Source organism: Vulpes vulpes, unplaced genomic scaffold (genome assembly GCF_048418805.1).
Source record: "Vulpes vulpes isolate BD-2025 unplaced genomic scaffold, VulVul3 Bu000000665, whole genome shotgun sequence".
NCBI lineage: Eukaryota > Metazoa > Chordata > Mammalia > Carnivora > Canidae > Vulpes > Vulpes vulpes.
The window spans coordinates 246,768-318,856 of NW_027325672.1; the positions used below are offsets into that span (position 1 = coordinate 246,768).

Genomic DNA, 72,089 nt, shown 5'->3' on the forward strand with positions numbered 1-72,089 from the left:
AGCCATTAGAAATGACAAATACCCACCATTTGCTTCAACATGGATGGAATTGGAGGGTATTATGCTGAGTTAAGTCAGTCAATCAGAGAAGGACAAACATTATATGGTCTCATTCATTTGGGGAATATAAAAAATAGTGAAAAGGGAAAGGAAAGAAAACGAGTGAGAAATATCAGTGAAGGTGACAGAACATGAGAGACTCCTAAGTCTTTGAATCAAACAAGGGGTAGTGGACGGGGAGGTGGGCGGGGGGATGGGATGACTGGGTGATGGGCACGGAGGGGGGCACTTGATGGGATGAGCACTGGGTGTTATGCTATATGTTGTCATATTGAACTCCAATAAAATACATATACATATGTATTATATGTATTTTATACATATAATATTATACATATAATATTTTATATTTTGTTTATTTTATTTTTATATTTATATTTTATATTGTACATATAATATTTTATACATATGTATTATAAGTAATATATATATGTATATGTATGTATGTGTGTGTGTGTATATATATATATATATATATATATATATATATATATATATATAAATATAAATGTCCCAGGCTTTAAGCAGGATAAAGGCTCTCCTTACTTTATCTGGTGCTATGTGCTCTAATGAAGTAAAATTCTTGGCAACTGGGAATCGTCATATTCTTAAAGCTTTTGAAAGTATCATTTTTATATTTACCAGATGCCTTATAGAGTCCAAATTCTCATAAAGGGAGAAAATAGTCTTCCTTCCTAGTTTTCTTACACACACAAAAGGTACATGGATAAATGTCTAGGAAAACCTTCGACTTATGAATAAATACCTAAGGAAAATTAGAAAAATTCCTAAGTTTGTATCTGACTTTCATCTCATTGGGACCATATAAAAGTCAGTAATTTTAGGTTACTTGGATGACTAGTTAAGTGTCCAACTCTTGGTTTCTGTTCAGGTCATAATACCAATGATTGGGCTCCATGCTCAGCACAAATCTACTTGAGTTTCTTTGCCTCTCTCTCTCTCATTCTCAATCTCTCTCTTTCTGAAAGAAATAAAATCTTTTTAAAAATAATTTTTAAATGTTTTAGATAATAACTCAATTTTCTCAAGCCATAGAAGAACCATCCCAGAGCAAATTAAACTTTAATGTGTATCAATGAATTCCAAGATATATAATATTATGAAAAAAGCATTTCTTCTTATTTCTGGGATTAATCAATGAATAATAAAAGGTACATTTGCCTAATCAATAAACAGAAGCAATTTAGAAAAAAATAGAGACTGATGATTTAAATATAAGCCTCAGTTGCTACAAATACGGTGCAATATGGGTTCTATTACTGAAAGTACCAAAACTGGTCTATAATATATATATTTCATGAAATTCACCTGTAGTATACTCATCTGCAATGATACCCAACTGCTATCATCCATTTTCTTTGTCTATAATACAGGTGAGTGAAGCTAAGTGATAAGAGATTAGTCATGATAGAAAGGAGGAACTAGAATTAAAGTAAAAGAAAAAGCAAAAGCAAAGCAAAACAACAACAAAATGATGTAAATGGTTCCTTTCTATAGCTTATAAATATTCTCCTCAGGTTAAAATTATTTTTAATACATTGCAAACAGGAGACAATTGTACAAATTCAATTGACAATTTCAATTGAAATGAAAGGATTCAAGGATTTTCATATCCCCTATGTGAAAAGCTGCTTTTCACTTTATTAACTTTTTAGTCAGCATCCTCATCTCTCACCCAAACCCTAACAGCTGATACTCTGAAGTAGAGCCTAATTTTTTTCTTTTTCCCATGGTAACTCATCTCATGTTTTTGACTGCAACTGATTCCATATATGAACAAATAAATGATTTAATAGCCTTTAAATCATTTGACATGTTAAAAAAGATATCATGCAAATCAAAAGTATTATCACCTTTATTTATTTTTTTTTTAATTTTTTTAAAATTTTTTATTTATTTATGATAGTCACAGAGAGAGAGAGAGAGGCAGGGACACAGGCGGAGGGAGAAGCAGGCTCCATGCACCGGGAGCCTGATGTGGGATTCCATCCCGGGTCTCCAGGATTGCGCCCTGGGCCAAAGGCAGGCGCCAAACGGCTGCGCCACCCAGGGATCCCTGCGACACAGTTCAAAGCACAAACCGTCCTTCAGCAGCTCACGTGAAAGCCTGCCAGTAGGCAGCAGAACCAAGTTACCAAAAAAGGCATTAGAAGAAGGAACCGGCCGCCGCCAGAGCCTGTGGTAGTGGTCCCTCGCCAGCCTCCGTGCAGAGCCAGTTTCACTCACCCCGTGGGAGTGGGATGTACCCCCACACTGGTGCCACCTCAACTTTGGGTAGGATATTAAGCCCGATTATGCCACATTCAATTCAAGTGGTTTTTTATTTTTTTATTTTCCTCACAGTCTTCACCACATCCAACTTATTATTCCCATGGTACTACTGTAGCTGGGGGTGCTTATGGGACCCCACACAGGAGTTCCTACCTTCTAACCTCTGTTCAAAGAACATGTGCACCTGCTTCATCCTCTTCCCATATGAGAAAATCCATTTGAACTATTCACACAATTGAACATCTTGGTGCATTAAAAAAAAAAAAGGTAGAAAAAAGAAAAAAAAGAAAAGAAAAGATAAGAAAAGAAAAGGAAAGAAAAGAAAGGGTGTTTGAGTTTCCCTCTGAAGAAACGAAAAAGAAAAAAAGAAAAAGAAGCAGCAGGGTGTGGTGCGCCGTCCCCTCCCCCACGGGCCCAATCAGTACCTGCTGTGAAGGCGTTTGTGGCCTCTGACGTCCTGGAATCAGGATCCAGGGCAGGACGTCGAGCTTGAGCGCTGCACAGCGGCTGGCACGGACCCGGCCCACACCCGACAGGGGCAGCGCCACGTGGTTGAGGGCGTGGAGGGTCCGCGGCCGCCGTGCGCCAGGCCCCGGGGCCACCGCAGCTCCGCCCGGGCCGACTTCCCCTTCCCGAGGCCGCCTGCAGCTGGTCCAGGACGTTCCCCAGAGCTGGACGCCGTCCTGCAGCCTTTGTCCCCGGCTGCGGCGAGGCCTGTCCACGGGGTCTCCGGGCAGGGCCTGCAGGGCTCCCACGTGCTCGCGGCAGAGGCCTCGCCGCCTGGACGGAGGCCTGGGCCTCGCTGAAGAGCGGGTCGGCTTCCGTCACACACACGGGGACGCGCTCCTGGGCCTCGTCCGCGACGCGGCCCCGCTCCAGCTGGGGCCCACAGACGCCCCCACCACTCGGCTGGGTTCTCAGCCCTCCGCAGAGGACACAGGGGCGACACCCCGGCCGCACCCTCAGCGCTCCGCGGGGGGCATCCGCGTGACCTCATTGCGCACGGCGTACCGGACGTCAGGCGCACGTCACGCACGCACGTCACGCACGCTGGCCGCACGCAGCGCCCCTCCTCGGCGGTGTCCTAGACGTGAGCCGCCGCCTGTCCTGGGTCTCGTCGACACACGAGACGCTCCTGGCGGTCCGGGGGAGAGCGCCCGGGTCTGGGCCGTGGGCCGAAGACGCCAGATCTGGCGGGTCCTCGCGGCGTGTGTGTTCTCCTCAGGGAGGCCGCGCTGCTTGCGTGGGGAGGCCTGGGCAGGCAGAGCACATGCACCTGCCGGCCGGCTCCATGGCACAGGATGACGGGGCGGGTCCTGGATGTGGGGAGCCTCCTCCAGGGCTTCCAGCCAGATCTCCAGGGGCACCTCCCTGCCGTGACAGGACCGGCTCCCTCCATTGTCCAGGGATGTGCTGCACTGTGGGGTGACTGGGCCCCTAGTCAGACCCTCGACCAGTTGGGGCTGCCTGCCCAGATGCTTGGCCTCCACGACACGTTGGACAACTGACGCCCCGTCGAGCTTCCTCAGCTGGGGATGGGAGTGCTCCAAGGCGGCCGTCTTCACCGGGAACTAGTCAGCTCCCTCCAGGCCTACTACGTTTCTGCAAGGTACGTTCTCAAAGGATCATCATAAGGATGATTCCCGGGCTTGCTTCAGGGGCAGGTTCTCTTCCTTGGCAGGAGTGTGGTCAGGAGTCTGCATCATGATCATTTCATGATATATACAAATATTGAATCATTATGTGTGCACCTGAAAGCAACATGACGTTACATGTCATGGATACCTAAACAAAAAGTGATTTTTTACAAACAAACAAAAAAACCCCCACAAAACAGAGAGAGAGGATACAGTAAGGTTTATTACTCACATAATGAAGCCTTCTTAAAAAAAAAACAAAACAAAACAAAACAAAAAAACGGTTATCTCACGAGCAGGTCCAAAAGCAGAGCCTGGAGATAACAGATAAAAGAGACCAGTTAGGCTTTTCTTGAAATTAGGGGATCTGCTTGAGTGAATGTTCCCATGAATGGGCCTGGGATTTGCATGGTTGGAACTTCCTACTCGTGCCAAAGGAGGGAGCACCCAGCCTTTCTTATCAGCTTAGCCAGTTGTGGGGCAGATGACACAGGGCTTGAAAACTTTCAGCAGTTAAATGTCAAAGATGAAGTCAGAGTTTGTTAAGATGCCAGAAGACAATGGCCCTTAAGGGCCTTTGCAACCACTGCTTTCTCTCCCATGAATCATCTTTGATCCAGTGTAACAAAATGTGGGTGGTTTCTTGTATTCTGGACTTATGGTGTAAGCTGACGGCACCTTGTTTTAAGTACTTAACATTCTAAATTCAGAGACCCACCGGAAATTGGAATTGTTGAGAGGTGCCGGTTAGAGAAAGGACACACGTTAACCCTGCTCATTCATCCCTACCAATTACTATAGAATGAACATTGGAAAATAATACTATGGTTGACATGTTGCAGAGATTGCTGTTCATGGAAAGCCTTCCCACTTTGGGGACATGGAAGGGGGCTCTATGAATTTTATTTTGAAAGTTTGGTAAAGGCTTCAAGAAGAGGAAACAGTTTTCATTCTTTGTTTATACATGTGCTTGGAACAAGGATTGCTGAAATTCTCCTGTGCTAAATGAACAGAAGGAAGGAGAATTGGAAAGAGAAAAGAAAGAGAGGGGGGAGGGAATGTGTGTATCTGTGCGTATGGGTAAGCTGCCGACATGAGAAGGAGCAGAAACACCTTCTCCAAGTATACAGGGGAAGCATTCTGCAGGGTCCCACGGGACCTCGAAGGGCAAATACAATTGGGGGATATAGCCTTGCCATGACACCTACAGATTTGAGGAGTGAAGGGGCAAAAGGGACATTAAACATTAAAGGAATTCATCAGCTAAGGGTCAGCTGAGAGATGGGGCCAAACCCACAAATGTAAAAATGCCGAGGGGAGCTGCACACAAATACTTTGTCATGGTTTGTTGGAGCTCATAGACATGAATATAATAATTATATCAAGCAAAGAAAAGACTACAATCCCACGCTAGTGAGTAAGAAAATATTGGAGTTCCCTTTCTTAACTCATGCCTCAGTACACAAAAGGAGGGAAGGGAAGTTTGGGAAAGACAGACCATAATTTTCTCTGCTTAACTCCATCTTTCATTAGCTCAAGGTAAGACTAATCTGTGCTACACAGTTGGGAAGGTGAGAGAGGAAATGGTACTGTTGAGTTTGAGAGTAAAGTTTTAAATTGTAGCAAGTCAGCCTTAAATGGGAAAGTGAGGTCCTTCCAGAAACCAAGGGAGATCAGAGAAGCTTTTGAATCTGGTTTCTCATTTTGTTTTGTTTTGTTTTAATGAACCTTTAGCAGGAAATTTTATCAACATAGTACCACATGAAGATAGTTACTAAAATATAGAACTTCAAGAAATTATTCCAGATACAGTCACATAACTGAATCATTCTGGAGCTTTCGACCTCAGTATAGGTGTTCTATCCCTGTGGGGCTACCTCTGACCATCATTGGTATGTGTTTTGTACCCTTCACTGTGGATGGTTGAGAAAGTACAGTAAACAAGTGGAATTTGAAGGTCACTGTCCTCTGTTGTGTATGTGTGTGCATGTCATTCACATACAGAATTATCCAAATATGTTTATTATGGGAAATATGATCACCCTCCACCATGGGGTGGTTTATACTAAGAATAGTAGGCTATAGAATAAAAATTAAGAACATCAATATTTGTTAAAGAACTGTTCACACAGAAGTGAGAGGAAGCACATTTAAAAGTCGTAGGTGTGACCAGAATAACATGGAGACAAACTCAGAGGAGAAAGGGAAGAGTAAAGAGTGTAAAACCTACCAAAAAAGATTACCCTAAGATAAATACTAAGATGTTGCACTGATGGTAGCATTTCAGATATCCGAGTGTCTTAAGCTATTTCTGTGACATTTATGGAGGAGTTTGAATAATAAATGGCTGTAGAGAAAAGTTGTTGAACACTAGCCATAGGAAAGTGGAAATCCCTATATATATATATATATATATATATATATATATATATATATCCTTTGCAATTGTCTTATAAACATTAACAGAAAACTAAACAAGTGGAAAATATTTCATCTACCTAATTTTAAAAATTATCTCAGCCGGAAAAATGTAAAAAAATGGCTATCTATATAAAAGATAGTTCCTACCTGTTTTGCAATTTATGACATCATTTCATTATGACAACTGTGAGAGCAATAATGCAATGCTGTCGGAGCCATTTTCCAGATTTGGGACCTGGGTGACTGACTGTACAACCTATGGAAGACATTTCTCTTTTCTAGATCTTAGTTTATGAATCTAGTCAATTTTGACTAAACCTCTAGACTTTACATTTTTATTTTACTCACATGTCCACAAATAATTTCTATTCACACGCAGTGTAGGAAAAATAAACCACCTGTGTTTCCAACACTGTTGTCCCACGTAAAAGCTGTGTAACTTTGGACAATTGACATATGCTCTCAGTGTCTCAGTTTCCTTGTTAAGTAAGTCAAAGTAATAATAATAGTCACTCTGTAATGTAATGAGGACAAATAAGATATTATATACAAAAACTTTCACAGAGTGTCTGGTAAAAGGTGATTTCTTAGTAAATGCTATCTAATATTATAATTGCTTGTAATTCTAAAATGGCCTATGTTACATTTGTGTAAATGTATGTCTATATGAGTTTATATGTGATAGGCATATAGTGTATAAAGAGAGATAAATATATCTATAGTCCTTTTTTAGAGTGTAGGAGCATATATTTCTTTTAATATATTTAACAATTTTGAACTTTATAAAATCATTTCCACAAAATCCATATGCGTAGATATGAAACTTAAAACATAGAATTTCTAGCTCTCGAGGATTCCCACAAGAGGGGAAAAAGATTCTCTTCATGACTGGAAGAATAGAAGCACTTTGAGACAAACATGTGCTTCAGACTATAATCCACTTTCCTTTCCTACCATGGCACAGACAGCGTTATGAACCAGAAAATTGTTTGAGCAGCCACAGATAAGGAATTACAAATCTGGAGGTTCAAGAGTTGTATAAAGCAGATGTAAGGTTAATTTGCATGGTTTAGTTCCCTCCCAGATTTTTTTCAATATATTTCAATGGCTTAAAACTCTGAAAAACTGATAGGAAATAAAAAGGTTTCTATAGGCTCTCTGATTTCTTGCTGACTCAGCTGTCTGAAGGCAAAGCCAATTACTATGGCTTGCATTTTCTTGTGCAGAAACCAGAACATACTCATAGTTAAATAGAGTCATTAAATATTTAGGGGAGGGAGAAAAGTTTTATGAATTGAGATGATGACAACAAAAAACTATGTATGGGTATTTTCCTCTTAAACAACAAGAAAACACTTTTCTGAGAGTAACTTGAAAATCTCAAGCATGAAATATGATTTGATTTAATATCCATTTAATGATTTTTTTATATTTTATTTTTTTATTTTATTTTATTTTATTTTTAATTTTTTTAATTTTTATTTATTTATGATAGTCACAGAGAGAGAGAGAGAGAGGCAGAGACACAGGCAGAGGGAGAAGCAGGCTCCATGCACTGGGAGCCTGATGTGGGATTCGATCCCGGGTCTCCAGGATTGCGCCCTGGGCCAAAGGCAGGCACCAAACCACTGCGCCACCCAGGGATCCCCATTTAATGATTTTTTTAAATGTTGATTTTTTGGTTGGCATGTAAGAAGAAATATCCTCTGATATAAAGCTAAATTTTATCCTTGGCGTAATAAAAAAACCAATATGGTCTTCTGAACAAAGAACTAGCTGAACAATTGGGATTCTATTATTGGCCTCACCAGTGACTTACTTGCTCAGTGACCTCAGACATATCGCTTAAATGGCTTTGTGCCTCAAGGTTCCCAGCTGTAATATAGAGATTATAATGCCTGCACCTACTTCATGGGACTGTAGAACTATTTCAGTTGAGTTTGTTTAAAACCCCAAAGGTTTTTGAAACTATCAGAAATAACAGTTAAATTCAAACAAGGTTGTATTTCATTAATTTCTTTTTACTGTTTGATTTGGCTTTCTTGTAGTCTTATATAATCCTTTTTGTACTAAAATAAGTCACTAGGATGAAATTAATAGGTAAAGATTTTCGTGGGATATTAAGGAACAATTTTAACAGTGAAGGGAAATTAAGAATACACTTCTGAGATCCACTGATATAACTTCTACTCCTTGGCATATTTAACTCATGATTCAAAAGAGAATTGTAATATGATCATGTAACTTGGAACTTCTCACTAAATCTATAATTGGCAATTTTCTTTTTTTTAATATTTTATTTATTTATTCATGAGAGACACAGAGAGAGAGAGAGAGAGAGAGGCAGAGACACAGGCAGAGGGAGAAGCAGGCTCCCTGCAGGGAGCCCAAGGTGGGACTCGATCCCGGGACTCCAGGATCACGCCCTGGGCCAAAGGCAGGTCCTAAACCAATGAGCCACCCAGGGATCCCCTCAATCGAGATTTTCTCATACTGTCTCTATAAATGCACTGATAATGCATCTTCATTTCTCCAAATCCAGAAGACCTATTAAAGCCCTGTTCAAATGCCATGTCCTTCTAGATTCCTTCCCTCTTTGTAACACTATGTGTCATCCAATAAGGAGTTCTGAATAGTAGGAGGACTTGAGTAAGAGAGATAGCTCATTTTTTATATTCCTGACGTTTCATGATTTCTTACAATTATAAATACATTTGCATACAAATATATATGTATACATTTATTATTTATTCAAAATTATTCTTGAAAAGAACTTTGAAAAGTTCTTCTCGAACTCCAAACTAGAACTCACTACTCCAACCACAGAAATATCTTATTTGCTCTGTTCTCACAACACTTCTTAGAGTCTTAGACTTTTGCATTTTTACGAAAACTTAGAATCAAGGTACGGTCGACATTTCTCACCTGTAAGTGAAATAGTCTCAACTTAATAATCCTTCCTCCTGCCATATCCCTTAGTCTATTTGGTGTCATACTTTGGTTTTTATTCTTTGTTTTGTTTTTACATATTTAAGCTTTTTATCGTTGATTTAGCTTCTTTTGGTCTCCAATATCATGCTGAAGTGCTGTCTAGTGTTCCTATGTGCAAAAGTGTACAATGTGTCTTACAAAGAAAATACATGTGGTAAGCTGCATTCAGACAAGAGTTATAGTGCTATTTGCCATTAATTCAAAGTTAATCAATCAACAATATATATTAAAGAAAGTATTTTTAAAGAGAAACATAAAACAAAGTTATATATTGATCAGTTGATAAAGATGTTGTGATCAGTTCTCAGGAATATATCCCTGCATTATCCTTAGGAAAAGTGGTTCTGTATTTGCTATTTTGGCATGTGTGGTCACTTTATAGAATATAACTACCCACCAATAATAAGAAATGGCTGTGCCTATTTTGTTTGTGTACAAACACTGCCTTCAGCAATATTTTAAAATCTCCCTTCTAATTCCACAGTAGTGCCTGTCTTGTGCACATTTCCAATTTTATGGTCATTTCAATTATAAACAAAAATTTGGCCAACTTTAAAGCTTCAGTTTCATATTCGTTTTAATGCTTGCCTCCTTCTTTCCCACAAAACTAGCCAGATAGCTATCCCAAGAATGAAACTGAGGCATACATCTTTTACTTTTTGTTATCTTGATATTCTGAGCCGCCTTCCGTGCCAAAATGGAATAGGACATGTAGTTACTCATATGAATATTGCTGTAGTTTTCTTTTCTTCACCCTGCTGCTCTTGTTAAGACTAACTGGTCATTGATACTGTTTCTGTGCAGCATCCAGATGCTGGCTCTCTTTTCACATCCAATATTGCACTCTGCACTCTGCATGTGATTATATCATTGTACACCAAAACAAATAGCCACATGTCTTTCTTCCTCAAATCATGTCATTCTTTAGATCTGGTATATGTGATATTCTATTATTTCTTCTTTTAATAGCTACTGTAGTAATCATTAATGTTATTGTAGATTTTTGCTTTCCCCCTTTTTGGGAAAATGATAGTATTATTCTTTGCCACTCCACACATTATATGAAGTCATGTGCTTCTTAGAGTAGAAACCTCTAAGAAGTAGGACATAATTTGCAATGTCCCCTTTCACTACCACAGCAATCTACATCTCACTGCAGACAGTAGAATCGTCACCAAATTATATTCTTGATGGAGTATAATGTTGAGACAAACCTCCCAGTTGATAGTATCAAAAGTAAAGTGGTGCCTTAAAAAATAAAGTATGTGGCATTGGCTTATAAATTCTCCAGATTGTAAAAGACAACGTTAATCAGAAGTTAAAGACTGCATTGGTGAAATATTTGATAAAATTGTTTTTTGAAGTAATTTACAAGGAAGACTGGATAACTAAGAAATGTTTAGATCTAAAGATTGGCATTGGTAGTATGTTTCAGTTTGGGGTGATTTCTTTAAGAAACGTATTTTGAAAAAAAGAGGCAAACTGAAAAAAAGTGGCCAGTTTGCAAGTAGGAATAAAAAATAAAATAGAGATTTCAGAAACTCAGTGATTTCAAATGTTGAAAAAATTTACCGAATTAAGACCCCAATACAAAGAGATAACACTGAGAAAACATTTTGACTCAGAAAGGCAGATCAGTGTTCAGCCTTGGTAATTTTGGTCTAGCAACGACGATGTGATTTAGCTGAATGTGAAGTTCGTAAAAGATACACATGATTGGCTCCTCCAAGTCAATAAGAGCTGGCTCTAGCATCCCCCCTGTCTCTCATCTTCCAATAAGCTATCTTTGGCTTTCTCTCATAGTCATAGAAGGAGTTCCAGAAAATAGGCAGAAGTATTCAATAACACTTGAGGCCTAAATGCATAACTGATCCACTGTGATTTCCCTTATATTTTATTGCGCAGAGCGCATCACAAGGATGTGAAAAATCATGAATGTGGAAAATGATTCCAAATCATAAATGTGGAAAGTGATTCCAAACCATGATATGAGTTTCCATAAAGTCCTATTACAATGCATACACATTTGCTAAATCTAATAAATGTTACTTAAGGCTACTAATAGGAGAGAGAATTAAGAAAGAAATATTAAATGGTAATAGTTCTAGTTTTTATTTTTTGTGATATTTCAATTACAACAATATATATTCCATCTAAGCTGTGAAAGATGAAGAAATTTACAAAATTTCATTTTACCCATTAATCATCTGCCAACCATTAAACTTAGTCTTGTAAAAGTTGTTACATTTTTATTTTTAAAGACTGTTTTTAGATAGATTTGCTTTGGTAACAAATAGCCCCCAAACTTCAGTGGCATAAAACATTACTTTTAGTAATTTTAAGCACATTTACTTTTAATCAGGAGCTATATGTTTGTATGCTTTATATGCCTTTCCATTACGGACTGTGATTAAAGGAACAATCTCTGCTTGGGACATCTCTGTTGGCAAAAAGACAAAGCAAGATAGCTGGTAGAAACTTAGAGTTACCTTTTCTACTCAAGTGTGTTAAGTCATATCTGCTCCCGATTAAATTGACAGCTTGTTATTGAAAATAGTAACAGTGACAATAATAATACAATAAAAAATGAACTTATTTCCTTAAACTAAAATATTATGGTGAATTTATATCAGATAGTCATAATAAGTAAGTATTTTAGGGAAGAGTAAGAGTGATAAGCTTATAGCAGACAATGGCTCATAGAAATCCTGAAATATTTCTGGAAAACATAAGGGAGGGAATCAGTATTGGGGTAGGCCATTTTTTCCTCCTTAGAAATAGCTCTCAGATCTTTTCTTCTTTATCCTTGTCTCCAGTCTCTCGAAAGTCCTTCTTTTTGTACAGTAACCCTTGACGTATCTTAAAAGGACAACAGAAAGCAAGGACCCCGAGTTTACATCCACATAAACCTAAAACTCTTCATACATTTTTCAAACACCATGACACTATATAATCTCACATTACCTAAACTTCATCACTAGGAAATAAGGATTCCATTAATTTGCTATTCTAATTTGTGAAAGAAACTTATTCATTCCAACAGGTCTACAACTGAAGTTCCAAATTCAGCTGCAACCTTATGCATCTAAAGACTAAGGGGAGTTTTATTAGTTTCTTAGGGCCACTGTAACAAACTACTAAAAATTGGGTAGCTTAAAACAACAAAAATTTATTTTCTCCTAATTCAGAAGATTGGAAGTTCAAATTAAAGTGTTGACAAGATTGGTGGTGACCGGAGGTTCTCTCCTTGTTCCTGGTGGTTGCTGGCCATTCTTGAAATTACTTGACTTGTAGATATATCACTCCACTCTCTGCCTTTGTCTTTACATGGTGCTCTCCTTTTGGATTTGTTTATGAATCTCTTTCTTCTTATGAGAACACCAGTCATATTGGATTTAAGCTCCACCTTAATCCACTATGTTTTCATCTTAACTTGATTGTATCTACAAAGACACCACTTTCAAATAAAGTCACCTGCATGGGTTCTGAGTGGATATATATTTTGGGAGATTACTATTCAAGCCAGTATAGGAGGCTCAACCAAATCTATTCAGGATAAACTCAAAGACCCACATCAAGACCCATTTTAATCAAACTGCCAAAAGCCAAAACCAGAGAATCTTGTAGGTAACAAAAGAAAAATGACTTATCATATATAAGGGATCTTCACTAAAATTATAAGCAGATTTCTCACCAGAAATTTTGGAGGCCATAAGAAAGTGAGCTGATATATTCCAAGTTCTAAAAGAAGAAAAAGTATAAACCAAGAATAATATATCCAGCAAAATTGTACTTCAAAAATATCATAAATTAAGATTTTTGTCTTATAAAAATCTGAGGGAATTTGTTACCACTACACATGCTCTGCAAGAAATACTAGAGTCTTGAATGTCAAAAGGAAAATATAATAGATGGTAACTGAAAGATGTATGAAGAAACAAGGATTTCAGGAAATATAAATATATAAGCAATTACAAAAGCTATTATTACTGTAACAATAGTTGGTAACTTTACTTTCTGTTTTTTGTAGGAATAAGAAATGAAAACTTTTTAAAATACTATTATTAGTCTAAAAGTATCATTGGAAGTTTGGTTTGTAATTCCACATTTTGTTTTCTACATAATTTAAAAAAACTGGTGAATTAAAAAAATATCAACTTATGGTTTTGGATATACAGCATATAAAGATGTAATTTTGTGACATCAGCACCTGAAAGGAATAGGGATAGAGCTATAAAGGAGCAGAGCTTTCATATAGTATTGACAAATTCAAATTAGCATATTATTATAGTTTCAGGTATAATTTTAAATATAATCCTCATAGTATTCACAAAGAAAATAGCTTTAGAATACACACAAGAGGGGGTTAGACAGGACTTTAAATGTTTCACTAAAAGAATCAACTAAACATGAAAGAATATGGTAATGCAAGAAATTAGGGACAAAAAAGCTATAAGACATATTTGATGTAAATCAAATAGCAAAATGACAGAAGTCTTTATCAGTAATTACATTAAATATAAATTGATTAAATTCTCCAATCCAAACATAGAGAATGGCTGAATGGGTTAAAACATGGTTAAACTATCTGCTGTCTATAAGAGACTCACTTTAGATCCAAGACACGAACGTGTGGAAAGTGAAAAGATGGAAAAAACCCTTGCAAATAGTAACCAAAAGAGGAGAGGGTGGCTATAGTAACACTAGAAAAAATAAACTTTAAATGAAAAAAAGGTAATAAAAGTTAAGGGACATTATATATTAATGTTCATACGGCATGATACAAAATTATAAACATTTATATACCTAATAACAATCAAAATATATAAAGCAAGGTTGTCTTCCCTTGGTAATCTAATCTTTCTTCTTGGAAGAAGCCTTAAAGAAATAGTTTTGCAATAATAGTTTGATGCTTTAATACTTCACTCTCAATAATGATTAGAAAAATCAGAAGAGATTTCTCTGGAGAGGGAAGAAGGAAATAGAGGACTTGAACCACACAACTAAACCAGTTACATCTAACAAACATATATATAGAGTTCTCTACCCAACAACAATCATTCTTTTCAACTGTACATGGGATATTTTCCAGGAAATTGGAACCCTTGTGCACTGTTGATCAGAATGCAAATTTGCACAGCCATTGTAGATAAACAGGGAGGTGTGTATGTGTGTGTGTTTTAAGATTTTATTTATTTATTCATGACAGACACACAGAGAGAGAGAGTGAGAGAGAGAGAGGCAGAGACACAGGCAGAGGGAGACGCAGGCTCCTTGCAGGAAGCCCGATGCAGGACTTGATCCCAGGACTCCGAGATCTTGCCCTGGACCGAAGGCAGGTACTAAACCACTGAGACACCCAGGGATCCCCTCAAGATGGTCAATTTTAATATATCATGTATATTTTACCACAATTTTAAACTGGAAAAAATGATTATTTACCGTTAAAGCAAAAATAATAACAATGTGGTGTGGAGTTTATAACATATGGGGAAATAAATGTGTGACAACAATAACAAATGGCCATGAGGATAGAAATGGAAGTATACTATTATAAGGTTCTCACACTTTACATGAAATGGTTTAATATTACTTGAAGTGTTGAAACGTTAAACATATATACCATCAACCTGCAATCACTAAAATAAGTATTTATAGTTAATTGGTGAACAAAAGTGATATGTGAATTCATAAAAATATCCAATTAGTATAAATTAAAGAGAAGAAAAAGGCAACAAAGAACACATGGAAAAATGGAAACAAAAATAGTAAGATTTAAACCTTGAATGGTTAAACATAACACTACTGTGTTATCTGAGACATATACCTGAGAGGAAAAAAAAAGCAATACCTATACAAAGATTTATATGCAAATTGTTTGTAGTTTTATTCATAATATTCATAATATTATTATTCATAATATCTTAAAACTGAGGGGCACTTGGGTAGCTCAGCGGTTGAGCATCTGTCTTTGGGTGAGGTCATGATCCTGGGTTCTTGGGATCAAGTCCCACATCAGGGTCCCCCCAGGGAATCTGCTTCTCCCTCTGCTCATGTCTCTGCCTCTCTCTCTCTGTGTGTGTCTCTCATGAATAAATAAAATCTTAAAAAAAATAAGACACACACAAAAAAGCATATACTATAGGATCTAACTAAAGAAAATTTTAGAAAATTCAAACCAATAAAAGATGTCAGAAATAAAATCAGTTATTGCCTAGGAAAGATTGGAGGTAGCTTGGTTGGGAACTGTGATTACCAAGGGAAGACACAAATTTTTGTAGGTTATGGAGATGGGTTCAATATCCTGATTGTATTAATTGTTTCACAGGTTTATATATTGTCACAACTTACCAAATTCTAACTATAAATTAGACTTTATTGTAGTTAATTACATCTCAAAAAATAAAACTAGCATAAAGGCTGAAACAGAGACATTAGCAATCCCATTTTAAACAACAAATATAAAGATTAAAAAATTACCTTTTATTATAAGACATAGTTTACATATGTTTTCTCTAACTAGAATTCCTATATGCAACATTCCAGAGAAGCTGTGTTAAAAGACACTGTGTTAAGAAGTAATGTCTAAAAATTTGTCAGTCTATACCATCTGTACCCATTGTATAAACATCTTTCTGTTAGATAACTTGAAGATTTATTATGGAAGCAGCAAATATAGTGCATGTTCACCAAAAATGTATCACATACTGTAGGAGAAGACACAGGCCATTGTATATCAACTAATTGGTCATGGAAAAACTATATATATTAAAAACAAAAAACTTCAACACATTAAGTCAATCATACTTTTGGAACAAGACACATTATTGGTTTCATTTTAAAATTTAGGAGATCCGTGGGTGTAAAATTCATACAATAGTGTTTCTTGTGATTCCTTTTAAAAATGCAAATATCTCCTAGGCCTGCAAATTTCCTGAAATTCAACACCTTCTGCTCTGTTGAAATACACAGATATGTTCATCTTTAATTAATAGCTCACTACAGACTGAAATTTAGTACCCTTCAATTATTATGGTTTGATTTAGAGAAACAATACTTAATTTTTTTTTTTATAGTCAAACTTATGGGCACCTGGGTGGCTCAGTCAGTTAAGCGACCTACTTTTGATCTCAGTTTAGGTTTTGATCTCAGGGTTGTGAGTTCCAGCCCTGTGTTGGGCTCCATGCTGGGTGTGGAGCCTACTTAAAAAGAAATAAAATAAAACAAAAATCAATCAATCAATAAACAGTCAAATGTATTATATTAGTGGTATATGTTATTAAAACTACCTCTCAGAATGCATGGGTTGGAAAGATAATGAAAATGTTTCCCAGTTTGGGAATTACCTCCTTGTCATACGTCAAAAAGTTATTAGAATTAATTATTAATATTAATATTAATCAATTAATATTTACTTCCATCACTTTGTTCATATCTGCATAAGTCCCTATATTGCAGATACCTTATGTAGTCTTAATCTATATCTATACCTGTATGTAACCAAGTGTGCTGGAAATCTGAGACAAAAGAATAGCTTAAAATGGATGAGCATATTTTAGTCTATATGAAATTTACTATCAATTGAGACGATAGGTCTTAATTGATTTTAGTTATGTGTGTATGGGGGAGAGTGTAGGTAAAGGAAACATTAATTGTATCTTTGCCTCAAATTCTGACTCAATAGAAACTTGAATTTTTCATTTTAAATGTTATTTGTTTAACTATGTTAAGTTTATTTTTACCTGAGAAACTTAGGAATCACAGAGACACAAAGATAGTAGTGATCCCATTCTAAATAGTGTGGATATAAAATCTTTTCCTTATGGTGCTAGTTTGTACAGCTCATTTCCATGCCCTGTTACTCACTAATGCTATTATAGTTAAATTGGAATCTTTCTAGTGACAATCACACTACATGAAATGTTTCCTTGTAATTATATTAGAAGAAGATATGTTGTGAAAACTGTTAGCTTGACTAGTTAAAACTTGTAAAATGTATGTTATTCTTGCACTTAGCTACATATTTTTGGAAGAAAAAAAAGTATATACAGTGTTCCTTGGCACCTGTGCGTATGTGTGCTCTCTCTAAAACAAACAAACAAACAAATAAATAAATAAATTATTTTTAAAAAAGAATCTCTGATTTGTAGCCAATTCCAGCAAAAATGTGGGTAACCTGGGGACCCACTACTTGTGATTGGTGTTTGAGGTGGGACAGTCTGAAGCTTTAATCATTGGGGTCTGCATACTGATCCTGGGTAGTTAGTAACGGAATTAAAATAAATTGTAGGACATGTAATTGGTATCTGCAGAAAATTGGAGAATTTCTTGGTGTAGAAAATCTACATATTTGGTGTCTAAAGTGTTGCCAAGAGAGAAACAATTTTCTTTTAAAGTCAAAATATACTCCCATAAACCTGGAATTCCCCAGAAAATACATTGTCTCCATAAGGATGAAATAGGAATTATGCCTCCCCTGCCACACTATGGAAATGAAAAATGTCTGGATTCTTTATCATTGAGTGAGGGCAGAAAATAATTCTAAAATAAGCAGAACGCACTGTATTTATAACCAAGTGCCATTTTACATATATGCAAGTTTGTTTTGGACATAGATATTATTCTTTTTTCATGATGCCATAATGAGGTCATACATTATGGTTGCATATTTGTTTAAAAAGGTTGTAAGCTTCCAGAAGGTGGGGATAGTAGCGTTGAATTTCTCTCATTATCTTCCTGCTGCTGGGTCCAGAGCAAATGTGCAATAAATGACTTGGGTGAAGAACATGGATTATTTGTGCCAGAAGGAGCAGTAGTGTTTGGGGGAAAGGTCATGGCCGAATGCCCTTATGGATTTTGCTTATCTTGGGCAAGGGATGTTAGAATAATTGTAAAATATGGAGAAATTCCTTTTCACTCTGGAAATTTGGGTTATTTTGTGTGCAGAGACCGATATCCTGATGGCTGAGTTATAACTAGAAGAAAAACACTGAATGTGGTTGGGGACAGCCATTTCTCTTTCTTTTATGGGAAGAAATTATGGTTATTACCTGAGATTTCATAGCCATGAATAGAGTACTGATAGAAAGATTCTGAAGTATCTCAGATTTTTCTAGGTATTGTTCTAATCCAAAGAATCAAGGGTTCATAGGTAGTATGAATTAGGAAGCATACAGTTATAATGTTAAGGATTAAACAAACACAAAGACAATGACTCTGAATCCAGACTGCCTAGATTCATATACCAACTCAGCATTTTTTAAAGACTTTATTTATTTATTTATTTAATTATTTGACAGAGAGAGAGAGAGAGAGAGAGAGCACAAGCAGGAGGAGTGGTAGGCAGAGGCAGAAGGAGAGAGAGAGGGAGAAGCAGACTCCCTGCTGGACAAGGAGACTAATGCAGGGTTCCATCCCAACCCTGAGATCATGACCTGGGCTGAAGGCAGACGCTTAACCAACTGAGCCACTCAGGCACCCCTAGCCACTCAGTTGCCCCCCAACTCAGCTTTAACTAGCTGTATAACTTGGAGATACTATTTCTTTGTCTGTACAATGGGGACACCCACAAATTTCACCTCATACAATCATTGACAATATAAGTGAGTTAATTTAGATAAAGTGTGTTTAGGTCATATCTTGACACAATATTACCATATTAATATTATCTCTCTGCTTTCTTACCTGGACACCAGTAAGCTGAGGGGAAGGGAATATACTATTCAACTCTACCTGTTCCACAGCTCTAAAGGCTGCAACATAATAATAACAATAAAAATGATAATAAAATTTATTAACATCTTGTATATCAGTCGCTGTAATTTTATATTTATTTCTTTCCCTTATTACAATGAGGATAGTAACATCAATATGTCCATCTTACAAAGAAACTTATCATTAAAGAAACTTATTACCTTGCTTAAAAACAAACAAATAATAAGCAATGATGTTAAATTCCGGCTTAGTCTAACTTCTGAGTACTCTTTTAAAACCAGTTATGCCATCTTAAAAGGAGAAGAATTTGATAAAACATGCATTGGATAGATGAAAGAACAAATGAATTTCAAAAAAAAACCACATCATCTCTTTTCACAATAAATTTACTTTATGGATATGTTTAGTAATGATAATGACTTCACATTCATTTCAGCACTGGTAAATGTGTTTTTTTTCAGTATCTTTTAAAGGTACTACAGCAAAGTGGTCTCCATAAGGCAAAATAAAATGTGGTGCCCTGGTATCTGTTTCTTTAATTGAGCTTTTAAAATATATATCATTTGAATGAAATTATAATGATTTCATTAACCTATTTTGCCCTTTCTCAAATATACTGACTATAAATGTGATAGGAAATTACAACTGCCCATTGCTGGAAGAAAGCAATCAAGCTAGATTGACCAATATGATTATTACATGCCTGTCTGACAACTTTTTCCCCCTAGATACTGAAGCTGAAGTTGGCAGACCATATAAATATCTATTTGTCTATTTATGAAAAAATTAAATCAGGAAAACTCAGGATCAAAATTTTAATTAATCAGTTTTACAGAAGGAAATCTCAAATTTTTAGTTCTTAGGGATTTCCATTTTAATAGTAATTATAAAACATTCTGGCTTAGTTTGTTATACAGAGGTGATGGATATACATTCAGTGATTTTCAACGGGAAGCTTAAAATGCATTCCCAAATACCAAAATGTTTTACTGTGAAATAATTTTAAAATTTAGGAGAAAAAGAGACTATTAAGCTCTTAAAGGTGTTTAGGTTCATTTGCTAGATACCATATAAGCCAGATGCTATATGAGATATAAGGACTTGCGGATTTAGTAATTTTCTCATCTTTCAAATGTGAAGAAGTGTTGTTAGATATGCCGACATATAGATACCCAGAGGAAAAAAAGAAACAAAAAGCGATGTGGTACTGGAGAGGAGGAAAATAAAATAGCAATCAAATAAAGAACAAAGATGCACTGCATTGTATAGGGGAATGCAACAAAATATTTTCTCTTTCTCCTTCCACCCCTTCTCACCTCACTCTCTCTCTCTCTCTCTCTCTCTCTCTCTCTCTTTCTCTATCTCTGTTTCTGTCTCTGTCATCTCTCTCTCTCTCTCTCTCTCTCTCTCTCACACACACACACACACACACACACATTCACACTTACACTCTGGATTGTGACCTGTAGTTTAAAAAAAAAAAAAAAAGAAATCTAAAGTGTTTGGCTGCTGGCACAGAAGCCCCATTTATAGGTGTAGTCTTTTAGGAATAGAGATTACAGAGAATCATACATCAGAAAATGAAAAATTTTCTTTCCAAAAAATCATTGATCATTTTATTATATATATATAACTATTTAATTCACCCTACAGGCCATTTTTTCAAATAATTGCTACTTTTGCCCTTGCTTTCCAACATTATTCACTCATTTTACCCATTTGAGAAAAATCCTCCCCTTAATGAAATATATCTCAAAACAGCTAGCATAAAAGACAAAAGAGTAGTTAGAATATTGAGATTGGCTTATTTTTGTGGGTTGAAAGGATTTTCAACCCACAAAAAAGGGCTTGTTTTCAAATAGGTAGTCTCTACATACATACCTGTGAACAGGATCTAAATACCTCCTATTTAAATAATTTATTATTTGGTTAATGACTGAAAAAGAAATTACTTGTCTTCGTCCAGTAAAAAGTTATGCTCTGAATTAGTATGATGTCTTCTTGTTCAAACCACACATAAATACACAGAGACCTTGATTTTTGCTGAAGATGTGTCCTGAGATTTGATGTATAAACCCATAGTTTGCCCCCCTTTTGGTCTTTCCTGGCACTTGGAGTCCCCATCATATTTTAATATGCTTTATATTCCAATTAGCAGTCCGCTTAAAAATCAGGTTGAAAATTTCTTGTTTATGGGAAGGGACTTTTGTTTTCTCTGTAACACCATTAAGAATTAGAACTGCTGTTTGAAATAGCAGGAATAGACAAAAAAATCCATTGATATAATATTGGACGACGTCTTTCCATAGAATGCTTATTACAAATGATAAACAGGCCTTACCAGGAAGTCCAGGTCATTTAACTTTCTCAAATTATAATTATAATTACCTGTATTTTGAGTGACAGGACCAGGTATCTAGAACCTCAGAGAAGATGCTGTTTTCTCTCTCTCTCTTTTTTTTTCCCCATACCAACAAATTTAAGGGCAGTTTTGAAATAAGACATGTTAATTCTGGAAACGACAATATCACTCTCCAATTTTCTTACAATGCTGGTGCTTTCCTTCCCAGTGTCCAGTAAATTTCCTCAGATCCCTACACTGGGAATAATTAGAATACATATCTCTGTAATCCACATTCCAAGAAGCAAACTCAGAGCAAATCACAATTTTTCTTTTTGCAGAGTAACTTAGTTTATGTTTGTGAGGGGGAAAAAACAATAAGCATAAACTTACCTGTATCAACACATGATTGATTAATAACCTCAAACCCTTTCTGTTTATTTGTATTGGAAAATTGGGTACACGCTAACCATAATAATTTTTTTCTTGGTGAAATTCCAAACACTACTTTGAGTTATAAATAATTTTATGCAAGCAGATGTAGAACTTTTTTTCTTTCTTTCTTTAGTTAACTCTGAGTCTGGGGAGTTCTGCTCAGGAGTGAATTAGCAATTTTGCTTCCATCAGAACCACTTCTCTGCAGAGGTTTATTCTCCAAATAAACCTTTTTTTCCACTTAAAGTCTCCCTAGCAGCCACAAACCCTGTGGCTTCCAAATTTTGCACCTTCTAAGATTTTTCCACCAGCCTTCCTTTCCACTCTCATCTTCATCCCACACCTTTCTTTCATGAAATACCTTCCACTTAATTCACCAGACAATTGTAGAAAATTTTGCTGACCCGGAGTCACTGAAAGCCCAGAAACCAATATGTGGAACACAGGAACCTATATATATGCCTAGGACTTCAGAGTAAGGAGCTTAGGTGGTTCATCAATGAGGAATAGTTATATAAGAATACATATTAAATATACAGAGACAAAGATAAAAATAGAGGGCAGCCTGGGTGGCTCAGCGGTTTAGTGCCTCCTTCAGCCCAGGGTGTGATCCTGGAGACCCGGGAGGGAGTCGATGTCAGGCTCCCTGCCTGGAGCCTGCTTCTCCCTCTGCCTGTGTCTCTGCCTCTCTCTCTCTGTGTGTGTGTCTCATAAATACATAAATAAAATATTTAAAAGAGAGAGAGAGAGAATAGAGATATACTATAGAGATTTATGTACTATATATAAAGAAAAAGATATATGTGCCAGTAGGAATTTGTTTGAAAAGTGTAAATGGAAGAAAAAAAAAAGAAAAGAAAAGTGTAAATGGGCAAACTCTCCCTTAGTTTTTAAATTTTGTTTTGTTGTTGTTTAAAACAGTTTTAATTGTGCCCATTGTTCACAAGAGCGTGAAGAAATTGACACTCATGTTTAACAGCTGGTTTGAAAAAAAGTTCAAATTTTTCTGTAGTGTGATTTAGGAATATAAATACCAATGTATATTAGAAATCAGAAAACTGTGCAAAATATCATATGTAACAATTAGACTTCTAGGGACTCCTCACAAGAAGAATTTACAGATATGTTCACGTTCACCTCAAGTATGCTTAATACAACATTTTTATAGTAGTGAAATGTTGACAGTGATGTAAATACCCAACACAGAGAAATTATTAAATTAATAGTACACATGTACACATATACACACATGTACTGGAAAAATATATAGCTATTAAAATGGCATTATAGAAGACTACTAAATGATTAAGAAACTGTTCATGATCTATAAGATGACAAAGGGTCCTTAAATTATATATATATATAACAAGATATACACATGTGTGCATATGCATATATGTATATATACAAAATTAAACCTGGAATGAAGCCCACAAAAATGTTAATAATTTATCCCTGAGGTATGATAGTTTTGTTTTGTTTTGTTTTTGGTGAGAATATTTAAATTCTAATGTCTTAGCAATTTTCAATTATGTAACAGTGTTGTTGTCTATAGTTACCATGTTTCACATTAGATCCTCAGACTTCTTTTATCTTGTAGCTGAAAGTTTGTACCCTTTAACTAAGTTCTCCCTCTTTTCCCTCTTACCAGAGATGGATCCATCTCTGGCAACTGCTTTTCTACTATCTGTTTCTATGAGTTTTGTGTTTCTGTGTTTTGGATTTTTTGTTTGTTTTTCTTTTTAGATTTCACACATACATAATATCATGCAGTATTTGTTTTTTTCTGTCTGGCTTATTTCAGTTAGCATAAGCCCTCAAGATCCATATTGTCTTCAATGCCAGAATTTCCTTCTTTCCCATGGCAGAATAATATTTCATCATGTGTTTATATATATATCACATCTTTTTTTAATCCATTTGTCCATTAAGTGACACATATTATTTCCATATCTTGCCTGTTGTAAATAATGCTATTTTCATTTCCTTTGGATATGTACCCCAAAGTAGGATTGCAGGATCATATGATAGTTCTATTTTTAACTTATTATGGAAAGTCCATACTGGTTTCCTTAGTGGCTATAGATAATTATATAGATAAATATATAAATTCTTTGTTGAGTGAATGAATGAATACAAAACTAATGGAATAATTTAATGAAAAGTAAATGTTCAGGGTTAATTATAGTTATATTGCCTGATCTGTGCATACCACCCTCTCCCTTTATTCACTCCTGAATACAAAATTCTTCTATCACTCCATGTCTCTCATAGTGTTTAACACAATGCCAGAATGGTGTAAGGTGGAAAATCGAAGCCTATTTATAAGGTGGGATTCCCTCTATGTTAAGAAGTTCTGTGTATATGATACCTATGTGTTTTACACCAACAAACATGTTAAAAAGTAACATCTATTATCATAAATTGAATTCACTGCAGTTTTTACCACTTTTCCCTTAATACTCTTCTAATTATTATTTTTTATTTTTATGTTATAATTTCTCTGGTCAGCCCTTCTAGTGAATGATTTTGTCTTCTAGCACAGTATTTTTCTACCTAGTGGTGGTAAAGAAAGTTTTATTTCCTGATTTATCTTCAAATGCAGACCAATAATTACATAAAATACAATAAGAATTTTTAGAAAGAAATGTTAAAAAAAGACATGCCAAATAAAAACCCAAGCTTTTATATTTCATTCTAAATATAGGAATCCACTTCCATAAATAAGGAGTCCATAGGCAAAAGTGATGATAAGGGAGATTAATAACTATTTTTTCATGGAAATCTTGATAGATCTCTTTGAAACTCAGTGTTTTCACCTGCAACATGGGAATTAAGATAACTAGACTGAAGGATTATTAAAAACATCAAACAACTCACGTAAAATATCATGTAAGCAGGTTATCATGTATGCATGTTTGTGTATGTGACATCATTACGATTATTTATTTTCATTACTTGAGCCGTCTGATTCTCAAGCACTTCATAGTGTGTTCCCTGGTCTCCTCCACTCCTGGTTCCCTCAGGCAGAACATTATATATATTTTAACCAGAAGTTTCTTTTCTTTCCAAAAAGACCACTTTATTTTGACTCTGTTCTACTACTTCCCTTAGATGTTTGAAAACTGTTTTTAATATCTTCATCCTCAAGCTCATCAATTTCTGTTTTATACAGAGAGATTTCCTTTGTTATTTCTAAGTAGGATACTTTCTTGGTTTTGCTTTTTTAAGTGGCTTTTTATACTCCTATGCTGTCATATACTGTACTTCACCATATCCTTTTCAAGATTTCCCTTTTTCTTCCTTCAAAAATTTATCTTCCGGAAAGCATTCCTATCTGCTCATGCTTTCACATGAGTTAGTGAAATGTGAAATTTGTTCCCCAAAGTAATGTTCCAGTTCACTTTGACACAGGAAAATACAACAATAAACTGTAATTGTTCTCCTGTAAACAGGTACGTAACCCTCCGTTAAGCTGCTCCTGTGTGTGCAATGGAACTTGAAGTAGCGTGAGTAACCTGCTTGTGAGGAGACCACATAGAACTAAGACACACACACAAAAATGATCCCTGGAAGCTCTTTGTTCAGCCTTGCTCTACTTTCTAATAGTGGATTTTGCCTTCATTTCATTTGCTTTTCTTCTCCACGTTTTGTTTTGCACCACAGTCCTCTCTAAAGAGTGCAAGCCAGTAGTTCTCCTTGAGTCAGTCTCTCTGCATGGTCACATTCCACAGTGCCACTTTTGCATCTGGTAGCACATTTATGGTTTTGCTACTTTGATCTGTTTAATTGTACTTCCTACTGTTCTCTAGAGAACTCTCTTCGTATCTGTCTACAACCTGTGCTCCTCCTGTAAAAAGCAATGTCAGCTGCATTAAATAAAATTCATTTTTGAGTGTATATTAGAGTCCCAGTTTCACTTGTGTATTTTACTTTCCTGGAAGTACCTGAGAATCTCCTTGTAAAAAAGTCTCCAGGCCATATATACAGACAGAAGCTATAAAAGCAGGCTTGTCTCATTTCTCTGGCACCTTGCACTATACACCCTTCACACACAATCCCCCACCACTGCGTATGGGCTGCTGATGGGGTTGCTGGGAAATGTCTTCACATATTTCATCAGTGTTCAGACAGATGGTCTTAAACAGAAACTGTTTGTGTTGTTGTTTTCCTAATCAAACATTTGCTTCATAGAAATAAAATTAATATTCTTCCCACTTTCCTCTTAAAGCATGGTATCTCTTCAAATTCCTCAACCCAATAGCTTTTCTCCTTGCTACCGTTGTGCCTATCATATGTTTTATGCTATGCTTAGAAAATTCTTGAAATCAAGGTCCAGTTTCATTGTCTACAACTTTTAGTCTTTCAATTTTCAAAAATTACCAAGGCGAGATTCTGTTTGCAATTACTATTTTTAAATAGTGTAGTAAATCATATGTAAGATGTGCTTAAATATGTAAAACATTTCTTTAGAGTACTTACTTCCTTGAACTTAGTTCTTGAGCTGATCATTTCCAATAAATAAGCAAGTGCTTATTATTTTGTTGCCACCTTGCATCAGCTCAGACTCCTTCTTTCCTATTTCTGAAGTTCCTTTATAAATATTGCTACCATCATTTAGGGAGCACAAGTATCACCATTGTTTTTCTTTAGTGCCAACTTAAACTGCAACTTTTTTTTTCCTTTTACTCTCCATACTCTATCTCTGCACAACCTCAGATGTCTGTAGGAAGTGTCTTTGTTCTTGTCTGTTTTTCTCTTCTCTCACCATCCTATCTTTACAGACCTGTTATTTCCATTTGGATTACTGCTTCCATGTCCTCACCCTGACTTTCTCAGTCTATGTACTCCTTTAAAGATTTCTGCAGCTATTTTACTCTTTAAAGCTGTTGGCTTGATTCCTTCCCTGGGGAATTTTCTTTATATCATTTTTAAAAATATGAGCCACCACTTTGTGACAGCTGGAAAGGTGAACAGGAATTCTCTATTCTTGATTATTCCTCTTATATTTTTAAAAATTTCTTCTTCTCATAGGGACATTCTCAGCCTCCAAATACCTCTGCCAAATTTCTCAGCTGTTGAGAGATTAATTTCAGCTATTACCATAGCAGGATCAGAAAAACTAACATCTTTCACATTGCATTATAGAACCTCTATTTTCCCTTGTGTGTGTGTATGTATATGTATATGTATATATGTGTGTGTGTATATATATATATATATATATATATATATATATATATATATATTTAAAAAAATCTATCAGCTCCTATCATTTTTCCAGGGATCTTTTTGGTAATACAACTATAAATGTGTGTATGTAAGTTAGCATCATTTGATCTCATATTGAAGATTGGCTTACACTTTGATTTTATTGCCAAGTATCTTGGAGTCAGAAAAACCTCAAACACTAGCCCCAGAGGGAAGGGTGGAAGTAAGCTCTGGTGGCAGTTTAATGAATGTTTACCCTTTTGAATCAAAGAGTAGTAATCCTTCCCCCCATTGATATTATCACTTACTATAGATAAGCATTTCCATTCTGTGTCTCTAATTTTCCTGCCCTCAGTCTTACCCACTGATTTATAGAATACATTATTTGCTACAATTATCATCCCATACAATGTTGCTTCTGACCAAGGCATTCACTTTACAACAAAAGAGTAAAGCAAAGGACTCATACCCAAGGGAATCACTCACCTTGTTGGGTGCCTCATTACCCAGAAGCAGTTGGTCCAGTTATATAGTGGAATGGCTTATAGAAAATACCTGGTAGAATTGAAGAAATGTTCTAAATTTTTTTTTATTTATGACCACAAATGTTTTTTTCTGTCTTAGAAAACAGATTGGAAACTCAATGGTTGAAAGTGAGAATGACTCCTTTCATTATAATCCCTCAGAACACCCTCAAAAATGATTTTGTCTCCCCTCCCTATAATTTACTGCTTTGATGGTTTACAGGTGTTCGTTTCCAAAGGCGGAATTGTTTTACAAGGGCACAGTGATGGTTTCAATGAACTCGAAATTAAAAACAAAACAAAGAAAAAAAACCTTACTCTTACTGAGTTTCTAATGCAACCAAATTAATAGGTAAAGGCCAACTGTTTGTAGTTACAATCTTAATAGTAAGGTGCAATATAATTTCTGCTACACAGTAGAAGCAGAGAGGATTATGTTTGTCCAACTCATGGGTTCTCAAGGCCACAGCAATCAAATATCAAACATAGCATGATATTTAAGGAGTCAAAGTTTGAATCACCTTACTAAGCAGAGTATCACAAACTTTTGAGGCACTGACTGAGTATAAATGGAACATAGCGTGGAAAGTGAAAGAAACAAGTTTTAAATAGCAACTAAATACCAGTTGTTAAACAAAGACTAGACAAATAATCATATTGTCTTCATTGTTCTGTATCTTATCAGTTGCCTTTTTTAAAGCTTTTCTTTTCTCAGCACGCCATGACTACATTGGTCAGTAGAACTTGCGATTCTTGATCTCAGGATTGTGAGTTCAAGCTCCATACTGGGTATGGAGTATACAATAAATAAATAAACAAGTAAATAATATGAATTTAAAAAGTGAAGACTTTCTTTTTTTCTGCACAATTTTTATAAAGGGTTGAGGGAATGACTTATTAATCAGTCTTTACAGGTTATAGAAGGGGGTTTGTGATTACACTAGAAAAGAAATAAAGACTATCTAATGCTATATATAGTATAACATATGATGAGGATTTCAGGAAAAGAGCAAACACATTGTCACTTGCACATCATCTTTGTCAGTCACATGATCTTGTTGCCATTGTTTGGGAGATAAGCTTGAATAGAAGGCTGTGTACTGGCACTGAGGAAAAGGATTGTTGGTACTCAGAACCATTCTCACCACCTTCCGTGCTCTCTCCTATAGCTTAGAAGCATGTCTAGAACACAAATTTCCCAGGGTGCTTTGTGGCAGGGCTTTGGTTTAGATTATAATAATATGAGTGACTGTTAGATCTGGAAGGCAGAAGTGAAACAGTTCTATTCTTCCTTTTGCAGCAGAAAGCAAAAGCATGGATATGGTGAATGTGAGAATTTTTAGTGTCTGCTGGCCATTAAGAATCATTCTCTTCAGTGTTACAGCCTGCCCTGCAGCAACCAACAGCAGTGACTTCCCGTACCTTTTGAGCAGGGTTGGAAATAGGAACTTCATAATTCCCCCAAAGCTATCAACAAACCTGAGATCTATTGGTGGTATGCCCTGACCTTTTACTTCTCAGTCCTTTCAACAGATTTGTAAGCACTTAATTTGCTGTGCTAAACTCTAAATTGCTTGCAATATTTAAAGAGGTTTATGTTATCCTAATAGAACCATCAATGACAAAAGGTTATACATAAAGTGAATGAGGATTTATAAAGATTTATAAAATAATACTACATGGACTTCTATGCTCATTTAAATAACACTATGCATGTAACAAAATAATTTCTAGTAAATAAAGGGCTCTTAATATCAGTAATCAAATAATATCAATAAATAAAAGGCAAACATCTACAGAGAAATTAGACAAAAGTTGTTAAGAACCAGTACTTAAGAATGCGGTCATTGCTATCCCCTGCTAATTTCTTCTCTGAAAATCCAACTCAACAAAAATAGGCCAAAAAGCAAACCAAAAAAAAAAAAAAAAAAAAAAAAAACCTCACAGAAAGAAACAACAACAAAACCAACAAAGGGGAATAGATAAAGCATCCATATAATGTTACTTTAAGAAAAGGGGTAATAAAAAAAAAAAAAGAAAAGGGGTAATAGGAAAACTTCCCAACAGAGAAAAAACATGGAAGAAAACCGAGACATTAAAGCAGATAAAATTTGAATCCAACACTCCCAACATTAACACAAAAATATTAAATATGTAATCACAACTTTTACAAAAAAAAAAAAAAAACACTAAGCACACAGGAAAGAATGGCCAGTAAAGAGGAAGATAAATAGGAAGAAAAGAAACAGAACAGTAGGATACATAGAAAAGTGAAATGAGAAAAATTAACAAAAGGAAACTAAATTCAAATAAGTAGTGAACAAGTAGTAAAGAAAAGACAGGAACCAAATATATAACATGTGCAAAACTGAATATGTGAAGGAGAAAATGAAATAAACAAATGTTCCGTTGAGTTTATTAGGAAAGATCCATTTGGCTTCTTGGTGAAAAAGAGTATGTCACTTATAAAGGAAAGGAAACAAGACAGATAAATTGAAAATGAAGGTCCAGGTAATCACTTTGGCTGCAATATTCATTGATAGAAGATCAACACTTGCAAAGAGACTCAAGGAAAGAAAATATGATACAAGGATCTTATATCCAGCAAAGTCATCTTCCAAGTATAAAGTATATAGACAAAACAGTTTTTACCGTAAAATAGCAGGATACATTTTTCATACAAGCCTTTCTGGAAGAAAGGCTATAGTTAGGTAAGAAGTGAATGGAAAGATCCTGGCAAAAGACTATTAGGGAGAATTTATTTATTTACTTATTTTTAGAGATTTTATTTATTTATTTATTCATGAGAGACACAGAGAGAGAGACAGAGGGAGAAGCAGGCTCCGTGCAGGGAGCCTGATAAGGAACTGCAGGATAGTGCCCTGGGCGGAAGGCAGGCGCTAAACCGCTGAGTCACCCAGGGATCCTCCAGTGGAATGAATTTAATATATTCAACTAAAAATTGAAACCATAAAAACCAAGGCAGGAATAGGAATAATAGGATAGAATATAAATATTGGATATTCTGATAATATCAAATGAATAAAGGAAAACAAAATAATTTGGATATTAAAATAATTCTCCTTATTACCTTATGCACAATAGCTTGCAGCCAAAGGACATCTTTTAAAATGACAAATTCGGGCAGCCCCGATGGCACAGCGGTTTAGTGCAGCCTGCAGCTCGGAGTGTGATCCTGGAGACCTGGAATCGAGTCCCACGTCTGGCTCCCTGCGTGGAGCCTGCTTCTTCCTCTGCCTGTGTCTGTGCCTCTCTCTCTCTCTCTGTGTCCCTATGAATAAATAAATTTAAAAAATAAAATGATAAATTCAGGGACAAAAGCATAGATTTCATACAAAGATAAACACAAAAGGAAGATAATATTAAGTGACGGAGCAGAGGAAGGTATGAGGGAGGAAGAGAATGCAAGATTTTTTTCTCATAATGAATACAAAGGGGAGCCTAAATATTTTATTCAAAAGTCTCATTATAAAAATAATCACTTAAAAACTTACTAAATATTAGAGTAGTCATAATATATATGTATAATGTAGCTATATATGTAGATTATATATGTATAATATATCAGAAGATATATATTTATACTCAAACATAAGCACAAATATATACAAAATCTGATATAGCACATCACTTTAGAGTCACGGGAAAGAAGGAGGGAAAGGAGGAGGAGGAAAAAAGGGGGAAGAAGGAGGAAAGGGAGAGGAGAAAAATGGGGAAGAAGAGGAGAAAGAAAACAGATTAATTCCATAAATATTTTTTTTTTTATAATTGAGCTTTAATGAATAGTAGGAAACAATTCAGCATTGCTTCCACTCTCCAAGGGTAGGTTTTCTTTGTTATAAATATTGTTAAATGTTTCCCCAGGCAAGTGAAATATTTTAATGTAGAACTATAGACAAAATATAAATGAATATTGGAGGATATGTATCAATGATGAGTTTGAGAACTTGAAAATCTTTTACCTTAATATTGTCTCTCCGAATTAATTATTTAATGAATATTTTATTATTATCATAAAGAAAAAGAACTGTGTTGGAAAGGGACAGGGAAGGCAATTAGCTGTATGTGATTATTTAAAAAAGAGCAAGTGGTAGGAACATGTGAAGGTATCTTTTTATTTTGATTATTTTCACATATCTGGTTACAGAAACTATCATCTTTTCAGTGCTTCAAAATGCACTAGAATATTAGTTACTGTATACAGGCAGGATTATTTTTTTACTTGTTTGTCTTGTTTTTACAGTTTGCTGCCTTATTCCTAGCACCTAACACCATACCTGATCTGATATATGGTAGATGCTCATTGATAGTTGTTGAATGAGAGATCATTTTTGGAGAAGTGTTCTTGTATTAATTCTTGTTCGCAAAGCTAATGGAAAAGAAACTATCAGGTTAAAAACTGTTTGCTCCTAATAATTATTTTCATCAAATGAAAACACTTCCAGTCATGAGATCAACACAAGAAAGCATTTCATAGAATAAAACATGCAGCCATAAATATATGGAAAAGTTATAGTCATTGTTTATACACATACTAAAAAAATAACTCTATATTGAGTAGTATGTAACCTAAAATTAGAGAAAATAGCTGACATTTTGCTCAACGAATTATTACTTGCAATAGCCCCAATTGGGGAAACATCTATATTTTCTCATATTCTTAGGGCTTTTGACGTGTGTTGCTAAGTTGCCTATTCACCTATTGATATGTCTACAAGCACCTTACCACATATATTCCCGGAACAACTGTAAATTATTGTGCATTAAAAAATCATTTTCAGTTATGACAGCCTAGTGAACGATATCTGGTTATCAGTTGATCACAATTAACATTGGACTACATAAATGCAATTATTGATTACTTGTATTTCCTCCTTTGAAAGTTTCTAGGCATAACAGCTTTTTTCAGTTTCTCTATTACTATTTTTTCAAATGACCATTTTATCTCTTTTTTGTTTAAGGATATCAGATTTTTATTTCACTATTTTTTGGAAAATTATATTCTCTCACATTTTTTTTGCCTAAGTCTTTTGTTTTGAAATTTTATGATTTTTGACATGCAGAAATCTTATATTTATTTAAGCTAATCTTTATATATGGATATATATACACATATATATTCACACCCTTCAAAAATAATTTGTGCATATTATAATTCTTCAAAATATATCTTTGAGTAATATCTTATTTTAAAATATATTTTGAGACACATACATTATCTACATTTTGCAGTAGGAATTTAATCTCTCCAGCATCATTATTGAAACAAATTGATCCTCTACCTACAGGTGTCAACAGCTGAATATTTGCTTCACTTGCATTTCTTCTGAGGCCTTCTTTGGTGTTCCATTGATTCATTTTTTTGAGAATGTATAGTGCATTGCTCTTACTCATTTTTATTTTTCTGATGTTAGAGATAAAAATATTCAATTGTCATTTGTTAAATAAATCATTACATTCAATGGTTCAAAAATGTTTCAAACTAATTGAGAAGCTGTACATTTAGAATTGTTACTTCCACCCAATCCTCACTCATCTTGAGACCACTACATTACTATGTTTTTGTTATTATATTACTTTTTCTTCACACAAATAAAGCAAACAGGAATATGTACTTATATTTCTTCCTCTTACAAAAAGTTGACAATCCATAGAGAGTGTTCTTCAGGTAACGTAGCATTATAGCCTGCAATTTTTCTGTATCTGTGTGTTTAAACCGCAGTTTATTTAACTTGTTTTTATTTGTGGAAGCTTTAATAGTTTCTAGTCTTCTGCTGTTACAAATGATGTAACAGAGAAACACTTTACAAATGGACTTTATTATTGTGCAGATGTATCTTTACTATAAAACATGCAAGGTAGTACTCATATGTCAAAATTTTCATTACTTAGTCTAACGTATTCATGGTTTTACGTCAGAAAATTTGGAGAGCTGGTATTGGGAGGGCAAGTCTTCTTTATCCTGAGAAAATCTGGCCTTAGCTGCGGCTAAGTTAGAGGAAAATAAAGCATGGAGAATTTACTACAGTTCTGAACTGCCTCTGCTTACAAATGATACATGGCACCTCTTATTATAATCTGTTGGCTGGAATCAAGAACATGCCCACCAACCCAACACTAAAGAAGTAGGTTGAGAAACATTTCAAAGTACATGGAAAATGCAAAATTACTTTCTGTACAATGGTTAAACCAAATAGAACCAAATAGTCCTTTGCTTATTTCTTCCCACACATTCTGCCAAACAGAAGCAAATCTCTATCCAGTAATTGTACCCAATGAGAATCTCATGTATTTTTCAAACTACTAGCATAAAACAGGCACACTCAAGAGGTAACTGGAAAAAGTCTAATGAGAGAGAGTTACACAAGGTGGTATTTATACAGGAGTTGGGATGATTAAGGGAAATGTAAAGAACGGTGAAGCGCCTGCCCTGAACATGAAGCAGCAGCAAGCAATCAATGCGTCTTTTACCCCTTAGACGTGAAGGGATAAAGAAGGGAACGGCTATCAGAACGCTCTTAGAAGTACAGTTGTGTAATGCATGACCAGAAGCTGTGGACAGTAGTAGAGAAATACACATGTTTAAAAACAAAACAATACAAAAACACCACCACCAACAATAAAAAACACACAAACCCTCAAACGAGCAGAGAGAAACACAGAGAAATAAGAAACCTGATATGTATCTCTCTTTCATCTTCCTCTAGCGTCCGATGTGTGCATTCCATGGGCTGATCACAACTAGCAGCAGAGGCAAGACAACCAGATTGATGAAGTCCATGGAGGTCAGCCTCTGCGACACAGCAGGATTGGGATGGGGGGAAGGTAAGTCTGGGATGAGCAAATAGGGAATATCCAGTTCATCACAAACCCTCAGGTAATGTCACATAGTTTCTTCATATGTTCAAATGTGGTTCCTTTGAGTCCGGAGCTCAATGGTCTAAAATGACAGGGCATCAGCTTTCATCTCTCCATAAATTCATGCAGAAAATGCATGGTAGATCAAAGGCAGGATTACTACATTCACTAACAGGCAAATATATCAAGCACTTGTCCACAGAAATTTTGGAATTCCTGCTGGGAAGACAGAGTGAAGCTGTTCTATCCTGGGGAGTTCTCCTTTGTCTCTAGCAAGAGTGCGAGGAGATACATAAAACAAGCAAATGTGATAATGTAGATTCTCTGTGTAATATAAGTGCCTGACATGAAGCTTTTTGTTGTTGATGGTGGTGTTGTATGAGCGGTTGACATTAGGTTTTTTTTATGGCCAGGAAATTTTTATTAAAAGACAGTCATCTTGAATAAATATATTATTAGTTCTGTGACCCAACTACTAGCAAAACAACCAGGCATGGAATTAGGCCACCCCCGCCATGAAGTTTCCTTTCGCAAAAAAGCCTTAGTTAACTGAGATACTTGACAGCTTGAGGGACCCTGCTTTTACATCCCCAACCCTAATTCCTGCTCTTATGCTTTAAATTAGCTGGTGAAAAGTGAACGCATGAAACTCTATAAACACTCCACACTTGAACCCTAATAAAGGCAGAACCCCAAGTTCAGGGTTGTCTGTCTCTCTGTCCGTCCCTTTCTCTCTCCATCTTCTATGTCTCTCACCCCCTTCTCTCTACCTTGCCTTTACTCTGTGCCTTTGGCATGCCATATTCCCTCCAGGACGTGTGAGTTATAAATCTTGTTCTTCGAAGTTCCTTGATGATTTCTTGCCGAAATGTGTCCTATAACCAAAATAAAAATCATATGAGCCAGTGCAGCCACAGTATTAGCAATCTTGAAGATTCACTACAAATCCAGAATAGGCAAAGGTATAGAAACATAAAATAAATGACTGATTGCTTATGGCTTGGAAGGTAGCTGGGATCATAAGGTGGTGAAAGCTAAAGGGTACTGGATTTTTTTTTAAGGTTTTACTATTTTAGAGTAGCTTAGGTTGCCAACAAGACTGAGAGGGAGGGAGAGATCCCATCTCTCCCCCTATATCCCACACACATTATCCCATTATCAACAATCAGCCTACTTTTTTTTTTTCTACCAAAACGGTAAGCTACTTTGACACATCATAATCACCTAAAGTCTATAGTTCACCTTAGGGTTCACTCTTGGTGTTATTCATCCTATGGGTTTGAATGAATATATAATGACATACATACATCATTATTATATCATACAGAGTATTTTCGCTGTTCTAAAAATCCTCTGTGCTCTACCTATTCATTTTTCCAACCACCCCGACCCCAGCTGACTACAGATACTTTTATTGTCTCCAGAGTTTTATCTTTTCCAGAATGTCACATATTTGGAATCATGTAGCCTTCTCTATTTGTTTCTATTTCTTACTAAAATGTTAATATATATGCTAATATACTAGTACTGAAAGTTCTTCATTGTCTTTTTGTGGCTTGATAGCTCATTTATTTTTAGTGCTAGATAAATATTTATTCATTCATTCATTCATCCATTCACTCATTCACTCTTCTACTCAAGGCCATGTTGGTTTTTTCCAACTTTTGGCAAATTAAACTGAAGCTGCTATAAACATACATGTGCCAGTTTTTGTGTGGGCACGATTTTCTATTTATTTGAGTAAATACCAAGGAGAATGTGGCTAGATTATATATTAAGAGTATGTTTAGTTTTGCGAGAAACTTTGAAATTGTCTTCCAAGTGCCTGTTCCACTTTTGATCCTCACCAATAGTGTGTGAAATTTCCTCTTGCTTCCTATCCTTACTAGGACCTGGTGTTGTCAGTGTTCTGGATTTTGGCCATTCTAGTAAGTGTGTGCAGGTATCTCCCTGTTATTTTCATTTTCACTTACCTGATAACATATATTGTGAAGCATTTTTTAATACGTGTATCTGCCATTTGTGTATTATCTTTGGTAAAGTATCAGTTAAGGTCTTTGGCTTATTTTTATTTATTATTATCATTATTTTTAAAGATTTATTTATTTTTATTTTACATAAAGAGAATGTGCAAGCAGGGGGAGGGACAAAGAAAGAGGGAGAGTGAGAATCCTTAAGCAGATTCCCCACTGTGCATGGAGCCAAATGGGAGGCTTGATTCCAGGACCCCAGATTATGACCCACGCCAAAATCAAGAGTCAGATGCTTAACCAACTGAGTCACCCAAGTGCCCCTAACCTATCTTTGGCTTATTTTAAAATCGAGCTGTTTGTTTTCCTATTATTGAGTTTTAAGACTTCTTGGCATATTTAAGGGGCCCCTGAATGCTCAGTCGATTAAGTGACCAATTCTTGGTTTGGCTCAAGTCATAATCACATAGGTAGTGAGGTAGAATGGGAGCCTGGCGTTCCTTCCCCACACTGAGCCCCACCTCAGGGTCTGAGCTCAGCAAGGAGTCTTCTTGAGGATTCTCTTCCTTTGCTCCTACCCCCACTCATGCTTCCCATGCATCTTCTTTCACTCTCTTTCTTTCTAAAATAAATAAATAAATCTTGTAAATAAAAAAGAGTTCTTTGTATATTTTGGATAATGGTTTTTTATCAGGTGCATTTTTTGGAAAAAAATATTACCCATTCTGTGGCTTATCTTCTAATTCTCTGGATATTGATTTTCATTGAGCAAAAGCTTTTAAATTTAATGAAATTCAGCTTATCTTTTTTTTTTTCATGGATCTTGCCTTTGGTGGTGTGGTAAAAAGACCTTATGATAGCCAAGGTAATCTAGGTTTTCTCATATACTCTCTTCATGGAGTTTTATACTGTTCTTTTTCACATGTAGGTGAGTTATTTTTTGTAAAGGGTACAAGATTTGTGTCTAGGCCCATGTTTTTGCAGATGATTGCCCAATTTTTCAGCATCATTTTTTGCAGAGACTATCTTTATTGTATTACCTTTTCTCCTTTGTCAAAGATCAGTTGACTGTATTTATGGAGATCTATTTCTGGGATCTCTGTTTTGGCCCATTACTCTATTTGTCTGTTCTTTTGTCAATGCCACACTGCCTTGATTACTATAGCTGAGTAGTAAGTCTTAAAACCAAGTAGCATCTGCCCTCCAACTCTGTTGTTCTCCCTCAATAGTGTGTTGGCTATTCTAGATATTTTGTCTCTCCATATAAATTTTAGAATTAATTTTTGATACATATAAAATAACCTGATGGGATTTTAATTGGTATTACATTGATAGCTCCCTCTATCCCCCCTTATATATATATATATATATATATATATATATATATATATATATACATTTTCATAATATTGAATCATCTTGTCCATAAAAATAGAATATATCTCCATTTATTTAGTTTTTGTTTGTTTTTTTGTTCATCTAAGTATTTCATTTTTTTACTTATTTATTTGTTTATTTATTCAGAGAAAGAGAGAGAGAGAGAGAGAGAGAGGCAGAGACACAGGTAGAGGGAGAATCAGGCTCCATGCAGGGAGCCTGATGTGGCACTCGATGTCGGGTCTCCAGGATCAGGCCCTGGGCCGAAGGTGGTGCTAAACCACTGAGCCACCTGGGCTGCCCTAAGTATTTCAATTTTGAGACTGTTAATGTAAATGTTATTGTGGGTCTTTTTTTTCCAATTTTTTATGTAAATTACAGTTAACCATTCAATATTAGTTTCAGGTTCAGAACCTAGTGATTCATCACTTACATACAATACCCCATGCTCATCAAAAGTGGTCTCCTTAATACCCATCCCCCATGTAATGCATCCCCTGCTCACCTGGGAAGAGTGATCATCAGTTCCTTCTATGTAGCTAAGTGTCTTTTTCCTGGTTTGCCTCTCTTTTACCCCCTGTTCATCTGTTCTGCTTCTTAAGTTCCATATATGAGTGCAATCATAAGGCATTTATCTTACTTGACTGACTTACTTTGCTTAGCATAATACTCCATAGCTCCATCCACGTTGTTGCAAATGGAAAGATTTCATTCTTTTTATGGCTGAGTAATATCCCATTTATTTATATATACACATTTGCTTATCTATTCATCAGTCGATGGCATTTGGGCTCTTTCCATAATTTGGCTATTGTTGATAGTGTTGCTATAAACACTGGGGTGAATGTATCCCTTCGAATTAGTATTTTTATATCCTTTGGGTTAATACACAGTAGTGCAATTCCTTGATCATAAGGTAGTTCTATTTTTAACTTTTTCAGGAAATTCTGTACTATTTTTCAGAGTGGCTATACCGGTTTTCATTTCCACCAACAGTGTGAGAGGTTTCCCCTTAAAATACAACATCCATTCATAATAAAAACCCTCAGCAAAGTAGGGATAGAGGGAATCTATATCAATATCACAAAGGTCATATGTGAAAAACCCGCAGCTAATATCATTGTCTGTGGGGAAAACAGAGCTTTTCCTCTATGGTTAAAAACAAGACAGTGTGGTCCACTCTCACCCATTGTTATTTAACATAGCAGTGGAAGTCCTACCCTCAACAGTCAGACAGCAAAAAGAAATAAAACACATCCAAATTGGCAAGGGAGAAATCAAACTTTCACTATTTACAGATGACATCATACTCTATACGGAAAACCTAAAAGACTCTACCAAAAAGTTGCTAGAACTGGCACGCAAGTTCGGTACAGTCACAGGGTAGAAAATCAATATACAGATATCTGTTGCATTTCTATACATCAATAGTGAAACAGCAGAAAGAGGAATTAAAGAATTGATTCATTTACAGTTGCACTCAAATCCATAAGATATTTGGAGTAAACTCAACGAAAGAGGTGAAAGTCCTGTATTCTGAAAACTATAATATACTGATGAAAGAAACTAAAGAGGATGCAAAGAAATGGAAAAACATTCCATGCTCATGGATCAAAAGAACATATATTGTTAACATATCTATACTACTGAAAGCAATCTACATATTTAATACAATTCCTATCAAAATACCACCAGGATTTTTCACAGTGCTAGAACACACAATCCTAAAATTTGTATGGAACTAGAAGAGACCTTGAATAGCGAAAGCAATCTTGAAAAAGAAAAACAAAGCTGCAGGCATCACAATTCTGGACTTCAAGCTGTATTACAGAGCTGTAGTGATTAAGACAGTGTGGTACTGGCACAAAAACAGACCAAAATCAGTGGAACAGAGTAGAGAACCCGGAAATGGATTCTGACAACTATATGGTCAGCTGATCAACAAAGCAGGAAAGAATACCCACTGGAAAAAAAGTCACTTTAACAAAAAATAGTGCTGGGAAAACTGGACAGCAACATGCAGAAGAATGAAACTGGACCACTTTCTTACGTTCAAATGGATTAAAGATCTAAATGTGAGATCTGAAACCATCAAAATCCAAGAGGAGAACACAGGCAGCAACCTTTTTGACACCAATTGTAGCAACTTCTTATTACATATGTCTCCTGAAGGGAAAGAAAAACAAAAATAGACTATTGGGATTCATCAATGTAAAAAGCTTTTGCACAGTGAAGGAAACAATCAACAAAACTAAAAGGCAACCTTGTAGAATAGGAGAAGATATTTGTTAATGACATATCTGATAAAGGGTTAGTATCCAAAATCTATAAAGAACTTATCAAACTCAACACCCAAAAAATGAATCATCCAGTTAAGAAATGAGGAGAAGACATGAATGGACATTTTTCCAAAGAAGACATAGAGATGGCTAACAGACTCAACATCAATGAAAACATGCTCAACATCAATCATCAGGGAATTACAAATCAAAAGTACAAAAGATCTCATTTCACACCTGTCAGAATGGCTAAAATTAACAACATAGGAGACAAGTGTTGGCTAGGCATTGTGTTTTTAATTTCAAATTCCACTTGTTCATTTCTGGCATGTAGGAAATCAGTTGACCTTTGTATATTAACCTGTCATTCTGTAGCCTCGCTATACTCATTTAATAGTTCCAGAAATATTTTTGTTGAATTTTCAGACTTCTACATAGATAGGTGTGGAGTGAAGAGAAATTAAGAAAAATGGAGTGCTTTGGCATGTTTCAAAATGGTTTCTCTTCCCCTTCCCTGCTGTAAGCCCCAGGGAATTTTTTTAATAGTATTTATTGTGGGAATCTGATGGAGCTCCTAGAAGTGAGTCTAACAGTATTGTGGGAGTTTCTTCTATGACTAGATCCCCTTGGAGTTTTTAATCCCCAGAGTTGCTTGCTCTGAGACTCCAGAAATTCAAGTTTTCAAGTACAAGTACAGTTCAAATTTTCATCTCAGGCCTGGTTCCTACAGGTGTTTCCGCTTGTGAGTGTCTGCTCCAGGTAAGCTATGACTCCCTCCTGTTATTCATTCACCTTTCTATATATCCAATCTTGGGATCAGTGATTTTTCCTGTGTCTTCCCCCTCTTAAAGATCTGAGAAGAGTTGATTTTTAAGTCTATTCAGCTTGTTTACTTGTTGTTAGGACAGAGAGTTGACTTCTCAGCTTCCTATGTGCAGAACTGGAAATCACAGTTCCAGTAATGAAAATGTTCTAAAATCGTGGAGATGGTTGTACATATCTCTGAATAGGAAAAGACCAATGAATTGTACATTTTAAATGGGTGAATAGTGTGGTATGTGAGATATGGCTCAACAAAGTTGTTAAAAAATATTTGGATTCTAAACAATATAAATGTTTTGTATGCCTGTGTCCCTGAGGTGTTATACCAGTCTTTCTAGAGAATATGTGCAAACGTTGTGATTTATGGTGAACACCTGTTCTCCTGGGTTTCTGGAGCCTCAGAAACTGGTCTTGTAGGCAATGGCTATATACCTACGTGGTGGACCACCAATAAAAGCCTTGGTGTTGTAGGCTCAGGTGACCTCACTGGTAGACAATACTTCAAACAGGTTTCCTCATCTTGTTGCTAGGGAAATTAACCATGTCCTCTACTGAGGGAGAACTTTCGGGAGCTTACATCTGGATTCCTTCAGACTTTGCCCCATGTACTATTTTCCTTTAATCATTTTGCTTTATAAAAAATCACTTTGCTTTTTGTCCATTTGCTGTAATAAGCCATAATTATGTGTACAAGAACTTCTGAGCCCTGTGGGTTCTAGCAAATCACTGAATCTGGTGATAGTCTTGGAAACCTCTGACATAGCTGCTTCGGGAAAGTCTTATGTAGAGATCAGCAGCCCTCTTCCTTATCTGGAACACGTAGGAGCAAAGATTGTAAAGATGTGAAAAGGGAGTGTGTAGAAAACTCATGCCTATCTTTAATCCTCACTTGAAAGTGACACAGAGATTGGGAATTATAGGGTTCCTCACTGCTGGACAGGGCATCTTGGCAACGTAAGGTAAAATATGAACTCTGGTGAGTGATGCTGCAGGCAGGCAGGTGCGCCGCTCCCTACACTTAGCCTCCCCCCGCCCCCTGCCCTCTCTCCCTTTGCTGCTGAGAGCGTTGGAGAATGTGCTGCAGCTGGTGCGTGGGCAGGTGCAGCCACCATCTGCTCTCGGAGTCCGCATGCGCACAAGCACCTCGCACCCAGGATCTGGCCCAGGCCCCACGGATCCCAGAACCTGCCGGGGACGTGGCTAACCCCGCCCCCTCGCGGTGGCGATTGGCTGAACCGTTCCTGAGGGCGAGGCGCGGTCAAGGCGGGCGAGGGTCTCCCCTGTGAAGTCGGGGCGAGACGTGTCCAAGGAGGTGAGACCGTGGGAGGGGTGTGGGCGGGGGTCGGGTCCTCCCTGCCCCAAGGGTCCTTGAGAAGCCAGTTGGTTTCTCCCGGCGCTTGTCTCCTCCCACCGCCTCCTCTCATTGGCCAGGCCCGGGAGGCGGGTGCGCTCCCATTGGCCGGGGGCTGTGTCTGTCCCTGCCAGGGTGGGGGCGGGGTCTCCGCCGCGCTGAGCTTGCCCTTGGGTCTGGCGCTGGGTAGAGCTGCTGCCGCCGCCGCCGCCGCCGCCGCCGCCGCCGCCGCCGGTGCCTCTGCTGCTGCTGCAGCTCGAGCATCCGGGAGCCGCCGCCGCCGGTGCCTCTGCTGCTGCTGCTGCTGCAGCTCGAGCATCCGGGAGCCGCCGCCGCCAGCGCTGCGTCCACCGCCGCCGCCTCCCCTGCCAGGACCCCGAGACACCCCGAGCGCGAGCGGCGGCTGCTGCTTGCCTGCGCCCCCTCTGCCCCCCCTCCCTTCCGTGACCTGCCCACCCCTGCAGCCCTCGCCTGCACCTTCTCCAACACCCCGGATTCCTGCACCACCTGCTCGGGCAGCCCCGGCGGGCTCTGGGACTTGCGGTGCGAGCCGAGGGGAAGGCGAGCTCCGACCCGGTGCCTGCCTGACGGGCTGTCGCGGCTGCACCACCACCAGCAGCAGCAGCAGCAGCAGGAGACACTCTTCCGCCCACCGCAACCCCATTCTGCGGGTGCGTCGCAGCTGCCGCTTCTGCTGCCTCCAGTCCGGGTCCGAGGGTTCGAGCACCGCAGCGGGGACCGAGGGTCCAGCCAGGAGGACGCCGGCGGCCCCTGCACTCTGGGGCCCCCGTCACCAGCATCTTCTCGCCCCCTCGTTCCTTCCCAGCCCCTTAGAGAAGGGACCGTGACCTGGAGACGCGGCGCCGTCCTCCGCTTCTACAGCGTCTGCGGGCTCCTCTACCAGGTCATCCCCGCCCCGCCGAGGGAGCATCAGCTTCACGCCCTTCCCCATCACGCCCACTGCACCCCGCATTTCCACTCTGCCCCTTCCAGTCCCCTAGTCCCCGGCGATGTGCACCCCCCCCCCTACTCCCCGGTGCGGCAGGGGCGGCGGCAGTTGGCTCCAGCCCTCGGGTCTCCGGCCCTGGCTCAGCCTTGCGCTCCCAGCAGGCAGCCCCGTGCGCGGCCCCTTCCGCCTCTTCACCCACCTGAGCTGCCTCCATCCCTCACTCAGTCCCCGCCAGCAGCACCCCCCACCCCTCCCGCCTTCCGGCGGGCACTTGGCGCCTTCTCTGAACATCACACCCTCCCACCCACCCCCACCGGCCACCTCCCACATCACGCTCCTGACCCGCCCTCTCCACCCTCCTCCTCGCTCTCACCTCCCCCTTTCCGGGTCGCCTTGCTCTTTTCTCTGCTTCCCACCATCACATCCGTGTGTCTTTGAAAAGTGAGTGAGAGCCTGGGAGCGAGCTACGGAGACGGCGAGAACAGCAGCAGCGGCAGCGCCATGTGCACTGCAGTGACATCCCCGGGGGCAGGTGTGTCGTGAGACGTGTCATGCACCTCCGAAAGGAGAGGAGACTGTCTGGGATGTAAAAGAGCGAGAGAAAGGAAGAAGGAAAAGAAAAAGAAAAAGGGGGTAAGGAGAGAGAGAATAAATCAAGAAATAAGGGAAAGGGGAAGGGAAAAGTTAAAAGACTCAAAGCTACTGTATCAACAAGCCTGTTTTTTAAAATTAATCAGCCTGTCTGGTTTTCTTTTCCTCTCTGTTCTTTTTTTTTGTTTTCCTTTTTTCTTTAAGCAAAGAAATCTACGCACCTAAGCAGTTACTTTACTGCGAAGGGATTTCCCCTCGGATTCCCGACCTCTCTATGGCTCTGCTCCTGCCGCTTCTTTCCGTCATTAATATTGTCCTTTCACGTGCAATGTACGAACCCCTGCGACCGCGGTGGGGGGAACCGCACAAAACGCTGTTATGATGCAAATCACTGGGTTTGGATGCAGAGCGGCTGGGGAACCGGGGTGCACTTTTCCTCAGATCCTCCCTCTTGCAGGAGGAGGAGGGGGCCCTGTGGAAGGGGAGGAGGACGCGGGTGATGAAGTGAATGGCCATGTGCGGAGTAGGAGGGCGTGGGGAGAGCGCACTTGGGGGGTGGTGAGGCGGAGGCGGCAGGCCAGGGCTGGGGGGGCCGGGCCGGGGGGAGGAAAGTTGTTGCTTTGAAGAGAGGAGTCATACAGGGATGCGGGAGTGAGATACAGGAAGGATGGATGGGAAATGATGGACTATAGGATTTTCAAAGCTAGGTGACTCTTGATTTCTTGCTAAATCTTTGCCCACCTCTAACCCCTCTGTCGTCATTTCTGTAGTTGTGGGAAGGATAAGTTGATCAAATGTATTTGTCCCTTGGTAAAATGAATCTGGAAGTAAGACACAAGTAGACCGCAGGCGTGCAAAACCCAATTGGCCTTTGGAGGATTTAAATGAGGTCAATGAACCGTCTTTCAGCAAGTCCTTGGAATGCATCCTGCCTCCTATCTTGCAGGATATGGACTGGGATGGATTTTATTTATGCATATTTATGATGTGAAGGAAAACAGAGTGGACAGAGTTTTTCTGAATTAACTAACTGACCTTGCGGAGGTATTTCTTACCATCTTTTTTGTGTTTTATGTTAAATGTAAATTCCAGATATGAAATGTGCCAGCATCCCCGAGAAAGCCGGCAGCCTTCTCCCTGCTTACGCTGCCTCCTCCCATTTCCCACCATTCGCACTCCCACCTTCTCACAAGTACCCCGGGAGGCTGACACATCACTTGGGTCTCTAATCCATGCTGAAACGTGTTCCTAGATGCCCTATTTCACCTCTCAGTAACTTGCATTTCTCAACTCTGCATGTGTGTGTGTGTGTGTGTGTGTGTGTGTGCGCGCGCGCGCGCGTGCTCTCTACGCAGGGTAGTGGGAGTGTGATGTGGGGAAATCAGTTAATTCGGTGATTGCGATGAAAACTCGACACCGCTGGATGTGTTTTCCCTGCCAATCTGTGCGTGCTGGCCCCGGCACGTCATTGCACACACTGCTGGGCTGGTGTGAGATTATTTATTATAGAGCATGTGGGCAAAGGACTGCACTTGGGGGTCGCCTCCTCTGCCTTCAACATTTCCCATGAATTGTCGATTCACTGCAGTGCAAAATAACTGTCTGCTGGTGTCTCATTCTCTCAGCCTGGAGGAGGATTTTCTCTCTCTCTACCCGGAGAGATTCCATCAGCTGCATTCTCTTTTATTAAAAACATGGGTCTCTTGTATTAAGTATGTAAGCCAATTATTTAAAAAGTGCTGCTTTTCACAGCAGATTAGAGGTGGTGGTGCAAGGGGTGTGGGCATGCCAGAGAAAATGCACCACTGCAACCCACAGCAGCACCAGCATCAGGTCCAAGTATATAAATAAATAAGCGTCCTCTACAGCAACCAGGGAGAAAGCACCAGCCCAACAGGGTCTGTGTACTTATGAGCATCTTAGATCAGGCCATGTTAAGACACCAAAGGACAGAAGAGGATTTAAAAGGAAAAAAAAAAAAAAAACTAGAGGGGGAGGGGGTGCAAAGCACCATTGGATTGTAGTCTCATGTTTATGGCTGCCTCACATTGATCAAACACTGCTCCACAGACACATCGCACTTTGTTGATATTGTCAGTTCCTGCTCAAACAAATTGCTCAGGCCTTCCTTGTTTTACTCTTGGCCAAAAACATTGCTTCAGGGTTGAGGTTGTTTCTCCCAGCATCCTACACTTTTATTAGGACTTGGTTAGGTTGTAAAATGAAAAGCTTTATTTCCTGGACACAGATTAAACACTTAGCAGGTCTTTCCTTTCCATGTGCAGAGAAAGAAGGGTGGCGGCGGAACTAGTGAGCAACTAACTGATTTTGGCTAGAGGGAGTCTGTTCTGCCTGCTGGTAGTTATGACTAGGCAAATGCTATAGGCAGCCTATAGCTTCTTATTTTTAGCTTTATCGGAACTATGGTGGTATCTGTGACTTAAGTAATACTGATCAATTAATTTAGCATTTCTATTATTATCCCCTTTCTTGCACTATGCCTTATTTTAGACAAGAAGACTCATTTGAACGTATCTTCTCTGTGTTTTATATTGTCACCAATATTTTACTCTTTCTGGGAAGCAAAATCAACCTTTTGGCTTGTTAATATGTAAAGTTAATGAGCCAGTGGTGAGAATCAAGTCAATGATAAAATAAGTTAAAAAAAATAGTACTATTCTAAAAATCTACCATTTTGTCTTCAGTGGATTCTTAGGAAATGAAAATGAATCATTAGAAGGAAATAAATATGTTTCTGACCAAAGCACAACTCGCAATGTATAGACTAGATAGACTAGACTAGATAACAAAAATTTGCTTCTGTGTTAGTTTATGGGGCATCCTTGTTTATTTTCCTCCATCACAGGTAGGGGAAAAATCTGGAATGAGGGTACAGAACAGTTTAGAGAAATGAATTTCTTTAGAAGGAGGCGTGCAAAAGCTTGCCACCTGGAACTAAAACCTCTCTTGGTTACAGAGCAGATCCAGTTCAATTGCTAACCCTGGCTGAAGCTGTGTCCCCTTTCCATGCCTGAGGGGGCACTGCAAAGATGGAGACTGTCTTGTTTAGCACAAGAAAACGGTCCTAGAAAGGGCAAAGAAGAAAGGACAAAATACAACCAGAAAATAGACATACATAGAGATTTTGTTGAGAACTTTGTTTCCTTTTTAGATTTAGTCTTACAGAAAAACACATCCAACACAAATACTGGGATTTTAGTGTTTGGTTTTGTCTTGTTTTATTTTCCATGAGATATTTTGATGAATGATCTGTTATTTTAGAAAGACTTTCAAATTGAAGGTCAATTGGACATGCATAGTACTTGCCTTAGTGAATACACTGAACATAAACTTCCCCTTACATTTTTAGAAAGTGTATTATAAAGTACAAACACACCTACATACACTTAATAAAATACTGATAACTTAATGCTTCTCAAAAGCCTCTCTCTCCCATTCATTTCCTTCTATTTGTAATAGCCTTAGTCTTGTTGAGCTCATTTCTTATGTTGAATGCAAGAACCCTATTCCTCCCTTTCTTGATTAACAACTGAAACTTTAAAGAGTAGAATCTGTACATAAGAGCCAAAGACTATGATTTAAATGGTCAAACCCCAAACACTTAGTAATTAGGAAAATCTCCCTGCAAATATGGGGAGTCTCTGGGCAGATTTTCTATCAAGATATGGAAACTTACTTCATTGTCTTCACCATTTCTACAACTATTAGAACTGTGGGAGCATAACATGACCAAAGTAAGCATTGATTGAGAGGCCTCTTTCTGCTTTCTCCCCTGAAAGATCAGATACTTGAGAACTATTTGCCCCACGTTGAAATAGTGAGATGCCATTTTTTTTTTAATGAAAAAAATTACTTGAATTACTTAAGGAGCAAATGGAAGTACAAAAATGCTGGAAGAAATGTGAGTCATGCATTTTAAAGTGACGTAAAATCAATATCAAATAATATTAATTTTCTTTTTAAAATGAGAAATCTATGGGGTATCAGATGGTTGAGACAAGTAAGGTTTATTTATTATGAAGGATTTGGGGTACATTCATAATATAAATAGACCTATCGTATTGATGTTTTATTTGATAACACTGATGTGCGTTCCACGAGATTTATTGAGAAGGCGTCCTCATTTTAATAGGCTCATTGAATAACCTTGGCAAAACCACCCAATGTGTAACAGCTGGCTTAGTAGGCTGAGGAAGTGGTGAGAAATCACAAACTGAGGAAGCCAAACTCAAAAGCTGAAGTTAGAGTTCTTTGTGGAATTGGCAGGTATTGGTTTTTTGGTCCTCCTAGAACAGCTCTAGTGCCCAATGACTACTAAACTTAAGCTTCCTGAGGGCAAGCCCTGAGCCTTTGTCATCTGTGCAATCTTCTTATTCTCAATTTAGTAGATACATAATAAATAGTGTTGGCATGAATAGGTATGTCCTAATGGACTTAAGTAGCTGCATCTCTTCATAATATGTCAGCACTTAAACTTTTTTAAGTTGTTGGACCCTGGCTCACGGGTGCCAACGTGTCCAGGTGACTCTGACCCCAGACAGGCAGATGCAATTAGCAAGAGGGTTTATTGAACGTTTGTGCAAATGGGCTCTCTGCCTCCCAGGAGGAAGAGAGCCCAATTAGCAATTACAGGCATCTTTTAAAGGTAAAAGAAAAAAAAAAAAAACCTCTTAAAGACAAAAGAACCTTGGCAGTAGCATAGCATTCAGGTTATCGATTTCTCAGGTCAACATGAACCTATTCAGGGACATTCCAATCAGGGAGTGGGGGGAAATGGTTTTCTTATCACAAACAGAATGCTTTTTGTTGCTAAAACTTCAGGAAGGCACCTGGATGGGCTGCCTCTGGATTAGGGCTGGTACTACTTAAAGGGGGGGGGGGGGGGTTTCTTCAGTATCTTTATAATTTGGGAGCTGTCAGGGATGGGATGTGATGTGAGGAAAAGGCAAGAGTTTGTTTTCTTTGCACTCAGTTATTTTCTCTTACCCTTTTTATGAGGGTTAAAAAGTATATTTTTGAATAAATTTTCTTAGGCTTTAACAATGATTAACGTTTCCCCTTAAAAACACACAAGCAAGATATACATTTCTGAATTTGTGATAGAGCTGAGCATCTATTCTGAATCTTCTTTTGTGCTTATGAAACTAAGTAATGAGACCCTTCCACTACACGAATAGACACAGGGCTGAAGTTGTAAAGGGATCTGCCTTAGAGAGGGCTGGCTACTAATTATTTACATTCTATTTTAGAGGTCTTTGAAGTAAATATTAAGACAGTCATTATTCAACATTTGATATAACTCTAAGTCAACAAATAGTTTTTACTTGAATCTTTAAATTATCTTTCAGCCACTTGAATGCTGAACAGGAAGCTCCAATTTAGCGATAAACAGTCATTCTGGGGGCTAGATGCAGAGGTCATTAGAGATTAGAAAATAAAAATATTTATTTTTAAATAAAATAAATATTTTATCCCATTGTTATTTTGTTTATTTTTAAATAAAATAAATATTTTATCCCACTGTTATTTTGTTTATTTTTAAATAAAATAAATATTTTATCCCACTGTTATTTTGTTTATTTTGTATTATTTTGTATTTTGCTTTGAGAAATAAAAAAATCTCAGAGCTAAGTATGATCAAGTAGTGCAAATCACTTCACATTAAGAAAGCAACAGTTCTTATTGGTCAAATTGATCCCCTAACAATTTTATGTTTTTGATGATGGCTTATTTACAGTAACGGCGCACTCATTGTTTATCTAAAGTCATCTTTGGGAATAGAGCAAGAAAGCACCTTTCCTGACAAGCATGTGCTGCCAACTGTTAAGTGTATAGCTGTTATATTGATTCAGTATGATTTATAAAAAACAATTAATTTGTTCTTATAGAGAAATATTTTTGGCTTCTTTGTTAAAAGTGTTTGCCTTTCAAAATGCAAGTGACTCCCTTAAGGTTTACTTAAACATCCAAACTCAAATTTATGGTGTGTAAAATACATTTTTACTCTCTTAATGAATTCATATTTGATGTTAGCTTGTCCTCTATCCCCTCTGGGGGAAAATGCCCATGACACCTACGTATCTTCCATTCATTCTCATACCTTATATGCCCCCTACTTTCCAATCTTAAGTAGTAGATTTAGGTTGAAATGAGAGATGGTTAGAATATTTGTGTTAAAAAGCAAACAAAAAATATACAATAAGCTTGTCTAATTGTCACTCCTTTGCTGCTCTCTATTTTCTCTTTTTTTTAATTTTTTATTTACTTATGATAGTCACAGAGAGAGAGAGAGAGAGAGAGAGAGAGAGAGAGGCAGAGACACAGGCAGAGGGAGAAGCAGGCTCCATGCACCGGGAGCCTGATGTGGGATTCGATCCCGGGTCTCCAGGATCGTGCCCTGGGCCAAAGGCAGGCGCCAAACCGCTGCGCCACCCAGGGATCCCTGCTCTCTATTTTCTATTTTGAAGTCTGAGTAACACAGTAACTCAGCTTCCTTTGCACTGTCCAGGAATATAATATCCCCCCAGTCCCGACCATACTCCTAACCTGAAAGACCTATTAAAAGTAATTAATGAGGAATGAAGAGTGGTTCAAGAAAGGGAGATTTGCTAAAGCCTATGTGCTGAATACGTACAGTTTGGGTGATTTTCCTTTTGACCTCCACAATGCATACCCCAATGTTTTAGCAAGGATAAAACTCCTATAATGTGCTTTTGCTTGTTTTTGTTATTGCTATTATTGCGTTTTGTGAGAGTTCAAACTCCTTACTTTCATAATGAAATGGCAAAAAGGAGAGGCAAGGAAGGTGAGTCAGCCAGCCAAACACACAGAAACACCTGGCAAAGCTGACTAAATTAGCATATGCTAGGGTGAGTATTTCCCTCTGTTGTTACATAATCCCTTTCTAATAGGAAATCTGTTCTCATACTTAACCCTTTCAGGAGGGTTGACATTCTCCCACTGTTATTTTGTTTATTTTGTATTATTTATTTTCTCATGAATTGTGTAAACCATCTATTGAGGGGCTTTTATGTCAAATTCTTCCCCCCCCCCCTTCAGTGTTTCTGTATACAAATGTTCCATTCTGTGCCCAACTTCAGGATTCAAGAATCAACTTTTCTATAGCTTTCACTGAGAGGATCTAATTAGCATTTTGGGCCCTCTTTACTCATGTGCAGCTTCCTTTAGAAAATGTATTAGTTCTATGAGGTTCCCCTAAGGATTCATAATACTCTAGCTTGTTACATGTACTGTGGTATTCAGTGTGCCTTAATTATGCACGTGGCCTCATTTCAAAGCCTTTTCAAGGATCATGTGGGATAGAACAGGAGTGTGGCTGTAAGTTCACCGTCATGTATTAATGTGTAGGTGGTATTCAGAGAAGGATGTTTCTGAAGGCAATTATATACCCATGACTCCAGTATAGCAAGCAGCTACATTCTACACTTACTAGTTACCCTGCCAAGGCAGAATGAAATTCACCATTGTGATACATAATACAGTATCTGTTATTTCTAAGTAGTTCTTTGGCCTGGGAATGAAATAAAATAATGAGTGAAAATGTGTATCCCTTATCTTGAATAGGGATTGTCCCTTTCACTCTCTCAAAACAAGAATCAAAAATTGTTCCTAAATCAATACTCTATTCCATAACTAGTCCGTTAACACATTTGCTGTGGTGGGATCTTCAAGTTACGCTGGTTATTATTTGAGGCTATAGATTTTTAGATAGTATTAATTGCCTTCAACTGCATGGGCTGCCAAATGTCAGTGCACTGTCAAATCTGAGACATGATTTTTTCGATTTTTGTTTTGGATGCAATTTGAACAACTGTGAAACTATATAGGGACATTGAACCCAACAGAGCAAGAGGAGAGAAAGAGAAAGAAAGACAAATGTTTTTTAAATAGGGACTTCATTTGTGGAGGGATGGTTATAAGAATTGGCTCATTTAGTACATGTCACCACTTATATGGAGGATATTTTCCTGCATTGCACGAGTTTGAAGGCATACTTATCTTAATTGTACCTTTTGACTTGCATTGGCCTATGTGTCATATCATCAGAAAACTTCAGTTTGACTTGTAAGTACACTTTTTTCTTTTATTTATGACTACTGCAATCAAAAGCATTTTGTATATACTAACTAACTTTGATATATACTAACAATTTTAACCAATTTTTGTTTTGAAGACGCGCAGAAATGGCACCTCGTAAGGGGAAGGAAAAGAAGGAAGAACAGGTCATCAGCCTTGGACCTCAAGTTGCTGAAGGAGAAAATGTGTTTGGTGTCTGCCACATATTTGCATCCTTCAATGACACTTTTGTCCATGTCACTGATCTTTCTGGCAAGGAAACCATCTGTCGTGTAACTGGTGGGATGAAGGTGAAGGCTGACCGAGATGAGTCTTCTCCCTACGCTGCCATGTTGGCTGCCCAGGATGTAGCCCAGAGGTGCAAGGAGCTGGGTATCACTGCTCTCCACATCAAACTCCGAGCCACAGGAGGAAATAGAACCAAGACCCCTGGACCTGGGGCCCAGTCAGCCCTCAGAGCCCTTGCCCGCTCAGGAATGAAGATTGGGCGGATTGAGGATGTCACCCCCATCCCCTCCGATAGCACCCGCAGGAAGGGGGGTCGCCGTGGTCGCCGTCTGTGAACAGGATTCTTCAAACTGAAAATAGTTTGAAAATAGTTTGAAAATAGTTTGAAAATAGTTTAACAGAAAATTGTTAATAAATTGCCTTTGTGTAAGCTAAAAAAAAAAACTTTGAAACTTTGTAAGCACATTATTTGAGCCACATTATTATTTGAAAGCCACATTATTATTAATGATAGTTTAAAAAAATACTGGTCTCCAGTAACTCACTGGAGTTTTTTATTAAGAAAAATTTTGGCCAACATCTGATGTGTTTAAGTAGACAAAAGAATGCCATCTGCCCTTGATATTTGAAACATTTTATTTTGTCTATGCTGTGATCTATATAACCCCTTTGTGTATTTTTATTATAGTATTTTGAATGTTTGGTATTTATCTGTCTGTTTGTTCTACTGGATTATAAACCCATAAAGTACAGGGTCTTATTCTTCATTTTATTTCAAGTGCTTAATCTAAGGTCTGGTCTGTGTCTTTTTTTTTTTTTTTTTTTTTTAATGTTTTCATTCTACTGATTGATTAGTTCTCTTCCAATCCATTTAATCCTGACACATCTCTTTACTTGGATCCAAATAATATTTAAGTATTTATGTTATAACTGCCAAAGTGCCAATACACTATTCTGAATAGAATAAATATTTGCAATGAATGTTTATTCGTATTTAAGGTACAGAGAGAGTACAAAAAAATGGCTACTAAGAAACACAAACAATTCTGAATAATGACATCCTTCACAAAACTATGAGACCATTGCTTTCAATTAGGGCAAGCAATTCGAATTTGCACTGAAAACATTCATCTCATAGCTTTGAATCTCCCTGATTTCTCCGGGCATCATAACCCCTTGTCTTTTTTTTTTTTTTTCTTTACTTATTAAAGATTTCTATCTGTAGCCCTCCAAATATTCCTGATGATGGCTTTAGGTAAACATGAAACCAAATCATCTTACTGTTCTACTTAGAGTAACCAGTATTTCCGGATAAATGTATGAACAAAGAGGAATTACAAACTGACCTTGATCTGCCAGATTATCAGTGGGGACTGACCTGCTTTTGTTATTGCCAAAGCTGTGGAGTAGATGTTCTGGGAATCTTCTCTGAAGTATGGATTCAGGGTGCACTTCACTTAACTTGACTTGGGAAGATTACATCCATTTTATTTGAAAGGCCTTTTAAAGAAAATCCTAAATGTTTTGGGGTTTTTCTTGATACTTAGTCATACTTCTGCAATTGAAGACACATGTTTGCTGTGGTTGAATTTGATTTATTTCCCTTTTAGCATTTTGAAAGACCGTGGGTGGTAGGATGGGAATATTAACTGCTTTTTGAAGAGAATTTAAATATACTTACTGGGAGCTGAACACCAAGGGAAAAAAGACTTTCTACAATTCGTAGTGACTTTAATGCCACATAAAGTGTTTTAAGAATGCTTTTTCTTAAAAGTCCCAGGGAAATATAGCTTTTCTTTAAAGCCATAGAATTTTTCTTCAAATTTAGAAAATCAATTTCTTGATATCTTTTGGATTTTTAACTGTTTCATGACTTTGGGCATCTGAAAAGGTATTATTGACTAGGCTAACGTAAGATTTACCTGATGGGGGATCCCTGGGTGGCGCAGCAGTTTGGCGCCTGCCTTTGGCCCAGGGCGCGATCCTGGAGACCTGGGATCGAATCCCACATCGGGCTCCCGGGGCATGGAGCCTGCTTCTCCCTCTGCCTATGTCTCTGCCTCTCTCTCTCTCTCTCTGTGACTATCATAAATAAATAAAAAATTTAAAAAAAAAAAGATTTACCTGATGGAAGGTGCTGAAATCACTCTATCGTCATTGTGTAGAAATGCACATTCAGTAAATAAAAATATCCCAAGCAGATTAAACTAGTTCAATTTATTAAATGTTGTTACCACTTTATGGAGTTGATATTAAGAATTATATTCACCCATAGCTGCTGTACTTAGAATCTTCTTTATGTTAAACTGTGACTGTCAATGTGATGCAACAGCTGCAGAATAACCTTCTAATGTGGCTTCGGTTCGGCCCTTACTGACTGACTTTACAGAGCCTAGGGAATAAACAGGAAGGTAGATTCAGAAGCAGTTTTTGTTGACTGTTTCCCTGTTATGGTGAAAAAAATATAATATGTTACTGAATTTTTATTATATAGAGAATATTCTTGTAAATCCATTTTTAGAAGTGACATGATTTTTTAATGTGTAACCACTTAATATCAGAAACACTGGAAATGTGAGGAAGAGTTATACCTGTTTATTTCTCAAGAGTTTTAGTCATAATGACCCACTCAGAAAATGAATTTTTTTAATTTGATAGAAGGAAAGCATTTCAGGCCAAAGTTTTTGTCCAGAGTCACCAAATTAAAAACAATATCCGTTATATTCTTCAAAAGAATACTGAACAATGTCTTTATGGAAAGACCTGATGCTAACTAGCATGAAAATGAAGTGTGTTCAGTAAAAATTATATATTTTTAATATATAAAGTTATATATCTAGTTTTAATATAAAAAACATATCTTTAAAAGGCCAAGTAAAATTTACATATGATAGTTTCATGCCCATTGGCCTGCATTTTTTTCTTTAAACATAAAAATGCTATGGGTGAGGTAAGACTAATCGTATTCTGAAACTTCAATCCTCCCTATCCTTTCACTTCCGTGGAATAGCTAAGATGAAAGTATTGATACAGTGATAAGTTCATAGTTTTTTAGAGATCTAGTAGAGTTCAGTAAGGTCAGATTTATTTTAAACCTTCACTTCGCTTTACCGAATTTTATTGGCTCCACAAGTACAGACGACCAACAAAGCAGAACATCAAGTTATCCTTGAAGGACAGGACAGCCTGAAAGTGTATTTTGTAATACCACAACTTTGTTTGATGGATGGGTGTGGACAAGTTGGGAAGACAGTCTTCCTATCATTTAATGATGGTCTTATCACAAGCCAGTAGTAAACTTGATCAGGTGTTAGAGATAATTTCCTCTGAAAACTTTCATATCATCTTGGGGGACTGAACAGAGAATGGGAGTAACTTGTGACAGGGGAGGAGGCATGAATCACAGCCCTGATCCTTCAGGAGAACATACGCAGCAGCCATGCCAAACTACTGCTAGCGTGGAGGCACAGTAAAGACTCTGGCCTCGTGGTGGTAGGTTCCATATTCTGTACAGCGAGGAGATATCGCTGGACTAACTCAAACTCTGAATTTTGGAAGTGCCCTGCAGCAGCAAGACATAATGGTAGGAATGAAAAGGCCTCAGTTCTCATCTACACCATGCCACTATTTTAGAGACCTTGGGCGAGTTACTTTCTTTTGCTTTCTTCTTTTCTGTGTGAGGGGGAGGGAGAGGGAGAGAGGAAATCTTAAGTAGGCTCCATCTCCAGCGTTAGCCCAATGGGGGGCTTGATCTCACAACCCTGAAATCATGACCCCAGTCAAAATCGAGAGTCAGATGCTTAACTGACCGAGACACCCAGTAACCAAGCAAGTTACTTCTGCAGTTTCTTCTGTAGACTGAGAAACTGGAATCACACTCATTCTTTGGTCATGGGTTGTAGAAGAATATTATGGATGATTGAAGACTACAGAAATGGCATATCTCTTTTCACTTTCCACCTAAAAATAGTTTGTAACACAGTGTAACATTCACTGTGTAGTCTTAAAAAATACCTTTTACTAAAATTTAATTTTTGATATCTACCCGTGCATTATTCAGTTAAGATTTTACACTGTAAAGAGATTTTTATTCTGATACATATGTCTACATAAATTTCAGAGCTTTCTGTCTCTGTCAATGAGTTTTATGAATTAGTTTTGTAGTCATCAGCCTGAGCTTGGGTCATACATGCCTTTCTCATGAAATTACATCCGTAGATATCAACTTCAAAAATTAGTAAATTTTTGCTGTTAGTCCTTTATTTTATTTTTTTTCTCTTTAAATTTTTTACTTAAATTATAGGTAGTAATACAGCACAACATTGGTTTCAGAAGCAGAATTCAGTGATTCATCACTTTCATACAACACCAGCTCTCATTCCATTAGCCATTTTTATTATAAGAAAATAGACTGTTTCAATTTTAAATTGAATTTTGCTTTTGTGCATTATTCAATGTGTGCATGTGTAAATTTCTATAATCATTTTATTCTTCATAGGCTTTGGTTTTCTTAAGCATAACTTACTCATTCACTGTTTAATTTTTTTAAACCAATATCTACTTGCAGGCACTGTTTTAAATGTTAGATATACACAGTAACAAGGTGGAAAACGGTTTCCACCCTCATGGGGTTAATAGTCTAGTAGCTGAGACACTAGTTACACAAAAATATGTAACACCCTAGCTTATTTTCTAAAATAAAAAATCCATTTTTATAGTAATATGTTTTCAATAGTTACCTAATGTGGATGTATCAATGAAAATATGAAATCACTGATTTAAGAGCATTACTATAAGCCTCACTGAGCTTTTAACATTTTTTTTTTATTTAAGTTTGGCCTAAAGAGCTCTCATTTCCTCCAGTTGTTTATCCTGAAAACATTCTCAGTATGATTCCAGTTTCTTTCTTTTTTTTTTATTAATACAACTTGAAAGAAGCTGACAAGTGAACAAGAAATATTCAAGCATGGTCTATTCTAACTGATTTGTTCAAGAGGATGATTCATTTAATTTCATAAAGGCTCAGTGGGCCAGAACAGTAGATGACCAGGTCAGCAGAGGGAATGTAGGGGAGAAGAGGTCTGTGAGAAGAATCTATGTAACAAGCAACAATATTTAGTTTTTTTAGAGCTGAAGTTCTGCTTGAGCAATTCTGATGTTACCAGTGACAGTCATTTAAAGAGCTGCTGATGCCTCAGGGAAAACATTTTTAAGGTGTCCTATCCAGAAACAATGCTCCTTATACTGTGTCATATATATTAAAACTCTGTCCCTTGCTTATATTACAATACTACATTGTGCCTGATTAAAACCTGTGCTACTAGTATATGGCTTCTCGAGACTGCCGATGAAATGTTGTTCTTGAAATATTTCCTCCTGCTCAAGCTGCCCTGAATATGGCTGAAATAAGAATCACCTGATAAATAAAGCTGGAGAATAGATGAGAATACCACTTAAAAACTTTAAAAATAAAATGAATTGTATATACAGTTGTGTGAAATGTTGGAATATGTAAAATAATGAGTGGGATACAAATATTCTCGATATCTTTATATTATTTCTTTTAGTATTTAACTTTGATTGATGACCTCAACATGCACATGAGGTCATATTCCTAACAGGTCATATGGTGTTTTTATATTATTATTTATTGTCCATCGGTGTCCCCGGGGTAGATGATATATATATCTTGTAGTAGATAGAGTAAAAAAAAAAAAAAAGATATATACTTTTGGAAATCATAATGGTGGTGGTCAAGCATGTACAGTTAGTCTACTTAGAGATTTACTTATCTGGATTACAGAATGCAGTGCCTTGCACAACTAAAAAACCTCAGCTTAACTGTTATCTTTAATTTTGCTTTTTCTTTTAAATGAAACGTTAAAATCAAAGCAATTGAAGTAAATGCTCTGTTGCAGGTAATAATTTGCAAGCATATAGTTTTATATTAAATGACTTATTTTTGAGAGTATATTCAATTCTCTGAAGTAAGTCAGAGATGCATACATATTTTAAACTTTTATATAGAGAACTAGGTGGTGCTGTTCTGTCATCTTTGTGTCTCAGTGACTTCTTAAAACACTTTCATTCAATAAGTGCATTAGGTAAGATACAGTATTCTAGTAGCATTACTTTTTATTAACCAGCTAAGTTTATAGTGATCTTACATGTTTGTTTTCAGCAGTATTTTCATACAGCAGAAAAAACTTTCTTCTAAGCAGTTAACTTTTATCATACTGTACAACTTCCCTTTTTTTAACATTTAAGATAATATGAAATCTTTATGTTACTATGTGCTTTAAAAGGCTCTGTACCTGGCTTTTTCATTTTCCAAAATTCTTACTATTATTGAGTCAGAATTTAAAGTGGTAAAATTTTGTACAATTTGAGTTGATGTCATATCAAAAAGTCATAAAATACAGAAGCTCAAGGAAAACATTTTAATTATTTGAAATGCTAAAAATTGGGATCCCTGGGTGGCGCAGCGGTTTGGCGCCTGCCTTTGGCCCAGGGCGCGATCCTGGAGACCCGGGATCGAATCCCACATCAGGCTCCCGGTGCATGGGGCCTGCTTCTCCTTCCGCCTGTGTCTCTGCCTCTCTCTCTCTCTCTGTGACTATCATAAATTAAAAAAAAAAAATTAAAAAAAAAAAAAAAGAAATGCTAAAAATTGAATTAAGCTTTAACACAAAAGAAATAAGATAGATTTCCTTGAAAAGAAATTGTTTGCTTAATACACTTCTCTGTAAGAAAACTGACATAGGTAGGCTGTCAGTTAGTGTTTTCATGTTTCAGGATATCATTAACGAAAATAATCGAATCAAATCAAAAACAATCGAGTTGAAACGAAAATAATTGAGTTGAAACAAAAATAATCCAATCGAAATGAAAATCGAATCAAAACGAAAATAATCGAATGGAATAAAAAGAATACAGTCAAAAGAAAAATAATCAAATCGAAATGAAAAAAATGGAATGGAATCGAATCGAATTGAAGAAAATCAAATCGCATCGAATCGATAAATATCGAATGGAATGGAATTGAATCGAAACGAAAATAATCGAATCAAAACGAAGATAACCGAATCGAATAAAAACATAATCGAAACGAAAATAAGCGAATCGAAACGAAAAAAATCGCATCAAAACGAAAATAATCGAATCGAAACCAAAATAATCAATCAAAATGAAAATAATCGAATCGAATCGAAAATAATCACATCAAAACGAAAATAAACGAATCGAATCAAAAAATTCGAATCGAAAAGAAACGAATTGAATCGAATCGAAAAAAATCAAATCGAATAGAAAATAATCGAATTGAAATGAAAAAAATCAAGTAGAAGCGAAAATAATCTAATCGAAACCAAAATAATTAAATGGAAATGAAAATAACCGAATCGAATCGAAAATAATCAAATCGAATCGAAAATAATCAAATCGAATCGGAAATAATGGAATCGAAACCAAAATAATCAAATCGATATGAAAATAATCGAATCGAAAATAATCAAATCGAAACCAAAATAATCGAATCGAAATGAAAAAAATCAAGTAGAAGCGAAAATAATTAAATCGAATCGAAAATAATCTAATCGAAATAAAAATAATCAAATCGAAACGAAAATAATCAAATAGAAACGAAAATAATTGAATCAAAAAGAAGCGAATTGAATTGAATCGAAAAAAATCAAATCGAATCGAAAATAATCAAATCGAAATGAGAAAAATCAAATCGAATCAAAAATAATTGAATCGAATCTAAAACAAATCTAACTGAAAATAATCAAATTGAATCGAAAATATTCGAATAGAAAAGAAACGAATTGAATCAAATCGAAAAAAATCAAATCGAATAGAAAATAATCAAATCGAAACGAAAATAATCAATTGAAATGAAAATAATCGAATCGAAACCAAAATATTCAAATCCACATGAAAATAATTGATCGAATCGAAAATAATCAAGTCGAATAGAAAATAATCGAATCGAAATGAAAATAATCAATCGAAACGAAAATCGAATCAAATTAAAAATAATCAAATCGAAACGAATATAATCTAATTGAATAGAAAATAATCAAATCGAAACGAAAATAACCGAATCGAAATTAAAATAATTGAATCGAAACGAAAATAAATAATCAAAACGACAATGATCGAATTGAAACGAAAAAAAATCAAATTGAAACACAAAAATAATCGAATCGAAAAGAAAAAAATCCAATCGAATAGCATCGAATCGAAAAAATCGATTCGAATTGAATCGAAAATATCGAATCGAAACGAAAATAAATGAATCAAAACAATAATGATTGAATCGAAACGAAAATAAATGAATCGAAACGAAAAAATCATGTAGAAGCGAAAAAATCAAATCAAAAATAATCAAATCGAAAATAATCAAATAGAAATGAAAATAATCGAATCGAGATGAGAAAAGTCAAATCGAAATGAAAATAATCGAATCGAAACGAAAATAATCGAATCGAAAAGAAAATAAACGGATCGAATCGAAAAAATTCGAATTGAAAAGAAACGAATTGAATCGACATGAAAATAATCGAATCGGATAGAAAATAATCGAATCGAAACGTAAAAATTCGAATCGAAAAGAAACGAATTAAATCGACATGAAAATAATCAAATCGAATAGAAAATAATCGAATCGAAACAAAAATAATGAATCGAAACGAGAAAAATCGAATTGAAAAGAAAATAATCGAATCGAATCGAAAAAATTCGAATACAAAAGAAACAAATTGAATCGACATGAAAATAATCGAATCGAATAGAAAATAATCGAATCAAAACGAAAATAATCAATCGATACAAAAATAATCGAATTGAAACCAAAATAATCAAATCCACATGAAAATAATCGAATCGAATCAAAAATAATCAAATCGAAACTAAAATAATCAAATCGAATCGAAAATAATCAAATTGAATAGGAAATAATCGAATCGAAATGAAAAAAATCAAGTAGAAGCGAAAATAATCGAGTTGAAACCAAAATAATTAAATCGACATGAAAATAATCGAATCGAAATAATAAAATAGAAACGAAAATAATCGAGTCGCAACCAAAATAATCGAATCGACATGAAAATAATCGAATCGAAACGAAAATAATCGGATGGAATAAAAAGAATAGAATCTAAACAAAAATAATCAAATCGAAATGAAAAAAAAGGAATCGAATCGAATCTAAGAAAATCAAATCTCATCGAATCAATAGAAACCGAATGGAATGGAATCGAATCGAATCGAAAAAAATCGAATCGAAATGAAAATAATCGAATCGAAATGAAGATAATCGAGTTGAATAAAAACATAATCGAAACGAAAATAATCGAATCGAAACAAAAAATCGCATCAAAACGAAAATAATCGAAACCAAAATAATCACACAACATGAAAATAATCGAATTGAATCGAAAATAATCACATCGAAACGAAAATAATCAGATAGAATCAAAAGTAATCAAATTGAAACCAAAATAATCGAATCAAATCAACAATAATCGAGTCGAATCGAAAATAATCGAATCGAAAATAATCGAATCGAATCGAAAATAATTGAATCGAAATGTAAATAATCAAATCGAAGTGAAAATAAACGAATCGATTTAAAAATTCGAATTGAAACGAAAATAATCGAATCGAATCAAAAACAATCGAGTTGAAACGAAAATAATTGAGTTGAAACAAAAATAATCCAATCGAAATGAAAATCGAATCAAAACGAAAATAATCGAATGGAATAAAAAGAATACAGTCAAAAGAAAAATAATCAAATCGAAATGAAAAAAAATGGAATGGAATCGAATCGAATTGAAGAAAATCAAATCGCATCGAATTGATAAATATCGAATGGAATGGAATTGAATCGAAACGAAAATAATCGAATCAAAACGAAGATAATCGAATCGAATAAAAACATAATCGAAACGAAAATAATCAATCGAAATGAAAATCAAATCGAAGCCAAAATAATCAAATCCACATGAAAAAAATCAAATCGAATCGAAAATAATCAAATCGAAACTAAAATCATATCGACATGAAAAAAATCAAATCGAATTGAAAATAATCAAATCGAAACTAAAATCAAATTGACATGAAAAAAATCAAATCGAATCAAAAATAATCAAATCGAAACAAAAATAATCAAATTGAATCAAAAATAATCAAATCGAATCGAAAATAATCAATCGAAACGAAAATAATAGAAACGAAACCAAAATAATCAAATCGACATGAAAATAATGGAATCGAATCGAAAGTAATCAAATAGTAACTAAAATAATCGAATAGAATAGAAAATGATGAAATCGAAACGAAAATAATCGAAATGAAAATCAAATCGAAAACAAAATAATCAAATCGACATGAAAAAAATCAAATCGAATAGAAAATAATCGAATCAAAACAAAAATAATGAATCAAAACGAGAAAAATCGAATCGAAAAGAAAATAATCGGATCGAATCGAAAAAATTCGAATTGAAAAGAAACGAATTGAATCGACATGAAAATAATCGAATCGAATAGAAAATAATCGAATTGAAACGAAAATAATCAAATAGAAATGAAAATAATCAAATCGAAAAGAAACAAATTGAATTGAATCGACAAAAATCAAATCGAATTGAAAATAATCAAATCGAAATGAGAAAAATCGAATCGAATCAAAAATAATTGAATCGAATCTAAAATAAACAAATCTAACTGAAAATAATCAAATCGAATCGAAAAAATTCGAATAGAAAAGAAACGAATTGAATCAACATGAAAATAATCGAATCGAATAGAAAATAATCAAATCGAAACGAAGATAATCAATCGATACAAAAATAATCGAATCGAAACCAAAATAATCAAATCCACATGAAAATAATCGAATCGAATCGAAAATAATCGAATCGAAACTAAAATAATCGAATCGAATCGAAAATAATCAAATTGAATAGGAAATAATCGAATCGAAATGAAAAAAATCAAGTAGAAGCGAAAATAATCGAGTTGAAACCAAAATAATTAAATCGACATGAAAATAATCGAATCGAAATAATAAAATAGAAACGAAAATAATCGAATCAAATCGATAATAACCGAATCGAAATGAAAATTATCGAGTCGCAACCAAAATAATCGAATCGACATGAAAATAATCGAATCGAAATGAAAATAATAGAATGGAATAAAAAGAATAGAATCTAAACAAAAATAATCAAATCGAAATGAAAAAAATGGAATCGAATCGAATCGAATCTAAGAAAATCAAATCACATCGAATCGATAGAAATCGAATGGAATGGAATCAAATCGAATCGAAAAAAATCGAATCGAAACGAAAATAATCGAATCGAAATGAAGATAATCGAATCGAATCGAAAATAATTGAATCGAAACGTAAATAATCAAATCGAAGTGAAAATAAACGAATCGATTTAAAAATTCGAATTGAAACGAAAATAATCGAATCGAATCAAAAACAATCGAGTTGAAACGAAAATAATTGAGTTGAAACAAAAATAATCCAATCGAAATGAAAATCGAATCAAAACGAAAATAATCGAATGGAATAAAAAGAATACAGTCAAAAGAAAAATAATCAAATCGAAATGAAAAAAAATGGAATGGAATCGAATCGAATTGAAGAAAATCAAATCGCATTGAATTGATAAATATCGAATGGAATGGAATTGAATCGAAACGAAAATAATCGAATCAAAACGAAGATAATCGAATCGAATAAAAACATAATCGAAACGAAAATAATCAATCGAAATGAAAATCAAATCGAAGCCAAAATAATCAAATCCACATGAAAAAAATCAAATCGAATCGAAAATAATCAAATCGAAACTAAAATCATATCGACATGAAAAAAATCAAATCGAATTGAAAATAATCAAATCGAAACTAAAATCAAATTGACATGAAAAAAATCAAATCGAATCAAAAATAATCAAATCGAAACAAAAATAATCAAATTGAATCAAAAATAATCAAATCGAATCGAAAATAATCAATCGAAACGAAAATAATAGAAACGAAACCAAAATAATCAAATCGACATGAAAATAATGGAATCGAATCGAAAGTAATCAAATAGTAACTAAAATAATCGAATAAAATAGAAAATGATGAAATCGAAACGAAAATAATCAATCGAAATGAAAATCAAATCGAAAACAAAATAATCAAATCGACATGAAAAAAATCAAATCGAATAGAAAATAATCGAATCAAAACAAAAATAATGAATCAAAACGAGAAAAATCGAATCGAAAAGAAAATAATCGGATCGAATCGAAAAAATTCGAATTGAAAAGAAACGAATTGAATCGACATGAAAATAATCGAATCGAATAGAAAATAATCGAATTGAAACGAAAATAATCAAATAGAAATGAAAATAATCGAATCGAAAAGAAACAAATTGAATTGAATCGACAAAAATCAAATCGAATTGAAAATAATCAAATCGAAATGAGAAAAATCGAATCGAATCAAAAATAATTGAATCGAATCTAAAATAAACAAATCTAACTGAAAATAATCAAATCGAATCGAAAAAATTCGAATAGAAAAGAAACGAATTGAATCGACATGAAAATAATCGAATCGAATAGAAAATAATCAAATCGAAACGAAGATAATCAATCGATACAAAAATAATCGAATCGAAACCAAAATAATCAAATCCACATGAAAATAATCGAATCGAATCGAAAATAATCGAATCGAAACTAAAATAATCGAATCGAATCGAAAATAATCAAATTGAATAGGAAATAATCGAATCGAAATGAAAAAAATCAAGTAGAAGCGAAAATAATCGAGTTGAAACCAAAATAATTAAATCGACATGAAAATAATCGAATCGAAATAATAAAATAGAAACGAAAATAATCGAATCAAATCGATAATAACCGAATCGAAATGAAAATTATCGAGTCGCAACCAAAATAATCGAATCGACATGAAAATAATCGAATCGAAATGAAAATAATCGAATGGAATAAAAAGAATAGAATCTAAACAAAAATAATCAAATCGAAATGAAAAAAATGGAATCGAATCGAATCGAATCTAAGAAAATCAAATCACATCGAATCGATAGAAATCGAATGGAATGGAATCAAATCGAATCGAAAAAAATCGAATCGAAACGAAAATAATCGAATCGAAATGAAGATAATCGAATCGAATCGAAAATAATTGAATCGAAACGTAAATAATCAAATCGAAGTGAAAATAAACGAATCGATTTAAAAATTCGAATTGAAACGAAAATAATCGAATCGAATCAAAAACAATCGAGTTGAAACGAAAATAATTGAGTTGAAACAAAAATAATCCAATCGAAATGAAAATCGAATCAAAACGAAAATAATCGAATGGAATAAAAAGAATACAGTCAAAAGAAAAATAATCAAATCGAAATGAAAAAAATGGAATGGAATCGAATCGAATTGAAGAAAATCAAATCGCATCGAATCGATAAATATCGAATGGAATGGAATTGAATCGAAACGAAAATAATCGAATCAAAACGAAGATAACCGAATCGAATAAAAACATAATCGAAACGAAAATAAGCGAATCGAAACGAAAAAAATCGCATCAAAACGAAAATAATCGAATCGAAACCAAAATAATCAATCAAAATGAAAATAATCGAATCGAATCGAAAATAATCACATCAAAACGAAAATAAACGAATCGAATCAAAAAATTCGAATCGAAAAGAAACGAATTGAATCGAATCGAAAAAAATCAAATCGAATAGAAAATAATCGAATTGAAATGAAAAAAATCAAGTAGAAGCGAAAATAATCTAATCGAAACCAAAATAATTAAATGGAAATGAAAATAACCGAATCGAATCGAAAATAATCAAATCGAATCGAAAATAATCAAATCGAATCGGAAATAATGGAATCGAAACCAAAATAATCAAATCGATATGAAAATAATCGAATCGAAAATAATCAAATCGAAACCAAAATAATCGAATCGAAATGAAAAAAATCAAGTAGAAGCGAAAATAATTAAATCGAATCGAAAATAATCTAATCGAAATAAAAATAATCAAATCGAAACGAAAATAATCAAATAGAAACGAAAATAATTGAATCAAAAAGAAGCGAATTGAATTGAATCGAAAAAAATCAAATCGAATCGAAAATAATCAAATCGAAATGAGAAAAATCAAATCGAATCAAAAATAATTGAATCGAATCTAAAACAAATCTAACTGAAAATAATCAAATTGAATCGAAAAAATTCGAATAGAAAAGAAACGAATTGAATCGAATCAAAAAAATCAAATCGAATAGAAAATAATCAAATCGAAACGAAAATAATCAATTGAAATGAAAATAATCGAATCGAAACCAAAATATTCAAATCCACATGAAAATAATTGATCGAATCGAAAATAATCAAGTCGAATAGAAAATAATCGAATCGAAATGAAAATAATCAATCGAAACGAAAATCGAATCAAATTAAAAATAATCAAATCGAAACGAATATAATCTAATTGAATAGAAAATAATCAAATCGAAACGAAAATAACCGAATCGAAATTAAAATAATTGAATCGAAATGAAAATAAATAATCAAAACGACAATGATCGAATTGAAACGAAAAAAAATCAAATTGAAACACAAAAATAATCGAATCGAAAAGAAAAAAATCCAATCGAATAGCATCGAATCGAAAAAATCGATTCGAATTGAATCGAAAATATCGAATCGAAACGAAAATAAATGAATCAAAACAATAATGATTGAATCGAAACGAAAATAAATGAATCGAAACGAAAAAATCATGTAGAAGCGAAAAAATCAAATCAAAAATAATCAAATCGAAAATAATCAAATAGAAATGAAAATAATCGAATCGAGATGAGAAAAGTCAAATCGAAATGAAAATAATCGAATCAAAACGAAAATAATCGAATCGAAAAGAAAATAAACGGATCGAATCGAAAAAATTCGAATTGAAAAGAAACGAATTGAATCGACATGAAAATAATCGAATCGGATAGAAAATAATCGAATCGAAACGTAAAAATTCGAATCGAAAAGAAACGAATTAAATCGACATGAAAATAATCAAATCGAATAGAAAATAATCGAATCGAAACAAAAATAATGAATCGAAACGAGAAAAATCGAATTGAAAAGAAAATAATCGAATCGAATCGAAAAAATTCGAATACAAAAGAAACAAATTGAATCGACATGAAAATAATCGAATCGAATAGAAAATAATCGAATCAAAACGAAAATAATCAATCGATACAAAAATAATCGAATTGAAACCAAAATAATCAAATCCACATGAAAATAATCGAATCGAATCAAAAATAATCAAATCGAAACTAAAATAATCAAATCGAATCGAAAATAATCAAATTGAATAGGAAATAATCGAATCGAAATGAAAAAAATCAAGTAGAAGCGAAAATAATCGAGTTGAAACCAAAATAATTAAATCGACATGAAAATAATCGAATCGAAATAATAAAATAGAAACGAAAATAATCGAGTCGCAACCAAAATAATCGAATCGACATGAAAATAATCGAATCGAAACGAAAATAATCGGATGGAATAAAAAGAATAGAATCTAAACAAAAATAATCAAATCGAAATAAAAAAAAGGAATCGAATCGAATCTAAGAAAATCAAATCTCATCGAATCAATAGAAACCGAATGGAATGGAATCGAATCGAATCGAAAAAAATCGAATCGAAATGAAAATAATCGAATCGAAATGAAGATAATCGAGTTGAATAAAAACATAATCGAAACGAAAATAATCGAATCGAAACAAAAAATCGCATCAAAACGAAAATAATCGAAACCAAAATAATCACACAACATGAAAATAATCGAATTGAATCGAAAATAATCACATCGAAACGAAAATAATCAGATAGAATCAAAAGTAATCAAATTGAAACCAAAATAATCGAATCAAATCAACAATAATCGAGTCGAATCGAAAATAATCGAATCGAAATGAAAATAATCGAATCGAATCGAAAATAATTGAATCGAAATGTAAATAATCAAATCGAAGTGAAAATAAACGAATCGATTTAAAAATTCGAATTGAAACGAAAATAATCGAATCGAATCAAAAACAATCGAGTTGAAACGAAAATAATTGAGTTGAAACAAAAATAATCCAATCGAAATGAAAATCGAATCAAAACGAAAATAATCGAATGGAATAAAAAGAATACAGTCAAAAGAAAAATAATCAAATCGAAATGAAAAAAAATGGAATGGAATCGAATCGAATTGAAGAAAATCAAATCGCATCGAATTGATAAATATCGAATGGAATGGAATTGAATCGAAACGAAAATAATCGAATCAAAACGAAGATAATCGAATCGAATAAAAACATAATCGAAACGAAAATAATCAATCGAAATGAAAATCAAATCGAAGCCAAAATAATCAAATCCACATGAAAAAAATCAAATCGAATCGAAAATAATCAAATCGAAACTAAAATCATATCGACATGAAAAAAATCAAATCGAATTGAAAATAATCAAATCGAAACTAAAATCAAATTGACATGAAAAAAATCAAATCGAATCAAAAATAATCAAATCGAAACAAAAATAATCAAATTGAATCAAAAATAATCAAATCGAATCGAAAATAATCAATCGAAACGAAAATAATAGAAACGAAACCAAAATAATCAAATCGACATGAAAATAATGGAATCGAATCGAAAGTAATCAAATAGTAACTAAAATAATCGAATAGAATAGAAAATGATGAAATCGAAACGAAAATAATCGAAATGAAAATCAAATCGAAAACAAAATAATCAAATCGACATGAAAAAAATCAAATCGAATAGAAAATAATCGAATCAAAACAAAAATAATGAATCAAAACGAGAAAAATCGAATCGAAAAGAAAATAATCGGATCGAATCGAAAAAATTCGAATTGAAAAGAAACGAATTGAATCGACATGAAAATAATCGAATCGAATAGAAAATAATCGAATTGAAACGAAAATAATCAAATAGAAATGAAAATAATCAAATCGAAAAGAAACAAATTGAATTGAATCGACAAAAATCAAATCGAATTGAAAATAATCAAATCGAAATGAGAAAAATCGAATCGAATCAAAAATAATTGAATCGAATCTAAAATAAACAAATCTAACTGAAAATAATCAAATCGAATCGAAAAAATTCGAATAGAAAAGAAACGAATTGAATCGACATGAAAATAATCGAATCGAATAGAAAATAATCAAATCGAAACGAAGATAATCAATCGATACAAAAATAATCGAATCGAAACCAAAATAATCAAATCCACATGAAAATAATCGAATCGAATCGAAAATAATCGAATCGAAACTAAAATAATCGAATCGAATCGAAAATAATCAAATTGAATAGGAAATAATCGAATCGAAATGAAAAAAATCAAGTAGAAGCGAAAATAATCGAGTTGAAACCAAAATAATTAAATCGACATGAAAATAATCGAATCGAAATAATAAAATAGAAACGAAAATAATCGAATCAAATCGATAATAACCGAATCGAAATGAAAATTATCGAGTCGCAACCAAAATAATCGAATCGACATGAAAATAATCGAATCGAAATGAAAATAATAGAATGGAATAAAAAGAATAGAATCTAAACAAAAATAATCAAATCGAAATGAAAAAAATGGAATCGAATCGAATCGAATCTAAGAAAATCAAATCACATCGAATCGATAGAAATCGAATGGAATGGAATCAAATCGAATCGAAAAAAATCGAATCGAAACGAAAATAATCGAATCGAAATGAAGATAATCGAATCGAATCGAAAATAATTGAATCGAAACGTAAATAATCAAATCGAAGTGAAAATAAACGAATCGATTTAAAAATTCGAATTGAAACGAAAATAATCGAATCGAATCAAAAACAATCGAGTTGAAACGAAAATAATTGAGTTGAAACAAAAATAATCCAATCGAAATGAAAATCGAATCAAAACGAAAATAATCGAATGGAATAAAAAGAATACAGTCAAAAGAAAAATAATCAAATCGAAATGAAAAAAAATGGAATGGAATCGAATCGAATTGAAGAAAATCAAATCGCATTGAATTGATAAATATCGAATGGAATGGAATTGAATCGAAACGAAAATAATCGAATCAAAACGAAGATAATCGAATCGAATAAAAACATAATCGAAACGAAAATAATCAATCGAAATGAAAATCAAATCGAAGCCAAAATAATCAAATCCACATGAAAAAAATCAAATCGAATCGAAAATAATCAAATCGAAACTAAAATCATATCGACATGAAAAAAATCAAATCGAATTGAAAATAATCAAATCGAAACTAAAATCAAATTGACATGAAAAAAATCAAATCGAATCAAAAATAATCAAATCGAAACAAAAATAATCAAATTGAATCAAAAATAATCAAATCGAATCGAAAATAATCAATCGAAACGAAAATAATAGAAACGAAACCAAAATAATCAAATCGACATGAAAATAATGGAATCGAATCGAAAGTAATCAAATAGTAACTAAAATAATCGAATAAAATAGAAAATGATGAAATCGAAACGAAAATAATCAATCGAAATGAAAATCAAATCGAAAACAAAATAATCAAATCGACATGAAAAAAATCAAATCGAATAGAAAATAATCGAATCAAAACAAAAATAATGAATCAAAACGAGAAAAATCGAATCGAAAAGAAAATAATCGGATCGAATCGAAAAAATTCGAATTGAAAAGAAACGAATTGAATCGACATGAAAATAATCGAATCGAATAGAAAATAATCGAATTGAAACGAAAATAATCAAATAGAAATGAAAATAATCGAATCGAAAAGAAACAAATTGAATTGAATCGACAAAAATCAAATCGAATTGAAAATAATCAAATCGAAATGAGAAAAATCGAATCGAATCAAAAATAATTGAATCGAATCTAAAATAAACAAATCTAACTGAAAATAATCAAATCGAATCGAAAAAATTCGAATAGAAAAGAAACGAATTGAATCGACATGAAAATAATCGAATCGAATAGAAAATAATCAAATCGAAACGAAGATAATCAATCGATACAAAAATAATCGAATCGAAACCAAAATAATCAAATCCACATGAAAATAATCGAATCGAATCGAAAATAATCGAATCGAAACTAAAATAATCGAATCGAATCGAAAATAATCAAATTGAATAGGAAATAATCGAATCGAAATGAAAAAAATCAAGTAGAAGCGAAAATAATCGAGTTGAAACCAAAATAATTAAATCGACATGAAAATAATCGAATCGAAATAATAAAATAGAAACGAAAATAATCGAATCAAATCGATAGTAACCGAATCGAAATGAAAATTATCGAGTCGCAACCAAAATAATCGAATCGACATGAAAATAATCGAATCGAAATGAAAATAATCGAATGGAATAAAAAGAATAGAATCTAAACAAAAATAATCAAATCGAAATGAAAAAAATGGAATCGAATCGAATCGAATCTAAGAAAATCAAATCACATCGAATTGATAGAAATCGAATGGAATGGAATCAAATCGAATCGAAAAAAATCGAATCGAAACGAAAATAATCGAATCGAAATGAAGATAATCGAATCGAATCGAAAATAATTGAATCGAAACGTAAATAATCAAATCGAAGTGAAAATAAACGAATCGATTTAAAAATTCGAATTGAAACGAAAATAATCGAATCGAATCAAAAACAATCGAGTTGAAACGAAAATAATTGAGTTGAAACAAAAATAATCCAATCGAAATGAAAATCGAATCAAAACGA

General features: G+C 35.2%; 1 protein-coding gene and 2 long non-coding RNA genes across 5 annotated transcripts; 1 reads left to right on the plus strand and 2 right to left on the minus strand.

The window, feature by feature from the left end:
* Window positions 1-11,489: 11,489 nt before the first annotated feature.
* LOC140596474 (uncharacterized) lies at window positions 11,490-13,375 on the minus strand. The gene is made up of 2 exons (XR_011998444.1): window positions 13,096-13,375; window positions 11,490-12,260 (listed from the first exon to the last, which is right to left on the minus strand). It is a non-coding gene; the product is annotated as an uncharacterized lncRNA (long non-coding RNA).
* Window positions 13,376-31,738: 18,363 nt separating this feature from the next.
* LOC140596483 (uncharacterized) lies at window positions 31,739-43,765 on the minus strand. The gene is made up of 2 exons (XR_011998453.1): window positions 43,627-43,765; window positions 31,739-35,380 (listed from the first exon to the last, which is right to left on the minus strand). It is a non-coding gene; the product is annotated as an uncharacterized lncRNA (long non-coding RNA).
* On the plus strand, window positions 42,124-52,981 carry LOC140596482 (small ribosomal subunit protein uS11). Of its 3 annotated transcripts, XM_072745108.1 has the most exons (3): window positions 43,500-43,886; window positions 44,049-44,174; window positions 52,060-52,981. In XM_072745108.1, exons 2-3 carry the CDS (start codon window positions 44,119-44,121, stop codon window positions 52,523-52,525), a joined length of 522 nt encoding a protein of 173 aa, XP_072601209.1. In that variant the 5' UTR covers window positions 43,500-43,886; window positions 44,049-44,118; the 3' UTR covers window positions 52,526-52,981. The 3 variants fall into 3 exon arrangements, with proteins under 3 accessions (XP_072601212.1, XP_072601209.1, XP_072601210.1); XM_072745111.1 differs by lacking the exons at window positions 43,500-43,886; window positions 44,049-44,174 and adding an exon at window positions 42,124-42,265; XM_072745109.1 differs by lacking the exon at window positions 44,049-44,174 and having other exon boundaries at window positions 43,745-43,886.
* Window positions 52,982-72,089: the final 19,108 nt, after the last annotated feature.

Excerpts from the sequence above, each read along its gene's own strand:
- LOC140596482 (XM_072745108.1), top strand. The coding sequence starts at position 44,119 with ATGGCTCTGCTCCTGCCGCTTCTTTCCGTCATTAATATTGTCCTTTCA. Across the intron at positions 44,175-52,059 it reads ATTGTCCTTTCACGTGCAAT|ACGCGCAGAAATGGCACCTC; the intron begins GTACGAACCCCT and ends TTTGTTTTGAAG.